The sequence below is a fragment of the Schistocerca gregaria genome, chromosome 6 (assembly GCF_023897955.1).
Source record: "Schistocerca gregaria isolate iqSchGreg1 chromosome 6, iqSchGreg1.2, whole genome shotgun sequence".
In the NCBI taxonomy this organism is placed as follows: Eukaryota; Metazoa; Arthropoda; class Insecta; order Orthoptera; family Acrididae; genus Schistocerca; species Schistocerca gregaria.
The window spans coordinates 375,003,607-375,075,695 of record NC_064925.1 but is presented as its reverse complement, the minus strand read 5'-3'; positions in this window follow the sequence as shown (position 1 = coordinate 375,075,695).

Sequence of the window (72,089 nt, the reverse complement as noted above, 5' to 3'; positions counted from 1 at the left end):
ACAGATAATTTTCCGTCGAGTAGCTTATTCCCTTTAAACTGTATTTTAGAAGTGAGGTGGATGTATGGTTCCATGATTGAATGATAATAGTTGTACAGAAATTGCATTTTAACAAAGAGACATTTGAATAAATTTAAAAATGGTGTTCAAAAGTAACCTGTGATTCTCAATACACGCTCATTGCATTGAAGCAATGATCATTCACGACTGTGTAGTGTGTAGTGTGTGTTTCACGTCGTGAAACGCACCGTTAATTCAGCCCGTTAGCTCATCTCGCTGGAACTTGGAAAAATATATAGAATACTTTTGATAAGACGGAAGAAAGAAACATATCGAGGGGCATGAAAGCAGGCGAACACATCGTCCACGCAACAGCTTTTACTCGACGTATCCTGATTTCCATGAAGTTGACAACTGTGTTCTCTCATCGTGACTGAAATGTGCTGAGACTCTCATCGACAGTTTGGTACACAGAACATGCGGTACTCTGTAGAACAATTCAATAAGTGTGGTTCTCAGAAACAGTTGGAAAGGTTTCGCTATTGAGCATATTGGCAAAAATGCGAGTCATGAAAGACAATTACACACTATTACAATCCAATGATCACTTTGAGCCTTTGTTGCTAAGCAATCGTTTGTGAGTTATAGCAGGCGTAGACGCGAATAATCCCAGCGTTAACATAAATGGCACGCATAAAGGAAGAAATCCGCGAGAAAGACGTGTATACAGCAGGACCTGTCCAGATCAGCATCGAGTGCAAACGAAACGGGGCAGGGCGTACAGTAAGATTCTACATCACAAACGTGACGGAAGTGTAGTGGATATTCTGGTTCCATACACTTACGTCTGACTACGAATTAGCTATTGTATGTTGTGTATCACATCCAATGCGGCTGACTCATGGGCATTAAATCACAAACGATGAAATTTTATATGCACTATTCTCGCTCAGGCTTTGTCGGAGAGGACTTAAAACACCATAATCCCCAAATTATCTCTCACGCTTGCTAATTAGTGGGTCACTGCAACGTTTTCTGCAACCATCGTAATCAAGAAACATCACTGAACGTAAGTAATGGCAGCACGTAACAATAGTAATTATTCATGGTTAAGCAGAATAAAAAGGTTCATCCGATCCGTGTGACTGGTCGCTGCCTTTTTAACACAATCTGTGTTTCAGTATTGTAGAGATGACCTGAAATCTCGTTTCGGGCTTGGACAATGGACCAAATTACCTCAACATATCACGTTCTCGCTTACCTGATTCCATGCTGACATCCTGTTTCCGACACCACTTAAATGTGTATAGCCAGAATATTCAATACACTTACGGCATGCTTATGATGTAAATGTTTACTGTAGGCCTGATCCCGTTTGGTTTGCATAGGACTGCGCCACATGCCGTAACAAGAACACCGCGCAGTGTTTCAAAGCTTTGACAAGGGGTATTTATCAGCAAGGATATTACATGCGCGATATCCCCCTTTTTTGTTTTTAATCATGAGACGGGTTTGATGTGAATTCTTCTTTTGTCTCAACCTCTTCATCTCAGAATAGTGGTTTCACTTTTGTCTTCAATTATTTGTTGGATATATTACAGTTTCTTTGATAACCCCCCCCCCCCCCCCCACATCAGTTTTTCCGTTCTACAGCTCCCTCCAGTAATATGGAAGTTATTTTCTAATTTCTTAAATAATGCACTGGCGTTCTTTCCCTTCTTCTTGTCAGTGTTTTCCATAAATTTCTACTCTCGCCGAATCTGCAGAGAAGTTCCTCATTTCTTATCGATCCATCTAATTTTCGACAACCTTTTATAGTACCACATTTCAAACGCTTCCCTTCTCTTCTTTTTCGGTTTTCCCCCAGTCTCTGATTCACTTCCATACTGTGCACAGAACGTACATTCTGCGAAATTTCTTCATCAAATTAAGACCTATATTGGATACTGCTAGACCTCTTTCCCCAGGAATGCCTTCTTTGCTTGTGGTACTCTTATTCTATTGTTCTCCTTGCTTCGTTCATTATCCTTTAGTTTGCTTCCAGGGTAACAGAAATCATTCTCCTCAATATATATGTTAATTTTATTGTCATTGTCATTTGTGCTACTTCTCATCACTTCCGTCGTATTTCGGTTTTCCTCTCAGCCCACATTCTTCGGTCACTAGACGGTTCATTTGGTGCTGTATATCCTGTAATTCTTTCTCACTTTCACTGAGGATAGCAATGTAATCACCGAATATTATCATCTGTATTCTTTCATTCCATTTTTTATTTCCGTTAGTGCTCCTTAGATGTACCGATAGAACACTGAGCGAGAGAGATTGCATCCTTGTTTTATATCCTTTTAAAACCGAGCACTGCGTTCTTGATCTTCCATTCTTATTGTTCCTTCTTGGTTCTTATACATGTTGTATAGAACCCATCATTCCCTGTAGCTTACATCTTTCTTCTCCTTCTTCCTCTTCTTCTTCTTCTTCTTCTTTAAATATTCTTGCCTGCTTTACATTATCGAACGCCTTTTATAGATCGACAACTGATGTGAAAGAGGTGACTTGATTTCTCTTATTTCTTGCTACCGTAACCAGTCTCAAAGACAGAAATCTCCTCTAGTGTATTTACCTTTCCTAAATCAAGCTGATCATCGTCTAGCACATTATCAATTTCCTTTTCTACGTCTTTACCGTATTAAAATCTAATTTTTATTCTGAACGTTTGCGGTGGTGGCCCTGTGTAGCGCTGGTCCACAGGCTGCAGTCTTAGCACTAATCAGCTTTTTGACGAGGAAATCATTAGCCAATTTCCATGCTCATTACGAAATAGTGTGGCTTTAGTGCCTGTGCTTCCCGATGGTGGTACACACATGTAGATCCAACTTCTGTTATACGTCACCTCTGCCCATAACTAACACCGTTACACATGTACTGATTCAGTGTGCATTAGTAAGCCTCTCAGCAATGGCGCAGTGGAAAAACAGAGGCCGTCAGTTGCGCCTACTACCGACTAAACGCTAAAAACCAAGTCTCCGAATTTGTCTGTGACATCGATACATCGCAGAAAGGTACTGTAGTGGGGATGTAACCCGTTATAACAATTAGTCTTAGATACCACGTGGCCCTCTTTCATTGCCTTGCCCTATCACGTAATTCTGTCAGTGAGTTCATACAATTCATAGTTCAAGCTGCATCTAGGAACTCTCGTCTATACAACAGCAACAGTAACGACAAAAGTGGTGAGACACACATCTGACTACGAATTGGCTGTGGAGTGTTGTGTATAACATCCAATGCGGCTGATTCATGAACAGTAAATCACTAACTATGAAATTATCTGTGCACTATCCTCACTCAAACTTTGTTGGAGAGGATCAAAAACCCTTTAATTAACAATTATCTCTCATGTTTGCGAGTTTGTGGCTCACTGTAAAATTTTCTGCAACCAATATCCGCAAGAAACATCAGTGAATATAAGTAATGGGAACATGAAACACTCGCAATTCATCACAGCTAATCAGAATAAAAATTCATATGATGCACGCAAGTGGTCGCTGTCTTTCCAATACAGACTGTATTTCAGTCTAGCAGAGATGAGCTGATATCTCTTTCCAGGCTAGTACAATAGATCAAATAACCTTCACATAATACTTCCTAGTTCACTTTACTCCGTTGCGACGTCCCGTTTCAGGCAATCAGTTCCCGCGAGATGCTTATTACAAACCTGTGTCTATGAAAGAAATTTATATTAATATATATGTAGTCTGTAAGAAGAGGAAATCTGATAGATTTGCTTTGTTTTTAACACAACCAAGGTATTAAATAGTTTTCATGATGTAATGTTAAAAGTGCAACGAGCCAGCCCAGAAGGTAAAATATTCACCGTTGGACATGTCAACCGTACCGTCACATATGTTTTCATTTTCCGCATAAACACAAAAACATCTTTAAAAGTTTTTATATGCTTTATAGGATCCCAATAAAGATGCTTTTTATTCTACAAGAGCACTGCTTTCATAGGCGGGAAATAAAAGGAATCCCAGGAGGGGATATGACAACAACGATCATTTGAAGCAAGAAACTCCATATGGACATACGCCCTATTCCGATTGGTTTCTGAGATGGAACGTACTTAAGGCACAACGTGATCTGTTTTCTGTATTTTTTAATACATTGTCAGGTTTACACATGTACAACAGTTAGTAAACATTACAATACGCGTTTTGCAAAGTATTAGTTGAAAAATACCTATCTTTAACACAGTAATCTCTTAAGTTTTTTCCTACGCGTTTCATTATATACAGTTCACAGCAAACCTTCCAATATTCCAGCGTCAGCTTCAGTTGTTTTATGCGCTCTTGGAAGAACATGTTGCGTTGTTTGAGTGCCTCAGCCGTTACCTAATGAGGGCATCAACGTCCATTATTAGATCAAGCAGTTCATCTCGCGTATTCACCTTTCGTTTATACGTCTCAGATATCATCCAAGCACATGAACAAAAATCTAATAGCGTACGGTCTGGAGATCTTGGAGGTAAGTTAACCGTACTGAGGGAATTCACAAGGTGGCTCACGTAGCGTTCAATTTTGAGACCCCTCCTATTTCGTATCTCGGAAGCCATTCGAAATAGTGCGTATGTCCTATAAGAAGTTTTTTTATTTCGAATAGGTTCAAATGGTTCCATTGGCTCTGAGCACTATTGGACTTAACTTCTAAGGTCATCGGTCCCCTAGAACGTAGAACTACTTAAACCTAACTAACCTCAGGACATCACACACACACATGCCCGAGGCAGGATTTGAACATGCGACCGTAGCGGCCGGCTTCGAATAGGTGTTCCTGTCATATCCCAGATTACTAAAAATTCTTCTGGGAAACACTGTTTATGCCAGAGTTGTGATCTACATTTAAAATCGTGTGAAATTAAGAGAGGGAGGTGGTGCAATGCTCAGAAGCATGGATCAGCGTACCTCATGACGCTCCAGCCAATAGTATCATTCTGCCACGCGTGATTGTAGTGTCGCTTCGGGCTGCGCGTAGACCAATTAGCGACGATTTTCATGTTAATTAATTTATGGAGGGTGTACTTACTACCGCGGGGACACAAATCAAGCATTTGAAGTACTACTTAAGCAAGCCATAACGGTAGTTTTCCGAGAATGTACATTTTTATAGAGACATTCAGAATCAAAAAGAATGGTCCACTGTGGTGCTTACCCCAGAGTTGCCAGTTACGAGGGCAGGAAAATGATGGAGCGTGTGGCGTGCGACGGACAGAGCACAGTGGCGAATCTGCAAGGTATGTTCTGCCTCTGTCTCCACAGTATATGTCAAACAGCCACAGTTTCACTTATGCACCTCTCTCAGTCCTCCTCGAAATTACCTCCCCGCTAGCTCTGCAGAAAGAGAGCAGTAGAACTGACGAAGTGAGAGATGAATGTTATGCAGACAGTGCGCAGGTGACTCGCTTGATCTTGTTGAACGAATCAGCACGATAGTGTGGTGTGAGGGCATTTATATATGTCTAAGTGAAGTACATCGGCATGAATTTGGAAGACCCAGTACGTTGTCTTCGATGATTAGTGTTCATCGGAGGTGAGGGTATCATTTGGAGTGTCCCAGGGAAGTGCGGTAGGTCCGCTGTTGTTTTCTATCAACATAAATGATCTTTTGGATGTGGTGGATAGCAATGTTCGGCTGTTTGCTGATGATGCTGTGGTGTACGGAAAGGTGTCGTCGTTGAGTGACTGTAGGAGGATACAAGATGACTTTTACAGGATTTGTGATTGGTGTAAAGAATGGAAGCTAACTCTAAATATAGTTACATGTAGATTAATGCAGATGAATAGGAAAAAGAATCCCTTAATGTTTTAATACTCCATTACTAATGTAGCGCTTTACACAGTCACGTCGATTAAATATTTGGGCGTAACATTGCAGAGCGATATGAAGTGGGACAAGCATGTAATGGCAGTTGTGGGGAAGACGGATAGTGATCTTCGGTTCATTGGTAGAATTTTGGGAAGATGCGGTTCATCTGTAAAGGAGACCGCTTATAAAACAGTAATACGACCTATTCTTGTGTACTGCTCGATCGTTTGGGATCCCTATCAGGTCGGATTGAGGGAGGACATAGAAGCAATTCAGAGGCGGGCTGCTACATTTGTTACTGGTAGGTTTGATCATCACGCGAGTGTTACAGAAATGCTTCAGGAACTTGGGTGGGAGTCTCTAGAGGAAAGGCGTTCTTTTCGTGCAGCACTACTGAGGAAATTTAGAGAACCAGCATTTGAGGCTGATTGCAGTACAATTTTACGGCAGCCAACTTACATTTCGCGGAAAGTCCACAAAGATAAGAGAGATTAGGGCTCGTACAGAGGCATATAGGCAGTCATTTTTCCCTCGTTCTGTTTGGGAGTGGAACAGTGAGAGAATATGTAAGTCGTGGTACGAGGTACCCTCCGCCACGCACCGTATGGTGGATTGCGGAGTATGGATGTAGATGTAGATGTAGATGTAGAAGAGACTTCACTCTGAGTAGTAGTCGAGTCCAGAATTTCTGGGCGCCACGAGCATTGCAGAACGGCTGTTAGCGCACCGAAGCGTGTTGGGCAAGTGCACCACGAGTGCGGCCGCTGTAAGCTATTCACCGACTGGCCTCATAAATGTGGAACCGATGCTAATACCGGCAGCGGCGGATCAAGTAGCGCAAATCGGCGGAGCACGGGGCGCTGTGGCCGCGGCAGATGCGACCGCGGCGTGGGCCCTGCTGTCGCCGCAAACAAACAACGTGTCGCGGCAGCGGTGACGACAAGTGACGTGGCCGGCCGCCACTAAAACAAAGGATCAGAGCGGGACACCGGACCGCGTATAAATCACCCGGCCGAACACTCAATAAAGCCGATCCCGGCCGCACGTCCACGTTGATGCATCGCAGATAAATCGGCCGCCTCATTGTCCTACCGCGGAACCTGTTCCGCCGCCGGGCCGGGGTCTGGCGCGCTCCAGATTATTATTCGCGAGCCGAGCCCGGCCGAGCAGGCCTGCCGACAGCCGTAACGAAGAGGGATCGGCTCCCGCGAGCGCCTGCGGTAACGGCGCTGCTCACTGCCCAAATTAGTTCGAGCCCCGAAAAAAATAATCCATTTCTCCGAAGCGGCTTTCTGCGGGCTTAAGGAACGCCATAACGCCAAATGAAAAACTCGTCGTCACGCGAACTGCCAAAGTGACATCAAATTTCACCAGGGTGACTCATCGAGCGATCAGTACAATAGTCGATACAATAGTTTAGTGAAGTGTGCGATAACTGTATTTTACGTTATCCAGAGACTAGGCTTAACGAGGGTTGGCATTTCAGTATGCAGATTAGTAAATGGATAATATGCTGTTGCTTAAGTAACACATTATTTCTTTCATCCAAAAGTGATGAGTACCAGGTGTCACCTCGTATGTGCTCGTATTTACTCCAGTCTTCTATTGGGGCATCTGCTCCTCCTCTATGTCCACCTCCTCCTCCCTTTCTGTCTGTCCATCTCCTCCTGCCTCTTTCTATCTCTTCCTCCCTCTTTCTTCTAACCCTCTCCTCCTGCCTCTCTCTGTGTCCATCTCCTTCTGCCCTCTCTCTATCTCCCCCCCCCCCCTTTCTCTGTCCATTTCCTCCTGCATCCTTCTGTGTCTATCTCTTCCTGTCCCTCTCTCTGGCCAGCTGCTCATCCTCCCTCTCCATCTCCTCTTCCTCCTCCATTTTTCTGTCCATTTCCTTCTGTCCCTCTCTCTGTCTTCTCCTCCCTCCTCTCTCTGACCATCTTGTCCCGGGTTCGATTCCCGGCGGGATCAGGGCTTTTCACCTGCCTTGAGGTGACTGGGTGTTTGTGTTGTCCTTGTCATTGCATCATCATTCATGAATGTGACGAGTTTGTACTTACCAAAGGTTGGGAATTCGTACGGGCGCTAATATCCGCGCAGTTGAGAGCCCCACATACCAAACATCATCATCATCTTCATCATCATCTGACCACCTCTTCCGCCCGCCTCTCTTTGTCCATCTCCTACTCACTCCTCCTCTATCCATCTCCTCCTCTGTCCATCTCGCCCTTCCCTCGGTCTGCCATTCTCCCCTTCCCCCTTCTCTCTTCAAATCATCCCCACCACCCCAGTATGAAGGTGCTGGTTCTTAACCCACATTATTTCTTTTCAGATAGTAATAATACGGGTACCAGGTTTGGTTGAAACTGATTGAGGGGTTTAGGAGGAGCTTTTTATCCATATCGTTGCTCACGTGAACACATCACGTATATTTCACATACCTTTAACATGTTTCCCAAATATTTGTACACATAGTTCACGGATATCTCTAGCAAATTTCGCTCTGCAGTTTTGTTTTCACGCAGCTGAAGGTTTATGACGTCATATTCCTGAACTATATATCGTACAATAATATTATTTTGTAGCTATTTCCAGTGGTGTATGTGGATACTGACTGCGAAATGTACTGTGAATAGAGTCAGTAATAGAGAAGTAATAAATCAAAACGTCATGCACTATGTGGCAGTTTTCTCAATGTTTATGACATATCTCCTGCACAATGTGTCGTAAGATGACATACGTTTGCAAGTACTTTCATTGGTATATGTGAATACTGCCTGCAAAAGTGTCGTGGATTTATGTAGTAGTAAAGAAGTAATAAATTAAAACATTATGCCTCACTCGGCAATGTATGAACAGCGAAGATGTAGCAAGAGGTGAACTTGTTTTGTTTCATCATTTTGTGGGGGTTGCCAGCGAGAAAATGTTTCTCAAAGGTTTGAAGTTATGTGTAAAGTTGTTTGCAAGTCACTGAGTGTTCTCATTCTCATGTAATAGATGAACAGAGTCTGATAATTTGCACTTCGTGAGCCATGCTTCTTTATTAGAACCATCCCTTTGAGAGGTAAATGTTTCTAAATGTTTCTTACCAGCACAGTGATTCTTTCCACACAATACGTGGAATATGTACCATCTACATCTACATCTACATCTACATCCATACTCCGCAAGCCACCTGACGGTGTGTGGCGGAGGGTACCCTGAGTACCTCTATCGGTTCTCCCTTCTATTCCAGTCTCGTATTCTACGTGCAAAGAAGGATTGTTGGTATGCTTCTGTGTGGGCTCTAATCTCGCTGATTTTATCCTCATGGTCTCTTCGCGAGATATACGTAGGAGGGAGCAATATACTGCTTGACTCTTCGGTAAAGGTATGTTCTCGAAACTTTAACAAAAGCCCGTACCGGTCTACTGAGCGTCTCTCCTGCAGAGTCTTCCACTGGAGTTTATCTATCATCTCTGTAACGCTTTCGCGATTACTAAACGATCCTGTAACGAAGCGCACTGCTCTCGTTGGATCTTCTCTCTCTCTTCTATCAACCCTATCTGGTGCGGATCCCACACTGCTGAGCAGTATTCAAGCAGTGGGCGAACAAGCGTACTGTAACCTACTTCCTTTGTTGTCGGATTGCATTTCCTTAGGATTCTTCCAATGAATCTCAGTCTGGCATCTGCTTTACCGACGATCAACTTTATATGATCATTCCATTTTAAATCACTCCTAATGCGTACTCCCAGATAATTTATGGAATTAACTGCTTCCAGTTGCTGACCTGCTATTTTGTAGCTAAATGATAAGGGACCTATCTTTCTATGTATTCGAATCACATTACATTGTCTACATTGAGATTCAATTGCCATTCCGTGCACCATGCGTCAATTCGCTGCAGATCCTCCTGCATTCCAATACAATTTTCCGTTGTTGCAACCTCTCGATACACCACAGCATCATCTGCAAAAAGCCTAAGTGAACTTCCGATGTCATCCACCAGATCATTTGTGTATATTGTGAATAGCAACGGTCCTATGACACTCCTCTGCGGCACACCTGAAATCACTCCTACTTTGGAAGACTTCTCTCCGTTGAGAATGACATGCTGCGTTCTGTTATTTAGGAACTCCTCAATCCAATCACACAATTGATCTGATAGTCCGTATGCTCTTACTTTGTTCATTAAACGACTGTGGGGAACTGTGTCAAACGCCTTGCGGAAGTCAAGAAACACGGCATCTACCTGTGAACCCGTGTCTAAGGCCCTCTGAGTCTCGTGGACGGGTTATACATAATGCTGGCGACTACTTTGAAGGTAAGTAAAACTTTGAAATACGTGTCTATTTTGTACGAGCTGTAAATAAAAAGTTGCCACTATTCAAGTTCCAACCCTCGTAAATACTTGAATGACACCGGAAGCGTTTGCGCTTCTCTGTGACGTATAGAGTATCACGTATGTCCCACTGGCTGTGTATTAACTAGTTGTACATTCAAAAGCTTAAACTGAAGTCAATTTTGGGGCAAGGTACGTATTTTTTCTATGCAGTTGCGAAATGAATACTAGCACGAAATAAATTTTTTTGGCAAACATTACATTTCTTAAGTGTTTCTCATTCTTAGTATTTACTCTGCGACATGACATTTAAACACACAAATAATGTTCTACTTATCTTGGAAAATATCTTGTTGCTCCTCATTTTGGTAATTTTAAAAATCTGACCCTTTTTAAAATAAATGTCGCTTATTTAACATGAACATGACAACTCAGAAAAACAATATCAAAAAGATTCTGAAACATAGATAAAGGCAAAAAGACAGACCTTGAGGCCACTGCCTGCCAAGTATGTTTGTAAACAATGAACCCACTATTTTTAATTATTAAATAGTCAGTTGTTGTATATTAACTGTTTCAAAAACAATTTTAGAAATTCTTAGACACAGGTTGTTTACTGTTTCTGACTACAGAGGTTCTCAATCAATTGGCTCAACCTGTTCCGACACTTATCTTCAGCAGCTCCATTACGTCTCAGCCGATGGATACGTCAGAACGTAATAAGAGTGAGCGTCTCCTCACGGATCCTGCTACATCTATATCTACAATTAAGTGCCTGGCAGTGCCTGGCAGAGGATTCATCGAACCACCTTCCAGCTACTACTTCCTACCGTCCCACTTTCGAACAGTGCGCGGGGAAAACAAACGTTTAAACCTTTCGTTGCGAGCTCTGGTTTCTCGTATTTTATTATGATGATCACTCCTTCCTTCTGAGGACAAAGTGATTGAAATTTCTTGAGAAGATCCTGCTGCAAAAAGCGCTTTTGTTTTATTGATTGCCTCTCCAATTCCTTGGCGTTCTCTCCCCCATTTCGCGATGGTGCAAAACGAGCTACCCTTCTTTGAGCTTTTCCGATGTCATGTGTCGATCCTACCTCATGCGGATCCCACACTGCATAGCAATGCTCCAGAAGAGGACGTACAAACGTAGTGTACGCTGTCTTTTTAGTAGACCTATTGCATTTTATTACCAACAATATTGTCTCGGTTGTTCCAATTACGTTATTCGTATCTGTAATTCCTAGATATTTAGTTAAATTGACAGCCTTCAGATTTGAATGGTTTATCTTATAACCGAATTATAGCGTATTCATTTTGGTATTGATATGGATGATTTCACACTTTTAAATATTTAGAGTCAATTGCCATTTTTCGCACCAGACAGATACCTTTTCTAAATGGTTTTGCAATTAGTTTTGACTGTCTGATGACTTAACAATACGATAAATGACAGCGTCATTTGCAAACAATCTAGATTGCCACTCAGATTGTCTCCTAAATCGTTTATGTAGAAAAGGGAACAGCAGAGGGCCTGTAACACTTCCCTGGGCAACGCCAGATATTACTTATTTACTGAAGTTTTGTGTGCTCACTGACGTTCTATCCCAAACACATACCATGCATTAACAACTGTATTACTTCCTCCCACGACCAATAACGTTACAAATTTTCGTGAAATTAAAATGTTACACAATTTTTTTTACATTTAACCCTATTTACATTTATATTGTATAAACGTTGCCTAATTTAGGCTTTGACTATTTCGCACATTTAGTAAGCGATAATTTAATAAGATTATCGTCTGCAGTCTACTTTTCCTATATGAGAGGATTTTTATATAACTTCTTGTATTCTTTCATTGGGACTAACTGTGAAACATAGTATAGAACTGCCTTATTGTTAACAGCAAATTACGTTTCAGAATCCATACGTGTTATAGAAGTGTATATATTTATGTATGAATCTATGTTTCACATCCCCTCCTAAAACACTGGATCGATTTCAACTAGAAGTGTCATCACTTCTGTCTCTAAACTGCAGGACCTTACCATCGTTTTGCAGGACAATGCTCAAGCACGTACAGTGAAAGCTGTTACTGCTTTGTTTGACTGAAGGGGCTGCTAAGTGCTGTACCACCTACTGCACTTCTCTGAGTTAAGCCCTCGTGAATTCAACTCGATTTATAAACTGAAGAAAACACTTCACGGCATTCGCTTCAGAACTGCTACAAATTCGTCGTGAAATAGACCGCGCCGCTCGAACTGTCAACACAACTTGCACTGCTAAGAGTATCCGAAGACTTCCACATCGCTGGCAACAGATTATACACAATGCTCGTAACTACTTTGAAGGTCAGTTAAACTTTGAAACACGTATCTATTTTGTACGAGCTGTAAATAAATAGATGTCACTATCAAAGTTCCGACCCTCGTACTTACTGGCTGCTCTTATGTTTTGATCGACATCCCGTTTCTGTTAAGGTGCCAGGAAAATTATGCACATTATTAGTTGCGTTACATGCACGCTAGCTAAACGTTTCAGCTCCTCACTCGGCCAGTGAGAGTTGCAAACAATGTGGGATTGCAGCTTCCCTATCCAGCGCAAGGTTGTACAGGAGCTGGTTTGAAAGATGCCTTTCTGCTGATCTGTAATGGAATGTTAAGTACGTGTCTGCTTCACTTAGGTATACATGGTGCTTGCTTGTGAAATGTGGCGTGGTGTTTCCTACAGACTGATCGCCGTTATGTGTATCACTATTCTTATTCCATAAGACATTGTGTGTGATTTCGGAATGTGACGCAAGGTACTGTAACATGATCCCTTATGGAGTTCCAAGCCACTACCTCTCTATGCTTTGTTATTAAACACGGATGATTAAAAACTTTTTCATCGAGTTACAGAGCGAGCAGTGTTAGGGTATTTGGATGCCTGGTCAGGAGGATGCCAGTTCAAATTTTCACCCATCCACAAAAATGTATGTTTTGCGTGGTTACCTTAAAGATAAGATTTTTAGCAAATGACTGCGTAGGTCCTCACCAAAAGACGTACACCTTGCTCATTCTCGCCCATACAGTATTTCTCTTTACTACAGTGATCACCTCTTTCTTTACGGGTGGGTCTCAAAAAACTATTTTCGCAGTTGGAGCGGAAGTTGGGAATTGAAAATTCTTGACAAGATCACACTTTGTTTTAATGACTGTCCCCTACCCCCCCCCCCCCCCCTATTTGGCATATGATATTTGCGAAACTCTTCTCTATTTCACGACAGTACCCAACGAGTTTCCCTTCTTTGAACTCTTTCGATATCCTCCATCAATCCCTGTTTGGTAAGAATCCCATATCGCAAAGCGGTAATCTAGCAGAGGACATTCAAGCGTAGTGTAGGCTCTTCCTTTATTAACCCTGTTGCATCTTCTAAGTATTGTCCCAATAAAACACAGTTTTTGGTTCGCTTTGCCTCCAGCATTATCAACATGATTGTATTTACATCTATGTCCAGACTGAGGCGTCCAGTCCACGTAGAATTTTTTGGAGATAGGTACCTGAGAGTGGAGAACTAAGATTGGTCGCGATTCTCGTCTCCCAACTGGTGTCTGGTGACTGGCGCACACTGCGGTGTGGCTTTGATACATACGTCTGTCCACAGTGAATGCTCATTGCAGTCCTCGTCAATAAATTAATAGTGTGTGGTGGTGGTGGTGGTTAGTGTTTAACGTCCCGTCGACAACGAGGTCATTAGAGACGGAGCGCAAGCTCGGGATAAGGAAGGATTGGGAAGGAAATCGGCCGTGTCCTTTCAAAGGAACCATCCCGGCATTTGCCTGAAACGATTTAGGGAAATCACGGAAAACCTAAATCAGGATGGCCGGAGACGGGATTGAACCGTCGTCCTCCCGAATGCGAGTCCAGTGTGCTAACCACTGCGCCACCTCGCTCGGTAAAATTAATAGAGTATATAGAAAGAAGCACTCAGCTGGATCATATATCGGGGTATAAAAAAGTTTATTAGAATAAATTCGATGAAAACAGCATGGTGAACCGAGTGGAGAATCACGAGATATTTGAAATTTAATTCGGATTATTGTTCTGAATTCATGTGAGACAGAGGCGAGCGTGGTCCACTACCGTTGCGTAGCAGGGCAGTCATGGCCACGAAAAGGAAAGGCACTGGTGACGTGGAATCCACCCACGCTGTTGGGAAGGTGTGAATTCTGGCGGAGTTAAACTGTCTCCTAAGCAGAAGTACTGCGTAGCTTGCAGCAGCGTACAGCCCTTCGGTATGATCTGGTGGAAGAGCCCAAAACAGAAAAAAAAAGCACAGGGAAAATAGTGCAGCGTAAAGTTAAATTGTGTCATAGTTAAGAGATATGAGAAATTCTGCCAGAATACGATTCTGAGAGTATCTCCAATAGAGCAATCCATGTACGTTACTCCAATATTGAACGCATTAACAGTTATCGAAGTGGATGAGGTAACGCCACTGACTTGCACGGCGGGCAGCACTGGAGGTGACGCACCATAGTTAAGTAGAGCGTGGTTGGCAGATGGAGCGGGCAAATGTTATATTCTTCAGATACTTGCTTAACGAAGTCGAAACTAAGTTGTATTCTTCAGTTACTTGTTTAACAAATATAGCATTTCTTATCAAGATAGTCCATTGTGTTGTAATAAAAATATTTCTGTCTTTTCTTTGATTAACTGGTAACCTTATTTCTGTGTTATTGTATCCGTCAATTTCGACAGATTAAACTTCCTGTTTAAAGTGAGAACAGATCAACACGCGCCTGCAACATTTACTCAGATTTGTGCTATTATTAAGACGCAAGGCAGTATTTCCTGTGGATGTTATCTTCGTCAGTATTTACTACGATGTGAGCTTCATTTGTACAGAATCATATTGGAGTAGCCAGCAATCAAGAATCCACAATCCAGCAGTAAACTAAATCTGACATATTGCAAGATTCACCAAACAGATTAACATTAGCATTTAACAATTATTATCCGTCATGTTGGTTCTGACGCTATCGTTAGTGTCCGCTCCTACCCACGACTGCAAGGACTAGTGTATATGTCGACGTAAATTTCATATATATCCACTGTGATTAGAACTACAGATTGAGGCACAAAAAATACACCACTTAAGGCTATTTCATTCTTATTCCCACCAAAAATGCGCATCAGGCAATACCCAAAAAATAAATAATATTATTAATTTATTCACTTGGAACTTCCACCATATTATGAGCAGTTTGCAACCTCTTTCTTCTGGTACGCAATTTTAGTTGCCAATTTGACTGTCAATTTTCGACTTTGTCTCATTAAATTTGAATTCGTGAACTGCCCAGCCAAGGATATCTTCCTGGTTTTCTCCATGCTGTATTCCATGTAATTTGGTACCCCACATGGCGTTAGTATTTCTTTGTGTAACTTTAATGCAGGTTTTACAGAACTTCTCTCTGTGCCTCCTTGTTGTGTGTTGTGCCCATCAAATAAACCAAATAAAAGTCTGTTATAAACAGACTTGACCTGCATTTCAAGATCCTTTTATTGGCCTACAAGTTTTCCGTTACAATCTGCTGTACACCTGTCACGCACAGTGGCCAAAATCAGCGATCAATTACTTACTACTCAGTGAAGATAACGAGCATTGCACTCAGTAGTCTTGTGTATTTATAGGTTTCTTTAGTGGCTAGGGAAAATTGTGTCCAAGTCCCTTAGGATTCTAACGTTGTTGTGTGTTGTTTCAGGATAATTTGGCTAAAGACCTTGCAGTATTCATGTGTAATGAGCAGCAACATCTTCATAGTGATGTCATTCATAACGCAGGTACCGAGCGAGGTGGCGCAGTGGTTAACACACCGGACTCGCATTCGGGAGGACGACGGTTCAATCCCGTCTCCAGCCATCCTGATTTGGGTTTTCCCTATATCGTTTCAGGCAAATGCCGGGATGGTTCCTTTGAAAGGGCACGGCCGATTTCCTTCCCCATCCTTCCCTAACCCGAGCTTGCGCTCCGTCTCTAATGACCTCGTTGTCGACGGGACGTTAAACAACACAATCTAACCATAACGCAGGTTAATAGCATACGTCCGTCCTGGTCACAGGAGCAAACATACAACTTTCATAGTGGCAATATTTCTTTCCGTTCAATTCGGTTATGGTGCACAGGAAGAACGATTCATCACATTCCTCTGCTTTATAATTAGTCTCATTTTGCCACCACGGTCCCTACGGAAGCGATACGTAGGAGGTCACTGTATATTTTTAGAGTCTCAGTTCCTCGAAACTTTGTAAATATTTTTTCGTGGGATGCTTGGGGTCTCAAAGTGTCTGCCAGTTCAGCTTTTTGAGTATTTCCGGTGACGCTCTCCTATCGGCTAAAACCTGTCAACATTTGCGGTGACCTTCTTTATATACACACTTTATCAGTTAGAATGCATTTCTGATTTGAGGATAAATTTAGCCTTTGATATTTGATTTGCCTACATGCTGGGATAAACGAATGACATCATCATTGACCTTGGGCTTTGACTGCATGACAATAGAACACATTTAATAAAAGCTATAAATGCATGCTGTTTTAAACAAAATAGAATAGAGAAGCGGACACAAAGTCTTTAGTAACACTGTGGTACTGATTGGCAGAGATAAAAGTAGTCCGTGTAAGTATAAAAGGAATGCTGTGAAATTACGGGAACGAAGAGCTCTAATGGAATTACCATTATGTACAACCACGAAAAATACAGTGAAAAATACACTTACAGAAACGAAGAGCTCTGATGGACTGAACATTTATTTACGATTAAAAATACAGTGAAAAATATATTTATAGAAGATAGCGAAAGTGACCCCTCCAGCATCAAAGCACAGTCGTGCATGTCTAAGCATATTCACATGCTCCCTGCACAAAATTCGGATATCGACGGCGGCAACTTCACGGATTATGTTGTCTTTCAGTTCCTGTGTTGTTGTGGATTTGTTTCATAGACCTTCCTCTTCAAGTGTTGTTGGATCCGACGTGAGTGGTGGCCATAAATGTTTCCTGACAGTTCGTTCCTCAGTGACGACATCATGGACTCGTTCCAGGGCTACCTTAGACGTGTGCCATGTTCTCCCATCTTGCTGGAAAAAGTGCCATTGTCTCTAATATTCAGTGAGTTGTGCACAAAAGTATCGAAAATTTCCAAGTATGCAACCGTGTTAAGGGTGGTGTCAAAAAATTTCGATCAAATGATGCGCGTTCCTGTAACACCGCACCAAACGGGTTCAAGGATGCGTTTTCCTATTACACAGCACCAAACTCCGATTTCTTTATCACGGAGTGGTTGCTGACACACAGTGTTAGGGTTCTCTGTTGCCATTAGCTAGCGTTCTGTGAATTCACATGACCGGAAAAATGAAACCATGCTTCATCAGTCATGGTGTAGTGGAAAGGGTCCAACAAACCATCGTCGATGTTATTCAAAAGCCACGAACAGTAATCAACAAGGTTTTGTCTGTCATTCTCCCTCGCTGCCACACATCCTTCACACGATATGGCTTCAAATTAAGACTTTTCAGTATCCGCTGGCAACTCCTCCTGCTTACATGAAGGAATTCCTCGTCGTGTTACATTTTACACAGATCCGCCGGTGTGTCAATTTTTATACAGACTCTAGACTGCTCTCTGTGTTCGTAGTCCTCCATCCGGTCACTTGAACCCGAAAATTTTGCGAGTTTCCGTAATCGAAGCTGTTTTTACATATGCTTTGACAATTTCAATTCATTCTTCCAACGAGAAAGCTATTTTGTATACCGCAAAGAGAATCGTGTAACTTCACTGACGAAATAAACTCAAATTCCGGCAGAAGAATGCTAACAATCGATTATGTCAAGAAACTGTCCAGTGTTGCATCTATTTACTCTATTTCAGAATTCAAAATAGTTCATTCGCATTCAGAGAGGAGGCAGAATACTTTTAACTGTACCACCCTGTATAACTGAATTGGATACGAAGATCATTAAAGATAAGAAGGTAAGATACTGACACGAAGTGCCTCTAGAAGTTAATCGCTGTAAAACCTACTGGAAATACCTTACTGAGTCCTAGTACAACCAGGAAGTTACTATCCACAAATATGCCGTAGAAATTGACGAGGCTGTTGTCGGTGGTGAGTGGAGGCTGCACATGCGATGGCTTGGCTGCTCACTTTGTGGGGTAGAGATGAAGTCCATGTGGCAGTGGTCGACGAGGAGATTGATGACTTCCTACTGGCCACGACGCGGCTGCTCGTGTAGGTCCTTGATCTGTGATGGCCCGTACTTCGCTTCACAGATGAGACTCAATCGTAAGCTGCCGGGCAGTGTCTTAAATACACGCCTGATGGGAGGTTGCTATTCTGTCGTCCAGTCCGTCGATTGTAGTGTCACTATTGTCGATGCGAGTGTCACGTGTAGCAGTTGCGGCCGGCTTGGGATTTGTTTCTGCTCGGGAACTGGGTGTTCGTGTTGTCCTCATCATTTCATCATCATCATTCGTGACAATGGCTAGAATGGACTGTGAAAAAAATTGAACTGTGAAAAAAATTGAACTGTGAAAAAAATTGAACTGTGAAAAAATCGAACTGTGAAAAAATTGAACTGTGAAAAAATTGAACTGTGAAAAAATTGAACTGTGAAAAAATTGAACTGTGAAAATAATTGAACTGTGAAAATAACTGAACTGTGAAAATAACTGAACTGTGAAAATAACTGAACTGAGAAAAAAATTGAACTGTGAAAAAAATTGAACTGTGAAAAAAATTGAACTGTGAAAAAAATTGAACTGTGAAAATATTGGGACTTTGTACGGGCGTTGATGGCCGCGTAGTTGAGCGCTCCACAAATCAAACATCATCGTCACTGTAGCAAACATCGTCATCATCATTATTGTGCAGCCTTCCACAGGCTAACTTGTAAAGATGTTGTCATCTTGGCATGTGTACGCCAGCCGGTGTTCCGATACTGTTTGTGGCACGGTAACTGGTCCATCTTGGCTCTATGGTCATGATGCTGCAGTAATAGAGCAAGTACGGGAATACAGCACCCCTTCTCCCTACACCCTCCCTCCGGCTGTCTTTCACCCATCCCTCCCCCTCTCCTCTTTACAGAGCCAGTACTGTGCGAGCCCTGAAAATGAAACAGCTAATAACAACTCCAGCAATTTATTGACCCCTAAAATCAGACAGACCAGTCAGTATGTACATTAATATCTAAACTCCGCAAGACATCTTACAGTGTTTGGCGGAGGGTATTCTGTGTCTCAGTGTCACTTCCCCTTTTTCATGAGCCAGTCTTGTGTGGTTCGTGGGAAAAACGGTTGCTGGTAATACTCTGTGTGGGCTCGAATCTCCCCAAGTTTATCTTTATAGTCTTTTCGCGAAATGTACAGAGGAGTAATGAATATATTTTTTGACTCTTCTAGCAACTTACGCTCTCAGAACTTTAACAGTGGACTATGCAGAACGCCTCTCATGCAGCCCCTACCACTGGGTTTGGTGAGCATCTCCGTGACACTTTCACGTTTTCTGAATGAACATGTAACTAAACGTGGTGCCCTTCTTTGGATCTTCTGTATTTCTTCTATCAGTCCAGTCTCGTACGGATCCATTACTGACGAGCAGTATTCACGTATTGGTCGAACGAGTGCTTTGCCGGACCTTTCCTTTGTTGGTGCACTACATTACAGAGGATTGTTCCAAGGGATTTCTGTTTGGCATCTGCCTTACTAGCGATTAATTTTTTGTGGTCATTCCTAACTGCTTCCAGTGATTGTTCTGCAATTTTGCAATTATACAATAAAAGGTCTTTCTGTCTATGTATTCGCAATATGTTACACTTGTTTATGTTGCGGGTCAATTGCCACTTCCTGCACCCACCATCGATGTTCTGTAGGTCTCCCTGCATTACACTACAACTTTCTATCGCCACGACTTCTTTGCGTACTAAAATCGGTAGAAAGCTTCATGGAACTTCCGACTTTATCTGACAGGTCATTCTATATTGTGAAAACTAACGGTGCTATAACACTCCCCTGGGGCATGCACATAGTTACTTTTACGTCTGAAAATTCATCTCCGTTCAGAATGACATACTTTTTTTTTGGCTAGAAAGTCGTCAATCCAGTCAAGCAGTTGATCTGAGGTACAACACACTCTTATTTTGTTCATGAGCCGGCAGTGCGGAACTATATCGAATGTCTTTCAAAGTCAATGCCACTTGTATCTACTACTTTCTGGGTCTTGCAAACGAAGTGAACGAGCTGGGTTTTACACAATCGTTGTTTTCGGAACCCATGTTGGTTCCTAAAGAGCAGATTTTCGCTCTTCAGAAATGTCATGGCACGCGAACATAAAACATATTCCAAAATTCTACAACAGTCTGACGTAATAGGTTTGTTCATCTATTCGGCGGTCCTTCTTGAAAACCTGAGCCACCTCTGCTCTTTTACAATCATTAGGAAAGCCTCGATCATCTAGAGACCTACTGCACACTGCTGCTCGACGAGGGGCAAGTTCTTTCTCATAATCTGTGCAGAATCAAATTGGTATCCCGCCAAGTCCAGTGGCCTTTCCCCAGTCGAGCGACGTCGGTTGCTTTGGTCTCCCTTGGTCACTGGTTTCGATATCTATCAATTTGTTATTAGTGTAATGATTTAAACGAGAAAGGAGGAACTACAGTGTCACCTTTCTCTCTGACAAAGTTTTGGGAAAATTCGTTTAATATTTTGACCTTCACTGTGTCATTCTCTGTTTCACTGCAATTATGGTCACAGAGCGTCTGCACAGATGACATCTATCCGTTCACTGATTTAACGTAAAACCAGAACTTCTTAGGTTTAAAGTTGGTAGATAGTTCTTTACTTTGGTACTCGTAGATTGCTTCACGCATAGACTCCGTATCGTGCTGATTAAAATTATCCAAGCGCCCTGTATTATGTATAAGGAATATGAAAGAAAATGTTGTTAGATACTGTACCTGTCATCTCACATTTGCACGCACAGCATCAAACGATACGTAGTGGTCTTAGCTTACAGTATTTCGATGCAAAAAAATATCAAAATATTATAGATAATGACGTTTCGATCTTAGGCGTGCTTGAGGAAATGTGCTCATGATACAAAGATCGAAGTTTCATCACCTGCTGTTTTTACATGTTTTTCTGTGATGTTGCTCAAGCACTATTTTACGTGGAAGAAGAACATACATGATGTTCTACATAAGAAAAATGTAATCGATATTATTGATGCTCACTGCAGTTTCTGTTTGTTACTTTAGATCTGAGGCACTTGTGCGGTAGCATGTTTATCCACCGACATTACATTTTTCCGACATTTTAACACAACAAACAGCACTAAAATTGCTGCGTTTTGACAAGATATTTCAATGCGTTGTAGAATTTAAACTACAAATTTTCGTAATCCGAAAAAGAACTTCATAATACACAAGGACACATTCGTAATGCTCCAGATATGAGATGTAAATAGACACCACGGCCAAAGAAAAAAAAATGGACAAATTTCGACACAGAAAGGAAAGTACAATTTCTGGCCTACTTAGTTTCTGCAGTGCTAGGTAGCAAATTTCCTCCAGCGAACTCGATGAATTGCCTCGTTTTCAGATTCCTACAAGTTTATCCCCATGCGTTGCAGTCTCCTTGCAGATTTCGTTTCTAGGTGATAAGAGGTATTCCTCTATTCCTGTATCCATCTGTTGGTATCCACAACAGTGCAGCTTAGCGGATTCTTCCATCTTTCATGATTAGAATGAGCCCTTCACCCTTCAGTTTTCTTGCAGCAACGATTTTATGCAAGCCGCTTAGACCACTTCGTTTCAAACGTGCTCACGATAGTTCACCAAAAAAATTATTCTCAAACATCATTTGTGAAACACTTTGATTTTTGTGTTGATTTCGGTGTCAGTAGGTTAATAGAATAGTACAGTCGAAGCAGCGTGGGCATACTTACTGTGGTGTCACCGCCAGATACCACACGTGCTAGGTGGTAGCCTTTAAATCGGCCGCGGTCCGGTAGTATAAGTCGGACCCGCGTGTCGCCACTATCAGTGGTTGCAGACCGAGCGCCGCCACACGGCAGGTCTAGTCTAGAGAGACTCCCTAGCTCTCGCCCCAGTTGTACAGCCGACTTTGCTACCGATGGTTCTTTGACTACAGACGCTCTCATTTGCCGAGACGACAGTTTAGCATAACCTTCAGCTACGTCATTTGCTACGACCTAGCAAGGCGCCATATTCAGTTACTATTCTGAACAGATAATATTGTGAATCAAGTACCGTCAAGAGCGACGTTCATCATTAATGGATTAAAGTTAACTATCAACTAATTACGTCCGCTTTCTGAATTCTAATTCCTTGTCATGTTGCAGACCTCACGTCAGTATAGTCCATCCCTCCTCACGCCAGCCTGCGTGAGCTAAAACGCGTGCATTTCGCCCTCGACTAGTAACACGGTGTTGGCTCTTCTGCCAACACCACACTTACAGTTCCTAGTTGCCACATGCATCGCATTCATTGCAAAGCAGCATAAGCTTTAACAATTACGCATCAACGTCCCACTTAGTACAGAATTCTTCTGAGAAGAAGAATACTTTAGTGTCTTCTGTTGCACTATGATTTGCGTAGATACCACTTTTAAGCACATTGTTTTTGTTTTATCACTATTTATCTTTAGCCTTACAGAACTGACCATTCTGTCCAGATTGGGAGTTACTACTTGTAAACTATCTGGTGTTGCTGGCAGAAGAACGATGGCATCAGCAAAATCCAGATCCATAAGTCAAGAGTGCTCATTCAAACGTGTGTCCATACTAGGTTGTCCACAGTTTTTCTCATTTTGAAATCTGTGACAAATATGAAAAGCGAACCAAACTTTATACCGATCATCACGCTAGGGTTTTAACTTTATCTTGCAGCACAAAACGTTTATGGGCTTCTACTGGTAAAGCCAACTTATGTTGTCACACAGTGGAGACTACATGATTCTTCAGTGAATTAGTACATAGAACAGAAGTAATAAACATTCGTTTACATAAGAAACGAGAGTTTGTTATGCTTTCAACCACCTATATTCACCCTGCCATGAGAGCAGCTCAGTGCTAGGACATTAACTTTACGTTGCAGTACAATATGTTTGTCTTCGAAACTTATTCGCTGACTGCAAATTCCTTGACAACTTCTCTACTGAGTATAGATCTGCTTATTCAATAGTGACACATGAAAGTCTGTGCTGGGCCAGGGATCAAACCCGGTTTTTCCATTATTGCAAGCTCAGATTTTCAAGTGTCACTATACCTAATACAGCTACTATCAAGTAATTCGCAGTCAGCGAATTAATATCGAAGTATTTCGCACAGCTATGGATCGTCATAAACAGTGTCTGTTTTTTCAGACATGCATGTAAGTACCTACAAGCCTAGGTGGGCACGCAGTCACAACACTTGTCTCGACTCCCTGTCATCCCATTCTCCTGTTGTGGATATCCAAGTAATATTGTGAACATTAAGTGATGAATTTAGTGATCTGTGATTTAAGGACATAGGCGGAATGACACATGGAAGTTTAGGCCAGTCAGGGGAGTATGCGTGGATAGCCCAAGTGGCTAAGATGACCGCTCACGATAAGTGGGAAATCTGGCTTCGAGACCTAGTGCAGCAGAGATTTTCGTGTGTCACTATTGGACAGGAGAGCTGCACCTAACACAGCTGATGTAAAAGGAATCACAGTCAGTGAATGAATTTCGAAATATTTCGTACAAATGTGAATTGTGAACAGTGTCTCTTGTATCAGACACGCATGCAAGCAAAATCTTTGTCATCTTCTGCTAATTATGCTAATCTATACTATTGCACACTGGAGACTACAAGACACTTTTCCCCCTGCGCATTGTCATTTTACTGCAAAATTGTATCAAACTGATCCATACATTGTTAAGCTACGGCAAGATTTTAAGACATTTCCCCGTCCGTTGCGATCTTAAAGCAAATTCTAACAAATTACCTCATAAATCATCATGATTGCACAAAACTAACAGATCTCCCCCACCAACTGGCTATAGCAAATTTGTAACAGATTACCCCATACATCGCTATGTTACAATAAAAACGTGGAAAATTATCCTGTTATAGCAAAACTACAACACATTGCCCAGTACATCGACATGTTGGAGAAAAATTGAAAATAGTCTCATACATCACCATGGTACAACATTATTCTAGAAATTGCCCCATACGTCACCTTGCAACAGTACTGCGACGAATTTCTCCGTACATCAGCATGTTACAGCAAAATTATGACAAATTACCACATATCGCACCATTTGAGGGAAAACTGTAATAGGTTGCTCCATACATACCATGTAGCACCTATATTGTAACAAATTGCCGTACATTAACATTCTATAGCAAGATCGTAACAAATTGTCCTGCTCATCATCATATTACAGCAACATTGTGCTTAGATCCTCATAAATCACCATGTAAACTGTAAAATTCCCATTCATCAGTAGTGTTGCCCAAAACTGTAACAAATTAAACCCCCATATTATAGCAAAAGTGTTAGATATTGCACCATATGCTGGCCGCGGTGGCCGAGCTGTTCTACGCACTTCAGTCCGAAACCGCACGACTGCTACGGTCGCAGGTTCGAATCCTGCCTCGGGCATGGATGTGTGTGACGTCTTTAGGTTAGTTAGGTTTAAGTAGTTCTAAGTTCTAGGGGACTGATGACCTCTGACGTTAAGACCCATTGTGCTCAGAGCCATTTGAGCCATATTGCACCATACATTGCCATATTCTAGAAAAACTTACCCCATAAATAAATTGGAATTGTGATAAATTACCCTATATACACTCCTGGAAATTGAAATAAGAACATCGTGAATTCATTGTCCCAGGAAGGGGAAACTTTATTAACACATTCCTGGGGTCAGATACATCACATGATCACACTGACAGAACCACAGGCACATAGACACAGGCAACAGAGCATGCACAATGTCGGCACTAGTACAGTGTATATCCATCTTTCGCAGCAATGCCGGCTGCTATTCTCCCATGGAGACGATCGTAGAGACGCTGGATGTAGTCCTGTGGGACAGCTTGCCATGCCATTTCCACCTGGCGCCTCAGTTGGACCAGCGTTCGTGCTGGACGTGCAGACAGCGTGAGACGACGCTTCATCCAGTCCCAAACATGCTCAATGGGGGACAGATCCGGAGATCTTGCAGGCCAGGGTAGTTGACTTACACCTTCTAGAGCACGTTGGGTGGCACGGGATACATGCAGACGTGCATTGTCCTGTTGGAACAGCAAGTTCCCTTGCCGGTCTAGGAATGGTAGAACGATGGGTTCGATGACGGTTTGGATGTACCATGCACTATTCAGTGTCCCCTCGACGATCACCAGAGGTGTACGGCCAGTGTAGGAGATCGCTCCCCACACCATGATGCCGGGTGTTGGCCCTGTGTGCCTCGGTCGTATGCAGTCCTGATTGTGGCGCTCACCTGCACGGCGCCAAACACGCATAGGACTATCATTGGCACCAAGGCAGAAGCGACTCTCATCGCTGAAGACGACACGTCTCCATTCGTCCCTCCATTCACGCCTGTCGCGACACCACTGGAGGCGGGCTGCACGATGTTGGGGCGTGAGCGGAAGACGGCCTAACGGTGTGTGGGACCGTAGCCCAGCTTCATGGAGACGGTTGCGAATGGTCCTCGCCGATAGCCCAGGAGCAACAGTGTCCCTAATTTGCTGGGAAGTGGCGGTGCGGTCCCCTACGGCACTGCGTAGGATCCTACGGTCTTGGCGTGCATCCGTGCGTTGCTGCGGTCCGGTCCCAGGTCGACGGGCACGTGCACCTTCCGCCGACCACTGGCGACAACATCGATTTACTGTGGAGACCTCACGCCCCACGTGTTGAGCAATTCGGCGGTACGTCCACCTGGCCTCCCGCATGCCCACTACACGCCCTCGCTCAAAGTCCGTCAACTGCACGTACGGTTCACGTCCACGCTGTCGCGGCATGCTACCAGTGTTAAAGACTGCGATGGAGCTCCGTGTGCCACGGCAAACTGGCTGACACTGACGGCGGCGGTGCACAAATGTTGCGCAGGTAGCGCCATTCGACGGCCAACACCGCGGTTCATGGTGTGTCCGCTGTGCCGTGCGTGTGATCATTGCTTGTACAGCCCTCTCGCAGTGTCCGGAGCAAATATGGTGGGTCTGACACACCGGTGTCAATGTGTTCTTTTTTCCATTTCCAGGAGTGTATCATCAATATTGCAAAATATTATCCACACATCATTATGCAGCAATTTTGTAATGAATACCCCATACATCAACATATTACAGAAAAATTATAACAAACTGTACCATACATCACCATGTCACAGCAAATTTGTAACGAATTGCTCTATAGATTGCAAAATTAGAATAAAATTGTAACGAATTATCCTGTGCATTGTCATGTTACAACCCTGCACCCTTGACAAAACCTCTCTCATCTTCTGCTCATAATTCTAGCTTATACTATCACACCATGGAAATTACGTGCAAAGCAGACTAAGCAATTATAGCTGACGCAAACAAAATTGGTATTCAGAACTGGAAGAATATTCTGACACAAGAAGCGGAGGTGCATGTGCCATAACTTAACACTGTGTGTCAGTTGTTGGATCTTAAAACTGTATTGTAACATCAGAAGCTGACAAATGGAGACTGCCCTGGCATTTGATGTCCTCTATAAGCCTCCCTGTATACTGTATCAGATTGCAGACACAATATTTTGTGACTCACTTCTTTCGAGAATGAATTATATTTCATTGAGACTCTTCCAATGAATTACTACTTAGCATTTGCTTTTTCTATGCTTTGTTGAATATGGTCGTTCCACTTTGAGTCACTCCAAATAATTACTCCTAGGCATTTTACGGGGGTTATTGTTTTCAGTGAATTTCTACCATATATTAATGGATTTCTTTCCTATTTATGCACAATACATTAATTTTATTTATCTTGGGATCATTTGCCAATCATTCTACCAGTTACAAATCCTCTGCAGATCTTCCTACAATTCGCTACATACTTCTAAGTGTTGCCACCCTCTACCTTGCAAACAAATGCATCTACTACAATCAGACTTATGAAGTTTCCCTCGTTTTCCACTAGATCACTGATACACATTAAACACAGTAATGGGTACACCTGACATTAGATTTACATCTGTTTACTTATTTCTGTCAAGAAAGAAAGAAATGCTTTATTCTGTGTGCAAGGAAGTCCTTAATCCAATCACAAATCTGACCCAGTACTTGATGACTTAGGATTTCCTTTACTAAACGATGGTGTGGAACTGTATTAAATGACCTCATGAAGTAAAGGAATACAGTATCAGTTGGACCCTATGGCCTGAGGCACTTTGGGTCTCATGCATGAACAGCGTGAGCTGAATAGAGAATATCATTAAGGACTTCCAGACAGCAGTGTGTTGTTGGAGTTGGTTTATACTTAATTTCATAATTGTAGCAGCTCCGAGAGAGTGCCCAAAGTTGACTACATTGTACTGTTCATCAGCATCTTTGACTGCCAATACAGAACCATTTCCGTAGAGAGATGCTTCTGCAGCCACAATTCGTGCATACTGTCATGCAGGTAGCATACACATTAACTGTGTGAAGGCACACTAACAGACTGCTGCCCTCCTGTATTGAACACCTTTCTTTCGTAACTGGTTTAATGGTCACATGATAGGGCTCAATGTGCATCTTAGAAATGTTGCCAAACCCCAGAATTTCAACGTACCGTAGGCTACAGATAGTCAGTTATCACCACTGGTACTTGTATTCATAAAGTTGTTCTAAGCTCAGCCAAAAATGACTTTTTCTTGTATTTTGAGTGGATTAACAGAGATCCAAAGTTCCGAAAAAAGAATAACACTTAGTTGACCACTTGGTGACATTTATTTCTTTCTTTAACATCAACTACTACACTTATTAGCCAAGCACAGTTTTTTACAAAGTAGGTGGGAGCCATTACTAACTGAAGTGTCACCATACTCTACCAACTTACAGGAGGATGGAGCTAATTATGGGGAACCTAGACCAGCATACAATGGATGTTTACCAAGGAAACTGCAGCCCCTGTGTCCACATGGGAATGGATCTCATTGTTCCCTAGTGTGAGGTTTATAAATAGCTTCTTAGTGAAATGACCGCCTGGGAGTGAAGTGTTTGTTGAATACTATGCAGGAAGTGGACCTGATCATCCTGACAGTTTATTTCAGACTGTGCAGAGATGCCCATCTTTTTCATAACAGTTGAATACAGTGATCCAGAGACTCTGCACATTGGTGATCTGTCGAGCAGTCTGGGCCTGATGAAAGTCCCCAGTGCACACACCAACTTGGTACAAGGTGCTGTTCAGATGCAATTGATGCATTTCACATTGGTGTATAATAACACCTCCATCTTGAAAGTGGTTTGCGGGTTTCGAGTTGCTGGTGCATGAGGTGTCTTGACCATTCCACAAATGGGGAAATCCATTAACATAACCGACCTGCAGTCGGACCATGGGATGCTCATTCGCTGATTGTACAATTTCGAATGAGTGCGTGATTGTCAAAGCATCTTCCTGCGATTGGCTGTCTAGCTTTAGGTTGATGTATATACTTCTGCATCGCGATCCAGTTGGACAACTACATCCCTAATTAACGAGTCTGAATAAGATGACGTGCTCGGTAGGTTCATGAAGGTGAAATCACATCGGCGACTGAACTCTTAAATGACACCCAGGAATGATATGAGTGACCAGGATGTTGGTGGTACTGATGAAATTTGAGTCATGATGTGGCCACATGTAGTTCTTTGAAATAAGTCGAAAGCAACATTCATATTTCCTCAAATTCAATGGAAACTGGATTCATGAGAGCAGGGATTAACATCATGAGTGATATGTTTGGAGTACAAAGTAAAACCATATGCCTTCAGAAATGTTACACTACCTGCTTATATATACTTGACAACAACATTTTATGCACGACTATAATATCACACTCAAGCCAAGTATTATGACCTGACTAAATTACAACCGTCTGGTATAACTATGTGATGTTTGGTTGCTCTGGGAGATGGTGAAGTGGAACTACAACATATGAAATATTAGTTCACTTTGTTAAAATAATGATGAAAAATTTACTTAACTTTATAGAATCCATTGCCACAGAGACATGCGAATATTTACAACTGTTTTTGAATATTAAAGCATTACCCGATGCATACATTTACTACACTCTTCTCTTGAGATATAAAGTTCACAAAATTCAGCAGAACACTCCAGTCTAAGACATGAGAGACATACGTATCGTAACTAGACAACGCTGTCTCCTTGATCGGAGAGCCTTCCTCTGCTCGGCTGTATATTGGTCTCTGTGCACTTTTGGTGTGGAGCTGGGAGAGAGAGCGTGGCTTCTCCGGCGCCCCCCAATCGCTGCAGTATGCAGTGAGACAGCTAACTTCTGTGATGTCGCTGCGAGTTGCCGGCTTTGTTATGGCACCACGATCTTTGGATGATGCCATATCTTGGCTATCATGTCTGTTGGTGAAGCATTCGGATGAGCAGTTGCATATGTCTTGCATATTACTGGTTCTGTTCCTTACGTAGAGAAATTAATACAGGTACACGAATATGAAAACGGCATCGTTTGCAGAGGTTTAGTTTGGAGGACACCAAAAACAAAATCTCAACCTACTGTTTACGAGGTTTTAAAATTTACCCAACATGAGTGAACAGTAAATATGTCAAACGAACCTGTGTCGTATCTTTAGCCAAAGAATCTTATATACTGCAATGGAAACGAACATGGCCACAGTTCTCTATAAGCTATACACTCCATCGTAATTTATTTACAGTGCATCAAACCTAACCAGTATTTCAAGTGGCAGAGGGATAAGGATTATATAGAGCTTCACAATGAATAAAATCCCAAATAATAGTACAAGTTTTTATTTCACTGTGCACTGATCAGAGAATCTGTGTTGTAACTGAAAGTATTCTATTTCACTGTGACTTCAGACAGTATTATATTCCGTGTCAACAAACAATTCAAAATGTTGTTTATACTCTTCACGGGTATGCTTCCGGATATGATAGTCTTCTCTACATGATATTCAGGTGCTGTTCCGGCGAGATTGTGTACTCAGCGATCGCACCTGAACGCGGCGGCCAGATGGATCGCCGAAATATCATGTAGGGAAGACGATCATTACCGGCAGCATGCCCGTGAAGACCATAAGTATATAAGACGGGAAAATCTACAGAGTCACAACTGAAAACGTTCTTTGAAACGTGAGGCACATCTGCAACAAACTATGAGTTCTCATTGGGCAAACAGGAGTATGTGATTTTACTCCTTACTTGGTTACAGATTAAATGAATTCCTAGATTTCCTCCTGAGCCGTGACTTCCCGCGGTGCTCTTAGCAGAATAGTTTCTCTCTCGAAGTTACGCTCTTTCTGGCGTCCTGGTTGGTTAAACCCCCTGTTTTCATTGCTGTGATTCCCTTATACAGCTGTTAGTTGTTCGTATTCGCATCTGTGAATGCATTTCAATCACAACGCATTGTGCTGGGAAACAAGGCAGAGAAAAAAAAAGCGGTGTTCGAGAAACAGTTAGCTTTGGACAGTCGCAAGTTACAAATATGCCCCAAGTTATGTCAGGAACATATTACAATGAAGGACAGAGAACGACAGCCAGTGCTCTTAGCAGCTCAACTATGTCTCTGGCAGTTACACAGACGATTCACTGCTGCATTTCTGAATAATGGCATGCCAGTGATTTTATACAGATGGTGGATGAGACCTTAGATATTCTAAATTCAAGAACTCATGAAAGTAATAAACCACTGGTGTGTGCATCCTATATTCATTTTTAAGCCTAAGAACAATGCCTACTTCAGTTTTAAAACTCCTGTGAGAAAAAGAGTGCCTACTTCTCAAAAAATCTGCTATCATTTAAAAAAGGGTCTTTAAAAACTATCCTGTCGCTTTTGGGTATGTTACGTGAATTAGTGCCTTATAATATTCAACACATTCTCACTACAAGGCTCAATCAAGACTTGGAGAACATTTTTTTCCCTTATAAGAGGGCTCAGACATTTTTATGATCATCCATCTCCAGTCGAGGTAAGTCAACATAATAGCTTTGTTGGGAGCAAATGCCCCGCTATTCATCTTTCAAACGCATTGGTATGTTAAGTTAGACGAAGAAGGAAGATTTGTGACTGCAACGGTGTTTGGCAGCATCCAGCCAGAAAAGGACTGAGGCGTTGAAAATGACTCAAGGAGAGAAGGTGATCGAAGACCTAGATCTCGCAGTAGCAGATGCCGATATCCCAGCAGTGCCATTGGCTTCTGACTGTGGTGTTGAAGGATGCATAGCTTACCAGTGCATACACTAGGACAGGTCACAGATCACCACTACATCCAGTGGATGGCTCGCATGATCTCTCTCGGAGGTTTGCTTGTATCTGCAGAAGCGTGACCTTAAACAGCTGGGAAATGTGAATTAATTTTCGCTCAGATCCATGAACAAGACGATTTGTCCAGGAAAACTGGTTCCATTAAGAATCTGTGTGCTATACGTACCTACCAGTTCCCCACACTTCATCCAGAGGTAATTAAGATTGACGCCAGAGCGATAACATATTATATCCGAATGGTCTGGCTGTCATAAAAAGACAAGGCGAAAAAAGAAGAGGAAACTCACCATCGCAAAGCAAGGAAATGGCATTTGTCATTGCTTTAGGCTCAGGGTATAAATGAACAATATTTGCGTAATTTAAGTTACATAGGAACTTCCGTTAGTGACAAAAGTGATTGTCGTCTGACAGAGTTTGTCTGACAACTGCCTAGCAAGACTCAGAGATTGATGGCGCCAAGATTCAGTTTATTGACTCCCACACATTATCACAGCTTTGCTGAACCGTAGGCACATTAAGCGAAATCGTTTATGTTTCCTGTAAAATACATTTTGCAGCTCACGTCCTTTTATTCCAATAAATTTGAACAAGCTGGATCAACAGTCTCCTGCTACATTCACTTAAATTATAAGTGTGTGTGTGCGGAAATTAGATTAACTAATTCAAATTATTTATACAAACAGGGCACCTGCATAATTTCTTGAGCGAAAACAAGAGGTCCACTTATTAGTTGAGGGCCCTTAAACTTGGTATGCATACAAAATGAAAATAGATGTAATATATATCTTATTCACTCGTCAAAACTTTTATCGGAGCCAACTTGGAAAACTGCATGCCCATTTCGACCATTGCCTTCGACAGAACACTGCAAAAACAAGCTATAGTTTCACTTTATTACAAGTTTTGCTTCGACAGATACTAGAATTTTTTTGAAGTCAGTAGTATCTGTGTAAAAGAGGGACAAGTTACAGAATGTAGCAGCAATATCCTAGCAGTAAGACAATAGAAGATGACATTTCATTGTTTCGGTAGAAAGTAAAACATAGACAAATACATCGCATTTTGCGCGGCCCACATGTTTGTGCGCTCTTCCAGAGACAGCCGGTGTTCATCTGCAACGTCTCAGGGCTGGACAACAGCAGCACATAGCGCTTACTGCCCAAGGTTATTCTTCTATGGATGAGTAATACGAAGGTAGGTAATGTTATGCAAAACTGAAGCAAACATGGAAGTTGAAGTTTCATTCGAAAACAGAGGCAAATTTTCCTACTGTAATAAATTAATGACTTTCAACAAAAGATATAATGAAACAATTTTGACAACTCAAGCCAGTGATCTTAAAGATGAAAAATTATATTTGATAGGGAGAAGAGTAATTAACAACGAAATGAGCGAAGAAAGGAGCTTACAATATCTTTAACGAATATAATTTATTTAGTAGCTGTCTGTGCGGTGCGGAATGATAGACTTTTTTAAAGTCTAGAATCAACGAATTGATCTGGTTACTTCTGTCTGCGGGGCTGTATATATGATATGTGAAGAGAGCCACATATCCGATATACAATCTACGCAAATTGGTCACGAATTAATATTCACACAGGTGTCGAAGGGAATGCCAAGCTGTAAACTATGGAGGCCGATGGATAAGTGTGTGACGCTGCAGTGCAATTTTACTGAGTAGCCAGCAAGGATAGTAAAAAAGGAACATGTCGATGTCAGTGCATAAAGTCTTCGTGAATTTTATTCCCAGTTCTCAGTTGGGCAGTAACCATGTCTCGCAGACACCCGCGAGAGCAACAAACGCAGGTGTTAGCATTTGAAAGAGGACTTGTTGTTGGGATCAATGAAGTCGGTTGGAGTAATCGGCGAACTGCTCGACATTTTGATAGGAGCGTTGCCAGTATTCGACAATGTTGGCAAGGGCGAAGCATGACCGGACGCAGAGAAACGACAGACCATGTGCACCGAACAGTTGTCAGAGAGCTACTCTGAGCCTCGGGTTCGCAATTATAATCGGTCCAAAGTGCAGATGGTGCTTCTGTGACCGTAAATCACATTAGCAGGTGGCACACAGAAAGGAGGCTGAGGTCCCGGCGCCCTTTGCCCCGACTGCCATTGACCTCTCTACACCAAGTCCGTTTGCAGTGGTGTCGGGCACATTCGGCCTGGAATATCATTGACTGGAGTAAAATTGTCTGCAGTGATGAGTCTCGCTTCGAATTGAGCCCCAATGACCAGGAAAGATGTGTCTGGGGACGCCCCGGACAGCGTTGGAATACCAATCCGATTGTCGCCCGCCATACAGTCCGACAACCAAGAATGGTGGTCTCGTAACATCACATTTCGTAGCAGAGCCTCTTTGGTTGTCATCCGTGACCCCCTTACGGCACAACGGCACGTCGACGATATTCTACGCCCCGTATTTTTGTCTTTCATGGCAACCCATCCTGGGCTAACATTTAAGAAACAAAATGCTCGCCTTCGCATATAGATAGTTTCTACTGCTTGGCGTCGTGCTTGCCAAACCCTAGCTTGTCCAGGAAGGTCGCCGTACCCCTCCCCCAGTGGAGAACGGTTGGAGCACTGCGGGCATGGCCCTCCAGCCAGCTCTGGATTTTAGCGATCTAACGAGCCAGTTGGAAAGAATTTCACACTACATCCCTCAGGAATACATTCAACAACTATTTCAAGCAATGCAAGCTGTATAGCTGCTTGCATAAGGGCCAGAGGTTGACCAACGCGTTATTGACTTCCTCTATTTGTACAAATCATCTACACTACTGGCCGTTAAAATTGCTACACCAAGAAGAAATGCAGATCATAAGCGGGTATTCATTGGACAAATCTATTATACTAGAACTGACATGTAATTACATTTTCACACAATTTGGGCGCGTAGATCCTGAGAAATCAGTACCCAGATCAACCACCCCTGGCCTTAATAACGGCCTTGATACGCCTGGGCATTGTGCCAAACAGAGCTTGGATGGTGTGTACAGGTACAGCTGCCCATGCAGCTTCAACACGATACCATAGTTCATCACGAGTATGTATTGTGACGAGCCAGTTGCTCGGCAACCATTAACCAGACGTTTGTAATTGGTGAGAGATCTGGAGAATGTGCTGGCCAGGGCATTTTCTGTATCCAGAAAGGCCCGTACAGGACCAGCAAATGCGGCCGTGCATTATTCTGCTGAAATGTAGGGTTCCGCATAGATCGAATGAAGGGTAGAGCCACGGGTTGTAACACATCTGAAATGTAACGTCCACTGTTCAAAGTGTCGTCAATGCGAAAAAGAGGTGACCAAGACGTGTAACCAATGGCACCTCATACCATCACGCCAGGTGATCCGCCAGTATGGCGATGACGAATACAAGCTTCCAGTGTGCGTTCACTGAGATGTCGCCAAACACGGATGCGACCATCAAGATGCTGTAAACAGAACATGCGTTCATCCGAAAAAAATTATGTTTTTCGTTCGTGCATCCAGATTCGTCGCTGAATACACCAACGCAGGCGCTCCTGTCTGTGATGCAGCGTCAAGGGTAACCGCAGCCATGGTCTCAGAGCTGATAGTCAGTGCTGTTGCAAAAATCGTCGAACTGTTCGTGCAGATGTTTGTTGTCTTGCAAACGTCCCCATCTGTTGACTCAGTGATCGAGACGTGGCTGCACGATCCGTTACAGCCGTGCGGATAAGATACCTGTCATCTCGACTGCTAGTGATACGAGGCCGTTGGGATCCAGCACGGCGTTCCGTATTACCCTTCTGAACCCACCGATTCCATATTCTGCTAACAGTCATTGGATATCAACCAACACGAGCAACAATGTCGCGATACGATGAACCGCAATCGTGATAGGCTACAATCCGACCTTTATCAAAGTCGGAAACGTGATGGCACGCATTTCTGCTCCTTACACGAGGCATCACAACAACGCTTCACTAGGCAGTGCCGGTCAACTGCTGTTTGTGTATGAGAAATCGGTAGGAAGCTTTCCTCATGTCAGCGCGTTGTACGTGTCGCCACCGGCGCCAACCTTGTGTGAATGGTCTGAAAAGCTAATCATTTGCATTTCACAGCATCTTCCGCCTGTCGGTTAAATTTCGCGTCTGTAGCATGCCATCTTCGTGACGTAGCAATTTTAATGGCCAGTAGTGTATTTTTCTGAAATTGTAATCATCTGCTTATCTGTAGATATTCGTCACTTATACAGAGTTCTGTCCCACCCGGATAATTCTTTCGTTGTGCGATGTTTTTCTTTTTCACTTATTTAGGCACCCATGTTCATTTTCGGAAATGAGATCGTTTGATCCCAGTTAAGATTAATATTGTGAATGTCATGAATCATGCTACCCATAGAAACTAGTAACACAGGAATAAAATTCTATGGTTGAGTTCTACTAGTTTTCTTCTATAGCCATTAATCAAAATGGTTCAAATGGCTCTAAGCACTAAGGGGCTTGACATCTGAGATCATCAGTGCCCTAGACTTAGACCTACTTTAACCTTACTAACCTAGAGACATCATACGCATCCATGCCCGAGGCAGGATTCGAACCTGCGACCGTAGGAGCAGCGCGGTCCCGGACTGAAGAGCCTAGAACCGCTCGGCCACAGCGGCCGGCTATAGCGACTGAAACAGTTCACTGTCCAAGGTATTAGCTCATGTTATAGCTAAGAGTTCCGCCAATTTACTTACACAACTCCGTCGGTGCCTCAATCCTTTCTGGATTCCAACGAATTTAACTGTTTTTCTTCGTCTAAAGCAGATAACGATATTTTCGCTTCGTTTTTCAAAAAGTGAGGCTCTCTTATGGCGCAGCCTGTGAAGTGGACGGAAGACGAAGCTGTTTTTAAATAAGTCGTTTCAGCTGTTACATTATGAGGTGTCAAAACTGCAGTTTCTTAGTTAGGCACTCCTTTGACTTCAAAAAGAACAGACTCTAATTTTATTAGGGTATTGTGTCGGAATAACAAAATCAGTTTCATGGGACAAAGAAATTATTACCCATTGTCAAGAACTCTTTTTATTACTAAATATTACGGTCAAACTCGACTTAGACAATGAACCTTCGACAATTAATACGAGATTCCTCTTCTTCCGCGGGTAATTACCCTCTCTAATTACGCAGCGCTTATGCTAAGAAATTATCATGAATAATCATCGCTCCGCCGTATATTGTGTTCTGGCTACGGTCTGCACCAAATTTGTTTGGAGGCGAGTTAGTAATGCATCTGCCAGAGTACTGGACGCTAAAGCAGCTCATTTTCCATTTTAGCTCTTGGATAGCTCATACCTGCAAAATATACAGATTCTTCCTTGTAACATATGCTCCCCGATATTTTGTTAAAGGCAGCAGATACTACGGAAGATTCGAATATTTCCCTGGGCAGCTAGCGAGCATTCTTCTTTATCTAGCAACAGATAAAAGGAACTGTGAATACATTTTAAGTTGTAGGAGCTACCTTTTAGCGAAGATGGGATGTGGTCGCTACTGTGATACATTGCTCGTTAATATTTATATTAAAATGTTTTGCAAGCGCTCTGGAAAGTACGGGGATTAGGCCACTGGCCCAAGCTTCGTTACGCGACATTTAGATAGCAGTGGAGGTAATGCTTTGTGGAAACTACCTTTTGTCCCTGCACTTCCCACATTCAACATTATGCATATTTGACGACTAACATTGTTAAAAGTCCAGCTTGTTTAGCCAAATATCCCAAGAGTCTGGGAATTGGACAGAGGGAGTGTTGTTACGTTTGTAAAATGTACATAATTGTCGTTATTTATGTAGAACAGAGTGTTAGCGTAGTTACCCGTGTAATGGCAAGGAATTTTCAGCGAAATACCAGGCGAGTTGGTTGTGGAGCTGCACCGGAAACCACGTGAACCGGCAACTTACAACTTTTTTGGTTCAAATGTTTTGTATCATATTACCTTGTTTGACAGGGATTCATTACATGAATAAATACAATCATGACAAATGCACATAGTGACGACATGATTTCTCGATTCTGTGCACCTTCACTAAGACATTGCAGCAAAATAACATACACATTGAGATACAGTTCAAATGGTTCTGAGCACTATGGGACTTAACATCTATGGTCATCAGTCCCCTAGAACTTAGAACTACTTAGACCTTACTAACCTAAGGACATCACACAACACCCAGCCATCACGAGGCAGAGAAAATCCCTGACCCCGCCGGGAATCGAACCCGGGAACCCGGGCGTGGGAAGCGAGAACACTACCGCACGACCACGAGATGCGGGCTGAGATAGAGTAGTGCAGTGATTCACGAGAAAATGATTCTAGTATCTGAGTCAAGAAATCAGTGCAAAGTTAAGAGACGATAATTTTAAGTGCTACACAGAGCAAACTCGTTGTCTCATTCAGGCAGATTGTTAGTTAAAATAAATATTACTGAAACTGGATAAAACAAAACGTCTTCGTTGGATTCGAATCACGTTAGACTAGTTGCAAGGATATTACTCTTTACTCTGATTAAGTGATACGTCGTATGTATTCTCTCCGTAAAACCTCTGCATAGTTTTGTAGGCTATAAATAGTTCTGTTTCCAGATTTAAAATCAACGTGTTTTTTTCTGTGGCTAAAGCCATACTCTGTTTTTTCCTTTAAATGGATCAGTGCTGGCTTCACCTTGCATCTAAGGATCCCGCAAAACTGAGAAATAGATCAGGAACAGACTTCTAATGACACGAAGAAGTCTCCATCAATACTGTAGAACTATTTTTAGAGTACTTAACTTTCCTGGTATGTCCATCTTGCGACAAGTATCTCATGGACGCCCTGAACTTTTCTCTGCCCGCTTTTTATTCCTCAGTCTGCTACTAACTTCACCCTTTTTTAATGTCATTCAATTTTTGGAGTTTTCTTCTTCAACCTCTCCCTCTACGCCATGCTATCTTTCCTTACATAACTTTTCGTTGCTGTCAATTTCTTAGCAGTATATGATGCAGCCAAGGTGTTTCCCGCATTCTTACCTGCTTCACTGGCTTTCTTTCCGCTGCTGTTCTTCGAAATTCTTCTTCATTCGCCATTCTATCAGTCCATTTCACTTTTAGAATTTTTCTCCACAACCGCATTTCGAAAGTACCCAAGTATTTTTCCTCTTTGTGTTTGATTGTCCGTGATTCGCTTAGATAAAACAAAACTGCCTACATAAAACACGAGGTGAATCTCAGTGTTAATACTATCGGTACTCTTTTTGCTGTCAGAAACCTTTGGTTTTTTAAAATGCTCTTTTAACCATAGAATTCTACTTAGTTTGTCAACCCAGCTTATATTTTCTGTCAGCAAACTTTCTAATTTCCTGTACTGCCTTCATTTAGTAAAAAACACTACGAAAGCTATGTATGTTAATAGTAAAATTTCTTTCGCTGTTAGTATTTTAGTCATCTGTCTTCCACGTCTGTTTGCGCCTGAAAACTTTATTTGTTGTAGAGAGGTCCAACATGACGATGGCGTGAACAAGCTGTTACTAGTACCACTTGGGGCCGAAGTTGGACCAATCGTTTGGGATATCGAATGACTGACATCCAGTAGCCTAAAGCTCTTCGAGGCTGCGACGGAACTCATCGGAAAATCGCACAGCGTTTGCCACTAAAGTTGTTTCGCCGAATGCCAGGCGTGAAGATATCGGACGTGAACTTGGTGCAGTGGAGTAATCGCGTAAGCATCAAACACGATGGGAAAACATCTCGCCACGACGAGTACCACGTGAAGTGCTTGCCATCCTGAGATATCCTGGGCACGGCAGTGGGTGGACCTACCCTACACGAACAGGAGGTCCTCAGATTCTTATTGTGCAGTCAGTGTGCATACATTTCGACGGTGGCGTCACTGCAGGATTATCAATAGGTGTTACAAAATTAAATGTCTCTTTATGACAGTGATTCGTCATACATGGCTTTTTATGTTGAGCCATAGTTCGAGGCTTGTTGAACACTTTATTCTAATGGATTTCGTTACAATACATTTTGCGTTTCTTTCTTCGTGGAATAAGTGAAAATTACTTTTAGGATAGTTTTGCACCTAGAAACACACACGCATGCGTGCGCGCGCTCATTCACACGTGCAAAACATGCGTACATCAACTCGTCGAGGGTGCTGTTAAAGGATAGGCAATAACAATCCAAACAGTCTCAAGGAATGTGTAATAAGCTAAAAGAACTATTGTGAAGGTTTGTGGCTTTCCTCGAAGCAGCGTTATCAGTCAACAAGCCTATCGGAAAAAAAAACAGAATGGATTTGCACTGTCACAAAAACTACGGGAAATTTTAGCACGGAGAAACACATGATTATATAAGCATATGTGGCAGCGGCAGGTTTCGCTTATAGTCGTTAGCTTAGCCCAGCTGCTTGCACCATTATGACGAGCTACTTGCGTGGTGTTTTTACCGGTTATGTGCTCAAACCTTTCCTTCAGGTTCCTTGTGTGAAAATGACGCGACAGCCCTTCATGAATACATTAATTGAAGAACAATATTTCCCACGCAAGCCTAAAAATCTTCGTTATAATTTCACGATTTGTACAGGTATTTTCCATGAGGCAGTATTCTGGAAAAACCTATCACCCTTCGGATCCTTTTCAGCCGCTAGGCCGATCATGAATACAATGTCAGCTGACCCGTGGCCAAATAGTTACGAAGTTGGTATTCATTCACTCTAAAGCCAAATGAAATCTGAAGCAAAAATCACCATATGAGAGAGAAGAACAGTGTTGCCACTTTTTAACGAAAAACATGGATTTCCAGGCCTTACTTGGTATAATCGTTTTTGTTCCTGATTGATCCCCTGACATCTGTCGCTGTAATTTCTTTTCGTCATCTAGAATTGCCACACACACAAATGAAGAGTCTTCTGTGTAAGTTTTGGGGTAATATATGGCTGTTGTTGTCTATTTAAATACGTAAAAGACAAATTAAAACATTTATGTGTGTCAGTCACATTTTATTTTCTCTCACGACGCGTTTCGAAGGCTTACACCTTCATTTTCAGGTGTATCGACGAATTACATTATATTTTTGTTTGCCCGATGTTGTCAGTCATCTGTTCTAAGTTTCATTTCGAATATATTCCAGAAGAAAGAACCCTGAAGGTCGTCATAAATATACATTTTCATCTTTAGAGACTCACAAACATTAAACAACATTATAAACAGCAGTAGTTTCCAAACAATAGTCCAACACAGACAACAAAAGATTATCTGAATACGTCAAAGCGTGTAAGAAATCAGACTGCTGACGTCACATATAAGCTTCTGGAATCAATCTTATTAAGCTAAATAGATCCGTTACTATTCCAAAAAAATGGTTCAAATGGCTCTGAGCACTATGCGACTTAACATCTGTGGTCATCAGTAGCCTAGAACTTAGAACTATTTAAACCTAACTAACCTAAGGACATCACACAGATTCATGCCCGAGGCAGGATTCGAACCTGCGACCGTAGCAGTCGCGCGGTTTCGGACTGAGCGCCTAGAACCGCGAGACCACCGCGGCCGGCTTACTATTCCAAGTCTACCATTCTCTAATTATAATTTTTTTTAAAGCACAGTTTTTGATCACATACATGGGGGCTGGCCAAAATAGGCCTGTTACCTATTTAGAATCTTGCCACGTTTTCATAACGTACTAAATTTGATCTTGTAGTTTTTTACTCAATAATTTTTCACGTATCCCTACAGTTAGCATGCGAAGTAAGAGTCTAAGATGTGTTTGATCCTACCACCCGAGTGGTCTGACTTTAATCACAAAGTTATCAAGAATAGCAGTGAAGTGGTAGACCAAATAAACTATAGGGGAATGGGTAAGCTTCGTTTTAACGGTTATATTCCATCCGAGACTTGAATGAATCAAATAATGTAGAAACAAGCCTCCAAGGTAATAGTAAACAACTGACACTAATAGGTAAGAAAGAATATCACCTTAACAGTAAAAAGAAAAAAAGTAATGTATCACTGTAAGTACTATACTACTACTAAATGTTGTATCGAGTTAATCTTGTGCTACGTGTCACACTAATTAGCAAAAGGACGTTCAGACATGGATTGCCGCGAGATTAAATCACCACAAAAGCGATATCATCTCTCCTTTGAAAAGAATGAATAAATACAGTGTTTTTACGGACTACGTCTTCCTCGTGATAGTGAGCTGCGCGAGCCATAGAAGAAGCGTTAATCGCTTCGGAGCGGATTACACATATGTCTTGTAGACTTCAGCTCTGACAACTGGCGTACGTCGGCTCGGCTGCATGGTTAGCGGTCCTGGCTTTCGTACTGTTATCAAGTCGAAGAGAGATTTTTTAATCGAGTTCAAATCCAAGTACTTTATAGACCAAACAAGATGTGAAACTTCTCTTGACAGTTCCTGATGTCACTGCGTCGTCATGGTAGACCACTGAACGAGAATACTCTCGTCTGGAGTACAGGATAGCAATACTGCTACTCGTAACTCCGTTGAGGTAACGAGTAAATAGGAAAACTGTGAATAGCAACACCTGTTGGCGGCCATTCTGATTCGAGATACATGTCACATCAACTGAAGGACACATTTCTACATCCCATAAAAATGAGTTTTTTCCTGCTTGCAATACCCATTATACGCAATACAGCGGAATAGCTGCTGACATATACATTAAACGTACCGCAGGCCCATGATTAACACACAGGTGGAAAAGCGTTTTCGTTTTAATTATTGTATGTTACCATTTCTTCGAGATCCACTGTTGGTGCCTGTTCTCCTATCGTATTATTAATAAGCTGTGTTCAAAATTTAGAAATGTGGGGTAGATTCTGGCAAAGCTTAAGTGTTATGGCGTCACTTCTGTATCCTTCTCCACCTCTCCTCGTCATGACAAGTCTCGTGTCATACCCCCGTGAACATTACTATATTCCTGATTGGAAAAACTGAATGTGGAGCAAACAACCCAATTCAGTTTGTACAAATTTGAGCACTCGTTCCATATAACAGTCGTGGAAAAGTCCAACTATCACCAGAAAAACCGAAATAGTGCGATACTGAATAGAAATATTATTAGGAAGTTAAAAAGGAGGAAAATTACGAGATACCAATACTTATCCAATATAAAAATATCGGCCTCACCTCTCAAAAGGTACTTTACACGGGGTAGGTTCTGGGTTCAAGTTCCAGTGGAAGTGTCTTTGGTCTGTTTTGCTTTTCTCTTTTTTGGAGTGTTCTGCGATGTCCACGATTTATGATTATTTTGCAAGAGCCTCATTACTTCGACCTATTTGGATGATGCTGAACGTTGCGAGATCAAGAACACTACTTCTTGCACTTTTTATTATATGTATGAATTTTTCACATTAATTCTGTATCGGCATTGGGCTCCAGATACCGGGATCGTGTGTCTATGCTCTAAAATTCAACATGGTTCAGTTCACTTGAGAATATTCTTTCACAAATTTGACTGGAGCATTATTTGAGCTCACACAATTCGTGTGTCGTAGGGGTGGAAGCTGTAGTCACTAGCTGTGATAATTCGGAATAGTCTGTAATGATTTTGTTTGAACGAACATTCCTAAGCGAATTTCTTGTGAACGAAAATGTTTGGCACTGCTGGCAAATTTAAAGAGGTTAATGATTATGATGATGATGACGAATCTCCTGAACAGACGCCTTAGGTGCCAATGATTACGACGAGGGTATGCTATGTCATTCCTTTACGTTCGGCCATAAAATCAGACAATGCATACTTGCAAAAGGAGACAACATCAAGTATAAACGACAAGAATAAACACACTTAAAATGGAACAAACAACTATGGCCAGGTGACTAGATCGAAATAATGGGTAACTGAGCCACTCTACAACACGTTAAAATCGCACGACCAATATTTTCTGAATAGGTCCTGACATCACACAAAATCTTAAAATATCACCACTTTCGGCTCGTTATCAGTTAAATTATATGGCAGGTCCTTTGTGAGACCCAGATCAGCCTTAGAGCTTACCATATACACACATCAAAAGAAGTTTTGCATCACCCCGGTTCACAGAACTCCTGCAGATGGACGTTGACTGTGGATATCGTATTACAGGCACAGTCCGTTTGACTGTTTAGAGATGTCACTAAACCAGCCCATAGATGTAAATAACCACGCATCAGCAGCGCCTATTAGACGGAGGGGCTCCGACAGTCGATCAGTTCCAGTCATTCCACCAGGAAGTAGGTACACGGCTCGTGTGGTCTATAGTTCAACCACGCCTATACAGTCAGTGTCGCGGTTCGATCGCGTCCGCATTGTTACTTTGTGCCAGGAAGGGCTCTCAATAAGAGACGTGTCCAGGCTTCTCGGAGTGAACCAAAGTGATTTGTTCAGACATGGGGGAGATACAGAGAGACAGCAACTGTTGTTGACACGCCTCGCTCAGGCTACTACTGCAGTGGATGAGCTACCTACGGATTATGGCGTGGAGGAACCCCTGACAGCAACGCCATCATGTTGAATAATGCTTTTCGTGCTGCCACAGGACGTCGTGTTACGACCCAGCTGTGCACAATAGGCTGCATGATGCGCAACTTCTCTCCCAACGTCCATCTTGCAACCACGACACAATGCAGCACGGTACAGATGGGCGGACCCAGCAACATTCCGAATGGACCGCTCAGGATTGTCATCACGTTCTCTTGACCAATAAGTATGGCATATGCCTTCAACCAAACAATCGTCGGAGACGTGTTTGGAGGCAACCCGGCCAGGCTGAACACATTAGAGACACGGTGTCATCAGCGAGTGCAGCAAGGTGGAGGTTCCCTGCTGTTTTGGGGTGGCAATATGTAGGACCGACGTACGCCGCTGGTGGTCATGGAAGGCGTGAATGCCATCCTCCGACCGATAGTGCAATCATATCGGCAGCTTTTTGGTGAGGCATTCGTCTTCACGGACGACAGTTCGCGCTCCCATCGTGCAAATGACTTCCTTCAGGATAACGGCATCGCTCGACTAGAGTGGCCAGCATGTTCTCTAGACATGAACCCTATCGCACATGCCTTGGAGAGTTATAAAAGGGCTGTTTATGGACGACATGACCCACCAACCTGGGGACCGATGACCTCAGATGTTAAGTCCCATAGTGCTTAGAGCCAACCCACCAGCCACTCTGAGGGATCTACGCCAAATCGCTGTTGAGGAGTGGGACAATCTGGACCAACAGGACATTGATGAACTTGTGGAAAGTATGCCACTACGAATGCAGGCTAGGATCAATGCAAGAGGACGTGCTACTCGGTATTCGAGGTATCAGTGTGTACAGCAGTCTGAACCACCACTTCTGAAGGCCTCGCTGTATGGTACAACATGCAATGTGTGATTTTCATGAGCAATAAAAAGGGCGGAAATGATATTTATGTTGATCTCTATTCCCTTTTTCTGTACACGTTTCGGAACTGAGATAATGCAAAACTTTTTTTAAGTATGGCATATGCCTTCAACCACCTTCACCTAAAATAAACCGTATCATCAGCTGTGTTCTACACCAATGACACACAGGGAGCTCCTCATGACGTAACAGAAAACCATTAGATCAGTGGGCAATGTCCCGCACTAAGCCTTGTAAGGGCTACTTCTTCAGCTCATCGTGGTCACAAGGAAGTAACAGAAAACCATTAGGTCAGTGGGCAACGACCCGCTCTAAGCCTTGGAAGGGCTACTTCTTCAGCTCATCGTGGACACAAGGAGGTAACTGAAAACCATTAGGTCAGTGGGCAACGTCCCGCTCTAAGCCTTGTAAGGGCTACTTCTTCAGGTCATCGTGGTCACAAGGAGGTAACAGAAAACCATTAGGTCAGTGGGCAACGCCCACTCTACACTTTGTAAGGGCTACTTCTTCAGCTCATCGTGGTCAGAAGGAGGTAACACAAAACCATTAGGTCAGTGGGCAACGTCCCACTCTAAGCCTTTGAAGGGCTACTTCTTCAGCTCATCGTTGTCACAAGGAGGTAACAGAAAACCATTAGGTCAGTGGGCAACGTCCCACTCTAAGCCTTGTAAAGGCTACTTCTTCAGCTCATCGTGGTGACAAGGAGGTAACAGAAAACCATTAGGTCAGTGGGCAACGTCCCGCTCTAAGCCTTGTAAGGGCTACTTCTTCAGCTCATCGTGGTCACAAGGAGGTAACAGAAACCATTAGGTCAGTGGGCAACGTCCCGCTCTAAGCCTTGTAAAGACTACTTCTTCAGCTCATCGTAGTCACAAGGAGGTAACAGAAAACCATTAGGTCAGTGGGCAAAGACCCGCTCGAAGCCTTGGAAGGGCTACTTCTTCAGCTCATCGTGGTCACAAGGAGGTAACAGAAAACCATTAGGTCAGTGGGCAACGTCCCGCTCTAAGCCTTTTAAGGGTTACTTCTTCAGCTCATCGTAGTTACAAGGAGGTAACAGAAAACCACTAGGTCAGTGGGCAACGTCCCGCTCTACACCTTGTAAGGGCTACTTCTTCAGCTCATCGTGGTCACAAGGAGGTAACAGAAAACCATTAGGTCAGTGGGCAACGACCCGCTCTAAGCCTTGTAAGGGCTACTTCTTCAACTCATCGTGGTCACAAGGAGGTAACAGAAAACCATTAGGTCAGTGGGCAACGTACCGCTCTAAGCCTTGTAAGGCCTACCTCTTCAGTTCATCGTGGTCACAAGGAGGTAACAGAAAACCATTAGGTCAGTGGGCAACATCCCGCTCTAAGTCTTGTAAGGGCTACTTCTTCAGCTCATCGTGGTCACAAGGAGGTAACAGAAAATCATTAGGTCAGTGGGCAACATCCCGCTCTAAACCTTGCAAGGGATACATCTTCAGCTCAACGTGGTCACAAGGAGGTAACAGAAAACCATTAGGTCAGTGGCCAACGTCCCACTCTACACTTTGTAAGGGCTACTTCTACAGCTCATCGTGGTCACAAGGAGGTAACAGAAAACCATTAGGTCAGTGGGCAACGTCCCACTCTAAGCCTTGGAAAGGCTACTTCTTCAGCTCATCGTGGTCACAAGGAGGTAACAGAAAACCATTAGGTCAGTGGGCAACGTCCCACTCTAAGCCTTGTAAAGGCTACTTCTTCAGCTCATCGTGGTCACAAGGAGGTAACAGAAAACCATTAGGTCAGTGGGCAACGTCCCGCTCTAAGCCTTGTAAGGGCTACTTCTTCAGCTCATCATGGTCACAAAGAGGTAACAGAAACCAATAGGTCAGTGGGTAACGTCCCGCTCTAAGCCTTGTAAAGGCTACTTCTTCAGCTCATCGTAGTCACAAGGAGGTAACAGAAAACCATTAGGTCAGTGGGCAACATCCCGTTCTAAGTCTTGTAAGGGCTACTTCTTCAGCTCATCGTGGTCACAAGAAGGTAACAGAAAATCATTAGGTCAGTGGGCAACATCCCGCTCTAAGCCTTGCAAGGGATACATCTTCAGCTCAACGTGGTCACAAGGAGGTAACAGAAAACCATTAGGTCAGTGGCCAACGTCCCACTCTACACTTTGTAAGGGCTACTTCTACAGCTCATCGTGGTCACAAGGAGGTAACAGAAAACCATTAGGTCAGTGGGCAATGTCCCACTCTAAGCCTTGGAAAGGCTACTTCTTCAGCTCATCGTGGTCACAAGGAGGTAACAGAAAACCATTAGGTCAGTGGGCAACGTCCCGCTCTAAGCCTTGTAAGGGCTACTTCTTCAGCTCATCATGGTCACAAAGAGGTAACAGAAACCAATAGGTCAGTGGGTAACGACCCGCTCTAAGCCTTGGAAGGGCTACTTCTTCAGCTCCTTGTGGTCACTAGGAGGTAACAGAAAACCATTAGGTCAGTGTGCAACGTCCCGCTCTAAGCCTTGTAAAGGGTACTTCTTCAGCTCATCGTGGTCACAAGGAGGTAACAGAAAACCATTAGGTTAGTGGCCAACGTCCCACTCTACACTTTGTAAGGGCTACTTCTTCAGCTCATCGTGGCCACAAGAAGGTAACAGAAAACCATTAGGTCAGTGGGCAACGTCCCACTCTAAGCCTTGGAAAGGCTACTTCTTCAGCTCATCGTGGTCACAAGGAGGTAACAGAAAACCATTAGGTCAGTGGCCAACGTCCCACTCTACACTTTGTAAGGGCTACTTCTTCAGCTCATCGTGGTCACAAGGAGGTAACAGAAAACCATTAGGTCAGTGGGCAACGTCCCACTCTAAGCCTTGGAAAGGCTACTTCTTCAGCTCATCGTGGTCACAAGGAGGTAACACAAAACCATTAGATCAGTGGGCAACGTCCCACTCTAAGCCTTGTAAAGGGTACTTCTTCAGCTCATCGTGGTCACAAGGAGGTAACAGAAAACCATTAGGTCAGTGGGCAACATCCCGCTCTAAGCCTTGTAAGGGCTACTTCTTCAACTCATCATGGTCACAAAGAGGTAACAGAAACCATTAGGACAGTGGGCAACGTCCTGCTCTAAGCCTTGTAAAGGCTACTTCTTCAGCTCATCGTAGTCAGAAGGAGGTAACAGAAAACCATTAGGTCAGTGGGCAATGTCCCACTCTAAGCCTTGGAAAGGCTACTTCTTCAGCTCATCGTGGTCACAAGGAGGTAACAGAAAACCATTAGGTCAGTGGGCAACGTCCCGCTCTAAGCCTTGTAAGGGCTACTTCTTCAGCTCATCATGGTCACAAAGAGGTAACAGAAACCAATAGGTCAGTGGGTAACGACCCGCTCTAAGCCTTGGAAGGGCTACTTCTTCAGCTCCTTGTGGTCACTAGGAGGTAACAGAAAACCATTAGGTCAGTGTGCAACGTCCCGCTCTAAGCCTTGTAAAGGGTACTTCTTCAGCTCATCGTGGTCACAAGGAGGTAACAGAAAACCATTAGGTTAGTGGCCAACGTCCCACTCTACACTTTGTAAGGGCTACTTCTTCAGCTCATCGTGGCCACAAGAAGGTAACAGAAAACCATTAGGTCAGTGGGCAACGTCCCACTCTAAGCCTTGGAAAGGCTACTTCTTCAGCTCATCGTGGTCACAAGGAGGTAACAGAAAACCATTAGGTCAGTGGCCAACGTCCCACTCTACACTTTGTAAGGGCTACTTCTTCAGCTCATCGTGGTCACAAGGAGGTAACAGAAAACCATTAGGTCAGTGGGCAACGTCCCACTCTAAGCCTTGGAAAGGCTACTTCTTCAGCTCATCGTGGTCACAAGGAGGTAACACAAAACCATTAGGTCAGTGGGCAACGTCCCACTCTAAGCCTTGTAAAGGGTACTTCTTCAGCTCATCGTGGTCACAAGGAGGTAACAGAAAACCATTAGGTCAGTGGGCAACATCCCGCTCTAAGCCTTGTAAGGGCTACTTCTTCAACTCATCATGGTCACAAAGAGGTAACAGAAACCATTAGGACAGTGGGCAACGTCCTGCTCTAAGCCTTGTAAAGGCTACTTCTTCAGCTCATCGTAGTCAGAAGGAGGTAACAGAAAACCATTAGGTCAGTGGGCAAAGACCCGCTCAAAGCCTTGGAAGGGCAACTTCTTCAGCTCATCGTGGTCACAAGGAGGTAACAGAAAACCATTAGGTCAGTGGGAAAAGTCCCGCTCTAAGCCTTGGAAGGGCTACTTCTTCAGCTCATCGTGGTCACAAGGAGGTAACAGAAAACCATTAGGTCTGTGGGCAACGACCCGCTCTAAGCCTTGGAAGGGCTACTTCTTCAGCTCCTTGTGGTCACTAGGAGGTAACAGAAAACCATTAGGTCAGTGTGCAACGTCCTGCTCTAAGCCTTGTCAAGGGTACATCTTCAGCTCATCGTGGTCACAAGGAGGTAACAGAAAACCATTAGGTCAGTGGGCAACGTCCCGCTCTAAGCCTTGTAAGGGCTACTTCTTCAGCTCATCGTGGTCACAAGGAGGTAACAGACAACCATTAGATCAGTGGGCAACGTCCCGCTCTATACCTTGTAAGGGCTACTTCTTCAGCTCATCGTGGCCACAAGGAGGTAACAGAAAACCATTAGGTCAGTGGGCAACGTCCCACTCTAAGCCTTGTAAGGGCTACTTCTTCATCTCATCGTGGTCACAAGGAGGTAACAGAAAGCCATTAGGTCAGTGGGCAACGTCCCACTCTAAGCCTTGTAAAGGCTACTTCTTCAGCTCATCGTGGTCACAAGGAGGTAACAGAAAACCATTAGGTCAGTGGGCAACGTCCCGCTCTAAGCCTTGTAAGGGTTGCTTCTTCAGCTCGTTGTGGTCACAAGGAGATAACAGAAAACCATTAGGTCAGTGGGCAACGTCCCGCTCTAAACCTTGTAAGGGCTACTTCTTCAGCTCATCGTGGTCACAAGGAGGTAACAGAGAACCATTAGGTCAGTGGGCAACGTCCCGCTCTAAGCCTTGTAAGGGCTACTTCTTCAGCTCATCGTGATTACAAGGAGGTAACAGACAACCATTAGGTCAGTGGGCAATGTCCCCCTCTAACCCTTAAAAAGACTACTTCTTCAGCTCATCGTGGTCACAAGGAGGTAACAGAAAACCATTAGGTCAGTGGGCAATGTCCCGCTCTAAGCCTTGTAAGGGCTACTTCTTCAGCTCATCGTGGTCACAAGGAGGTAACAGAAAACCTTTAGGTCAGTGGGCAAACGTCCCGCTCTAAGCCTTGTAAGGGCTACTTCTCCAGCTCATCGTTGTCACAAGGAGGTAACAGAAAACCATTAGCTCAGTGGGCAAACGTCCCGCTCTAAGCCTTGTAAGGGCTACTACTTCAGCTCATGGTGGTCACAAGGAGGTAAGAGAAAACAATTAGGTCAGTGGGCAACGTCCCGCTCTAAGCCTTGTAAGGGCTACTACTTCAGCTCATGGTGGTCACAAGGAGGTAACAGAAAACAATTAGGTCAGTGGGCAACGTCCCGATCTAAACCTTGTAAGGGCTACTACTTCAGCTCATCGTGGTCACAAGGAGGTAACAGAAAACCATTAGATCAGTGGGCAACGTCCCGCTCTAAGCCTTATAAGGGCTACTTCTTCAGCTCATCGTGGTCACAAGGAGATAACAGAAAGCCATTAGGTCAGTGGGCAACGTCCCGCTCTAAGCCTTGTAAGGGCTACTTCTTCAGCTCATCGTGGTCACAAGGAGGTAACAGAAAACCAATAGGTCAGTGGGCAAACGTCCCGCTCTAAGCCTTCTCAGGGCTACTTCTCCAGCTCATCGTTGTCACAAGGAGGTAACAGAAAACCATTAGGTCAGTGGGCAAACATCCCGCTCTAAACCTTGTGAGGGCTACATCTCCAGCTCATCGTGGTCACAAGGAGGTAACAGAAAACCATTAGGTCAGTGGGCAACGTCCCTCTCTAAGCCTTGTAAGGGCTACTTCTTCAGCTCATCGTGGTCACAAGGAGGTAACAGAAAACCATTAGGTCAGTGGGCAAAGACCCGCTCAAAGCCTTGGAAGGGCAACTTCTTCAGCTCATCGTGGTCACAAGGAGGTAACAGAAAACCATTAGGTCAGTGGGAAAAGTCCCGCTCTAAGCCTTGGAAGGGCTACTTCTTCAGCTCATCGTGGTCACAAGGAGGTAACAGAAAACCATTAGGTCTATGGGCAACGACCCGCTCTAAGCCTTGGAAGGGCTACTTCTTCAGCTCCTTGTGGTCACTAGGAGGTAACAGAAAACCATTAGGTCAGTGTGCAACGTCCTGCTCTAAGCCTTGTCAAGGGTACATCTTCAGCTCATCGTGGTCACAAGGAGGTAACAGAAAACCATTAGGTCAGTGGGCAACGTCCCGCTCTAAGCCTTGTAAGGGCTACTTCTTCAGCTCATCGTGGTCACAAGGAGGTAACAGACAACCATTAGATCAGTGGGCAACGTCCCGCTCTATACCTTGTAAGGGCTACTTCTTCAGCTCATCGTGGCCACAAGGAGGTAACAGAAAACCATTAGGTCAGTGGGCAACGTCCCACTCTAAGCCTTGTAAGGGCTACTTCTTCATCTCATCGTGGTCACAAGGAGGTAACAGAAAACCATTAGGTCAGTGGGCAACGTCCCACTCTAAGCCTTGTAAAGGCTACTTCTTCAGCTCATCGTGGTCACAAGGAGGTAACAGAAAACCATTAGGTCAGTGGGCAACGTCCCGCTCTAAGCCTTGTAAGGGTTGCTTCTTCAGCTCGTTGTGGTCACAAGGAGGTAACAGAAAACCATTAGGTCAGTGGGCAACGTCCCGCTCTAAACCTTGTAAGGGCTACTTCTTCAGCTCATCGTGGTCACAAGGAGGTAACAGAGAACCATTAGGTCAGTGGGCAACGTCCCGCTCTAAGCCTTGTAAGGGCTACTTCTTCAGCTCATCGTGATTACAAGGAGGTAACAGAAAACCATTAGGTCAGTGGGCAATGTCCCCCTCTAACCCTTGTAAAGACTACTTCTTCAGCTCATCGTGGTCACAAGGAGGTAACAGAAAACCATTAGGTCAGTGGGCAATGTCCCGCTCTAAGCCTTGTAAGGGCTACTTCTTCAGCTCATCGTGGTCACAAGGAGGTAACAGAAAACCTTTAGGTCAGTGGGCAAACGTCCCGCTCTAAGCCTTGTAAGGGCTACTTCTCCAGCTCATCGTTGTCACAAGGAGGTAACAGAAAACCATTAGCTCAGTGGGCAAACGTCCCGCTCTAAGCCTTGTAAGGGCTACTACTTCAGCTCATGGTGGTCACAAGGAGGTAAGAGAAAACAATTAGGTCAGTGGGCAACGTCCCGCTCTAAGCCTTGTAAGGGCTACTACTTCAGCTCATGGTGGTCACAAGGAGGTAACAGAAAACAATTAGGTCAGTGGGCAACGTCCCGATCTAAACCATGTAAGGGCTACTACTTCAGCTCATCGTGGTCACAAGGAGGTAACAGAAAACCATTAGATCAGTGGGCAACGTCCCGCTCTAAGCCTTATAAGGGCTACTTCTTCAGCTCATCGTGGTCACAAGGAGATAACAGAAAGCCATTAGGTCAGTGGGCAACGTCCCGCTCTAAGCCTTGTAAGGGCTACTTCTTCAGCTCATCGTGCTCACAAGGAGGTAACAGAAAACCAATAGGTCAGTGGGCAAACGTCCCGCTCTAAGCCTTGTAAGGGCTACTTCTCCAGCTCATCGTTGTCACAAGGAGGTAACAGAAAACCATTAGGTCAGTGGGCAAACATCCCGCTCTAAACCTTGTAAGGGCTACATCTCCAGCTCATCGTGGTCACAAGGAGGTAACAGAAACCATTAGGTCAGTGGGCAACGTCCCTCTCTAAGCCTTGTAAGGGCTACTTCTTCAGCTCATCGTGGTCACAAGGAGGTAACAGAAAACCATTAGGTCAGTGGGCAACGTCCTGCTCTAAGCCTTGTAACGGCTACTTCTTCAGCTCATCGTGGTCACAAGGAGGTAACAGAAAACCATTAGGTCAGTGGGCAACGTCCTGCTCTAAGCCTTGTAACGGCTACTTCTTCAGCTCATCGTGGTCACAAGGAGGTAACAGAAAACCATTAGGTCAGTGGGCAACGTCCCGCTCTAAGCCTTGGAAGGGCTACTTTTTCACCTCATCGAGGTCACAAGGAGGTAACAGAAAACCATTAGGTCAGTGGGCAACGTCCGCTCTATGCCTTGTAAGGGCTACTTCCTCAGCTCATCGTGGTCACAAGGAGGTAACAGAAAACAATTAGGTCAGTGGTCAACGTCCCGCTCTAAGCCTTGTAAGGGCTACTTCTTCAGGTCATCGTGGTCACAAGGAGGTAACAGAAAACCATTAGGTCAGTGGGCAACGTCCCGCTCTAAGCCTTGTAAGTGCTACATTTTCAGCTCATCGTGGTCACAAGGAGGTAACAGAAAACCATTAGGTCAGTGGGCAACGTCCCGCTCTAAGCCTTGTAAGGCTTCTTCTTCAGCTCATCGTGGTCACAAGGAGGTCTCGGAAAACCATTAGGTCAGTGGGCAACGTCCCGCTCTAAGCCTTGTAAGGGCTACTTCTCCAGCTCATCGTGGTCACAAGGAGGTAACAGAAAACCAATAGGTCAGTGGGCAACGTCCCGCTCTAAGTCTTGTAAGGGCTACTTCTTCAGCTCATCGTGGTCACAAGGAGGTAACAGAAAACCATTAGGTCAGTGGGCAACGTCCCGCTCTAAGCCTTGTAACGGCTACTTCTTCAGCTCATCGTGGTCACAAGGAGGTAACAGAAAACCATTAGGTCAGTGGGCAACGACCCGCTCTAAGCCTTGTAAGGGCTACTTCTTCAACTCATCGTGGTCACAAGGAGGTAACAGAAAACCATTAGGTCAGTGGGCAACGTACCGCTCTAAGCCTTGTAAGGCCTACCTCTTCAGTTCATCGTGGTCACAAGGAGGTAACAGAAAACCATTAGGTCAGTGGGCAACATCCCGCTCTAAGTCTTGTAAGTGCTACTTCTTCAGCTCATCGTGGTCACAAGGAGGTAACAGAAAATCATTAGGTCAGTGGGCAACATCCCGCTCTAAGCCTTGCAAGGGATACATCTTCAGCTCAACGTGGTCACAAGGAGGTAACAGAAAACCATTAGGTCAGTGGCCAACGTCCCACTCTACACTTTGTAAGGGCTACTTCTACAGCTCATCGTGGTCACATGGAGGTAACAGAAAACCATTAGGTCAGTGGGCAACGTCCCACTCTAAGCCTTGGAAAGGCTACTTCTTCAGCTCATCCTGGTCACAAGGAGGTAACAGAAAACCATTAGGTCAGTGGGCAACGTCCCACTCTAAGCCTTGTAAAGGCTACTTCTTCAGCTCATCGTGGTCACAAGGAGGTAACAGAAAACCATTAGGTCAGTGGGCAACGTCCCGCTCTAAGCCTTGTAAGGGCTACTTCTTCAGCTCATCATGGTCACAAAGAGGTAACAGAAACCAATAGGTCAGTGGGTAACGTCCCGCTCTAAGCCTTGTAAAGGCTACTTCTTCAGCTCATCGTAGTCACAAGGAGGTAACAGAAAACCATTAGGTCAGTGGGCAACATCCCGCTCTAAGTCTTGTAAGGGCTACTTCTTCAGCTCATCGTGGTCACAAGAAGGTAACAGAAAATCATTAGGTCAGTGGGCAACATCCCGCTTTAAGCCTTGCAAGGGATACATCTTCAGCTCAACGTGGTCACAAGGAGGTAACAGAAAACCATTAGGTCAGTGGCCAACTTCCCACTCTACACTTTGTAAGGGCTACTTCTACAGCTCATCGTGGTCACAAGGAGGTAACAGAAAACCATTAGGTCAGTGGGCAATGTCCCACTCTAAGCCTTGGAAAGGCTACTTCTTCAGCTCATCGTGGTCACAAGGAGGTAACAGAAAACCATTAGGTCAGTGGGCAACGTCCCACTCTAAGCCTTGTAAAGGCTACTTCTTCAGCTCATCGTGGTCACAAGGAGGTAACAGAAAACCATTAGGTCAGTGGGCAACGTCCCGCTCTAAGCCTTGTAAGGGCTACTTCTTCAGCTCATCATGGTCACAAAGAGGTAACAGAAACCAATAGGTCAGTGGGTAACGTCCCGCTCTAAGCCTTGTAAAGGCTACTTCTTCAGCTCATCGTAGTCACAAGGAGGTAACAGAAAACCATTAGGTCAGTGGGCAAAGACCCGCTCGAAGCCTTGGAAGGGCTACTTCTTCAGCTCATAGTGGTCACAAGGAGGTAACAGAAAACCATTAGGTCAGTGGGAAAAGTCCCGCTCTAAGCCTAGGAAGGGCTACTTCTTCAGCTCATCGTGGTCACAAGGAGGTAACAGAAAACCATTAGGTCTGTGGGCAACGACCCGCTCTAAGCCTTGGAAGGGCTACTTCTTCAGCTCCTTGTGGTCACTAGGAGGTAACAGAAAACCATTAGGTCAGTGTGCAACGTCCCGCTCTAAGCCTTGTAAAGGGTACTTCTTCAGCTCATCGTGGTCAAAAGGAGGTAACAGAAAACCATTAGGTTAGTGGCCAACGTCCCACTCTACACTTTGTAAGGGCTACTTCTTCAGCTCATCGTGGTCACAAGAAGGTAACAGAAAACCATTAGGTCAGTGGGCAACGTCCCACTCTAAGCCTTGGAAAGGCTACTTCTTCAGCTCATCGTGGTCACAAGGAGGTAACAGAAAACCATTAGGTCAGTGGCCAACGTCCCACTCTACACTTTGTAAGGGCTACTTCTTCAGCTCATCGTGGTCACAAGAAGGTAACAGAAAACCATTAGGTCAGTGGGCAACGTCCCACTCTAAGCCTTGGAAAGGCTACTTCTTCAGCTCATCGTGGTCACAAGGAGGTAACACAAAACCATTAGGTCAGTGGGCAACGTCCCACTCTAAGCCTTGTAAAGGGTACTTCTTCAGCTCATCGTGGTCACAAGGAGGTAACAGAAAACCATTAGGTCAGTGGGCAACATCCCGCTCTATGCCTTGTAAGGGCTACTTCTTCAACTCATCATGGTCACAAAGAGGTAACAGAAACCATTAGGACAGTGGGCAACGTCCTGCTCTAAGCCTTGTAAAGGCTACTTCTCAGCTCATCGTAGTCAGAAGGAGGTAACAGAAAACCATTAGGTCAGTGGGCAAAGACCCGCTCAAAGCCTTGGAAGGGCAACTTCTTCAGCTCATCGTGGTCACAAGGAGGTAACAGAAAACCATTAGGTCAGTGGGAAAAGTCCCGCTCTAAGCCTTGGAAGGGCTACTTCTTCAGCTCATCGTGGTCACAAGGAGGTAACAGAAAACCATTAGGTCTGTGGGCAACGACCCGCTCTAAGCCTTGGAAGGGCTACTTCTTCAGCTCCTTGTGGTCACTAGGAGGTAACAGAAAACCATTAGGTCAGTGTGCAACGTCCTGCTCTAAGCCTTGTCAAGGGTACATCTTCAGCTCATCGTGGTCACAAGGAGGTAACAGAAAACCATTAGGTCAGTGGGCAACGTCCCGCTCTAAGCCTTGTAAGGGCTACTTCTTCAGCTCATCGTGGTCACAAGGAGGTAACAGAAAACCATTAGGTCAGTGGGCAATGTCCCCCTCTAACCCTTGTAAAGACTACTTCTTCAGCTCATCGTGGTCACAAGGAGGTAACAGAAAACCATTAGGTCAGTGGGCAATGTCCCGCTCTAAGCCTTGTAAGGGCTACTTCTTCAGCTCATCGTGGTCACAAGGAGGTAACAGAAAACCTTTAGGTCAGTGGGCAAACGTCCCGCTCTAAGCCTTGTAAGGGCTACTTCTCCAGCTCATCGTTGTCACAAGGAGGTAACAGAAAACCATTAGCTCAGTGGGCAAACGTCCCGCTCTAAGCCTTGTAAGGGCTACTACTTCAGCTCATGGTGGTCACAAGGAGGTAACAGAAAACAATTAGGTCAGTGGGCAACGTCCCGCTCTAAGCCTTGTAAGGGCTACTTCTTCAGCTCATCGTGGTCACAAGGAGGTAAGAGAAAACAATTAGGTCTGTGGGCAACGTCCCGCTCTAAGCCTTGTAAGGGCTACTACTTCAGCTCATGGTGGTCACAAGGAGGTAACAGAAAACAATTAGGTCAGTGGGCAACGTCCCGATCTAAACCTTGTAAGGGCTATTACTTCAGCTCATCGTGGTCACAAGGAGGTAACAGAAAACCATTAGATCAGTGGGCAACGTCCCGCTCTAAGCCTTATAAGGGCTACTTCTTCAGCTCATCGTGGTCACAAGGAGATAACAGAAAGCCATTAGGTCAGTGGGCAACGTCCCGCTCTAAGCCTTGTAAGGGCTACTTCTTCAGCTCATCGTGCTCACAAGGAGGTAACAGAAAACCAATAGGTCAGTGGGCAAACGTCCCGCTCTAAGCCTTGTAAGGGCTACTTCTCCAGCTCATCGTTGTCACAAGGAGGTAACAGAAAACCATTAGGTCAGTGGGCAAACATCCCGCTCTAAGCCTTGTAAGGGCTACTTCTCCAGCTCATCGTGGTCACAAGGAGGTAACAGAAAACCATTAGGTCAGTGGGCAACGTCCCTCTCTTAGCCTTGTAAGGGCTACTTCTTCAGCTCATCGTGGTCACAAGGAGGTAACAGAAAACCATTAGGTCAGTGGGCAACGTCCTGCTCTAAGCCTTGTAACGGCTACTTCTTCAGCTCATCGTGGTCACAAGGAGGTAACAGAAAACCATTAGGTCAGTGGGCAACGTCCCGCTCTAAGTCTTGTAAGGGCTACTTCTTCAGCTCATCGTGGTCACAAGGAGGTAACAGAAAACCATTAGGTCAGTGGGCAACGTCCCGCTCTAAGCCTTGTAACGGCTACTTCTTCAGCTCATCGTGGTCACAAGGAGGTAACAGAAAACCATTAGGTCAGTGGGCAGTGTCCCGCTCTAAACCTTGTAAGTGCTACTTCTTCAGTTCATCGTGGTCACAAGGAGGTAACAGAAAACGATTAGGTCAGTGGGCAACGTCCCGCTCTAAGCCTTGTAAGGGCTGCTTCTTCAGCTCATCGTGGTCACAAGGAGGTAACAGAAAACCATTAGGTCAGTGGGCAAACATCCCGCTCTAAGCCTTGTAAGGGCTACTTCTCCAGCTCATCGTGGTCACAAGGAGGTAACAAAAACCAATAGGTCAGTGGGCAACGTCCCGCTCTAAGCCTTGTAAGGGCTACTTCTTCAGCTCATCGTGGTCACAAGGAGGTAACAGAAAACCATTAGGTCAGTGGGCAACGTCCCGCTCTAAGCCTTGTAAGGGCTACTTCTTCAGCTCATCGTGGTCACAAGGAGGTAACAGGAAACCATTAGGTCAGTGGGCAACGTCCCGCTCTAAGCCTTGTAAGGGCTACTTCTTCAGCTCATCGTGGTCACAAGGAGGTAACAGAAAACCATTAGGTCAGTGGGCAATGTCCCCCTCTAACCCTTGTAAGGGCTACTTCTTCAGCTCATCGTGGTCACAAGGAGGTAACAGAAAACGATTAGGTCAGTGGGCAACGTCCCTCTCTAAGCCTTGTAAGCGCTACTTAAGCCTTGGAAGGGCTACTTCTTCAGCTCATCGTGGTAACAAGGAGGTAACAGAAAACAATTAGGTCAGTATGCTATGTTCTGCTCCAAACCTTGTAAGGGCTACATCTTCAGCTCATCGTGGTCATAAGGAGGTAAGTTACGGTCACACTGACGGTTTCACTGAACGCAGCATATTATTCCTCACTTTCAGCCACTGAGCCTCCAGTCTTCTGAATCCCAAGTGTGGTATCAGCACGCAGGGAGACTGAACAGAGAGCAGGGGTTGAAAGGGGGCAACCATCCTCTGTAGTCGCATCTGCACGTACATTTCGCCTGATCTCTATGTGATGTGGAACCCAACAGAAAGCTATTTCCGTATCCTGTCTCGGGAAGAGGAGGAGAGTGTCCTGTACATCTTACAGCGTCCCATCTGCTCGGTACATCTGACCAACAGCAAGAATTTTTCGACGCTTGTCAATGTATATTTCGGGAATTTTCCCAAATTACTGGTGTTGTGGGTAATCTATTTGGTAGGCAATCGGGTGCGGTGATTTACCATTAGTGTAGATAACTGACATATCGTGTCACTTAATGTCCTCTTTTAACGGGAGTGTATATTTTCTGTAGTTATCCTAAATTAACGCTGTTTGTTATTGACCATAACCTGAGAATCGTTTCAGGGAATCAGCAAATTTTGTAGTTGGAAAGCTTTCCGTTATAAAAAATATCTTGTTTTTGGCTTCAGAGAATCAGCAAGCTTCTGTGAAGGTTATTTGTGTAATGCCCTGTAACATATTGCACCAGACGCAATGAAGCCACACTGTGTACGCTGTTCTCGGGCATTGGATGAGCTAGTTTCTCTTCGTAGGTAGATCGAAATTGCCTTGACTACTGTCAAGCAATTGGATGCTGCTGCGAATGAATGTGTTGTAAGCGCTACCGAGAGTGCCGGAATTAGCAAGAGAACCTCAAGTGCCATCGTCTCCTGTTGATACTGTCTGTTCTGCAAGAAATATAGACTCTGTCTCTACTCGTCCACTAGACCAAGAGTGGTGTGTCAGTGGCATGTTCTGACGTCGTGTGCTGGGGAGACGTGGACCAAGGAAATCTCAGAATGTTAGAATCTTCCCGCTAACTAGCAAGTTAGAGGTGCAGTCTTCCACTGAAACCGAAACTAAGCCAGTGAGACTCACTTCACCTCTTGGGAATCGTGCTGTGCCCAGTTTCAAGAGGAGGCAGACACAAAAGATAGGCGTCTATTAATCGTCGGCAGTTGAAACGCACGGCAAATAATGGTATCCCTGGTAAAAGTGGCAGCAAAAGATGGGAAGGAAAATAAGATACACTTAGTGTTTATGCCTGGGGGCCCCATTCAGCATGATGAAGAGGCTATTCAGGAAACCACTGAGGGAACAGGTTGCAACCAACTGCAGATTGTAGCGCACATTGGACAAACGATGCCTGTCGTCTGGGCCCCAAGGTCATACCTGGAAGGTGCCAGCGACTGGCAGAAAAGGTTTCAAACACCAGCTTCGTTCACTGAGTTTCAACGAACCTCACAATCTGCTGCAATGTGTCAATAAATATTCTGTGACAGATCAGTCTGTGACTTTCTAGAATTTCGCCATGCAGTTGAGAACTGTAGGGTCCCCCTTTAGGAGCTGATACCCAGGTAGCGGCTATGTGTGGTTAGTGTGGTAGTATGGAGTTAGTTTTAGACCCTCTTTGCTATACAAATAACTATAGCTGTAGAAAACCTAGAAGTATCAGAATAATATCCAAAGAAACCATGCGGTTTAACAGCCGAAGGATTCGCAGAATGGTGCCAGAGCCTGAAGCGCTCCGGAAAGGCAGTAAAGCTCAGAAAACACTAGGTACAGGAAGTTGATTAAAATAGGATCACGACAGAAATGAGATTATTGGGGAAAACTTAAGCATATACCTAAGGGAGCTAATTTTGTGAATTTGATGTGGTGTATTTGTCACAGCAGACAACTCAATTCTTGTTTGAGAAAGACTCGCTATGATGGGTGGGCTTAAAATTATAATTGGATAGATGTATCGACCACCAGACTCCTGATATAAGAGAAAACCTCAGTTCCCTTGTACGTAAGTCCCCTAATCATACTGTAATCATTGGTGGAGACTTCAATCATCCAACAATTAATTGGGACGATTACAGTTTTGTTAGTGGTAGGCGTTATGAGATAACTTGTGAAACTGTACTAAATGCCTTCTCTGAAAGCTACTTATAACGGATAGTTCGGAACCCCAATTCTAGTAGATTAAATGGCAACAAAGATACCTGATCTCTTTGATGATGTCTACATCGAACTGGAATCAGTGTCAGTGAGGCAGTTATAGCAACAATGAATACCAAAGTACAAAGGGCAACTAAAACAAACAGAAAATGTTATACGTACAGTAAACTGAAAAAACAGCAATGTCATATATCAATGAAAAATGTGAAACTTTTAGCTCAGACAGGAATACGTTAACAAAGTTTTTCGAAGACGTAGAGACGACTGCATAATAGGTGTAAAACGAAGCGTAGGGGTACAGACAGAGAGACGCTGAATGAAATACGTTTGGTTGCAACAGACCAAAACGTGAAGCCTTCAGTGATTACTGTAGCAGAATGCTGTCGAATGACCTTCCACAAAACTCAAAGAAATTTCGGTATTATGTAAAGGCCGTTAGTGGTACCATAATTATTGTCCGGCCACTAGTGGACGAGAAAGAAACTGAAACGACTTTTTTTTCTAGTGTTCCTTTACAAAGGAAAACCCAGTAGTATTGCCCCAATTTAATTGTCGTACCACTGCAAAGATGAGTGAAAGAGATATTAGTGACAGTGGCGTTTATAAACAACTGAATCGTCAAAACTGAGCAAAGTCCCAGGGCGCAGTGGAATCTCTCTCAGATTCTACACTCAACTTGCAGCTCAGTTAGTCCTTTTGTTGAGTATATCCTAGATCCCTCGAACAAAAAAAGCAAAAAAAAGCAAAGAAACAGCCCAGCTGTAAAAAAGTACAGGTCATAACCGTATAGAGATGGAACGAGAAGCGATCCACAGAACTACCACCCAATGTCCTTCACATCTGTTTGCTGTACAATCTTAGAACATATTCTGAGTTTAAATATTAATAAATATCTCGAACAGAATAGCCCCTCCGTGCCAATCAACACGGATTTCAAAAATATCGATCATGTTAAACCAAACACACACTTTTCTCACATGACATATTGAAAGCCATGCATCGAGGCAGACAGGTGGGTATAGTACTCCCCGATTTCAGAATAGCATTTGGGTCATTAGCACACCTAAGCTTATTATCAAAAGTACGATCATATGGGTCACCAAGGAACATTTGTGACTGCTCTAAGATTTATTGGTAGGGAGGAAGCAGCAAGTTTACTTGGATGGAGAGTCAACGTCAGGCGTAAAGGTAACTTCGTATGTTCCCCAGGGGAGTAAATTAGATCCCTTGCCATTATTTTTATATATTAAAGACCTTGCGAAAAATATTAATAGTAGCCTTTGGCTTTCCGCAGACGATGTAGTTATATACAATGACGTACACTCTGAAGGAGACTGCACTAATGTTTTCTGCGGGATCTTGATAAGATTTAGGGGGTGGTCCAAAGATTGGCAATTTCTTTTAAATGTAAAATTGTGCACTCCACAAAACGAAAAGCATAATACCCTCTGGCTATAATATCAATTAGTCACAAATGGAGCCGGTAAATTTATACAATTACCTGGATGTAACACTTTGGAAGGACATGAAATGGAATGATAACGTAGGCTCAGTTGAAGGTAAAGCAGGTAGTAGACTTCGGTTTACTGGTAGAATACAAGGAAAATGCAATCAGTCCACAAAGGAGATTGCTGACATCACTCTTGCGATCCATCACAGGTTATTGCTCAACAGTGTGGGACCTGTACCGGATCCTACTGATAGGGAACATTTAAAGTATACAGAGAAGGGCAGCAAGAATCGTGACAGGTTCGTTTGATCTACGGGAGAGTACCACAAAGATGCTGAAGGAACTAAACCGGCAGACTCGAAGACAGACGAAAACTATCCCAAGAAATTCTACTTACAATGTTTCAGGAACGTGCCTTGGATGATGACTCTAAGAATGTACCATAACCCCCTACATGTCGCTACCATTTTGTTCGTGAGAACAAGATCAGGCAAATATTTTACGTAATTATTATTATTATTATTGTTATTATTATATTATTTTTTACAGCGCGCACTGAGGCATTAAAACGATCATTCTTGCCGCGCGCCATATTAGAATGAAACGCCAGCAGCGGTGGCCGAGCGGTTCTAGGCGCTACAGTCTGGAACTGCGCGACCGCTACGGTCGCAGGTTCGAATCCTGCCTCGGGCATGGATGTGTGTGATGTCCTTAGATTAGTTAGGTTTAAGTAGTTCTAAGTTCTAGGGGACTGATGACCTCAGACGTTAAGTCCCATAGTGCTCAGAGCCATTTGAACCAAATCTTCACACATCCAACCAAACGACATCTATTCATGAGTCATCATTAAACACTACTAGATAGATACTAGGTAGATACCAAAATAAAGAAAAAGGATTCAATAGGATATTAACCACACAATTTTTAACATAAATGTGATACTCATTTCGAACAATTACTTTTTAGAATATTGTTTTACACCAAATGGTTCAAATGGCTCTGAGCACTATGGACTTAACATTGAGGTCATCAGTCCCCTTGAACATAGAATTGCCGAGCCAGGATTCGAACCTGCGACCGTAGCGGTCCTGCGGTTCCAGACTGAAGCACATAGAACAACTCGGCCACCGCGGCCGGCTTACAACAAATATTTGCTGTTCAATATATAATATAACGCCATTAGACTATGACTATTAACACAATGTCTCTCCTGCTGTAAATGTCACAAATAAATTTTTGATGTTATAAAACTAATCAGTTCATGCCTACTAATTAACAAAAAACTATAATTTGTGATTCAGCTGATACAAAGCTCCAGTCGTCAGAACATGAACACATTTTATTGATTTATACGGCAGGTCCCGTCTCAGTATCCAATAATACAATGTTCGATATTCTTGATTATCTTATAAGACCCGTTAAGGTTGCCCGTTGTTAATATGTTTAATCCTCAGAAACATTATTGTGGCTCAAACGGCTGTGTCACCGAGCCCAAACCGAAGTTTCTATTCTTCGAGATGTACGTAACGTAGAGTATCTAGACCTGCAATCGGCAACCCCTGCACAGAACTACGAGACCGCGCATAAACAGTCGCCACACTGATGAAATATTTTAAAAACGCACTGAGATGACGAAATCTTGGAACAGCGATATACTCAGATACAGATGGATCCAGTATCGCATACATAAGATACGAAACGGCAGTGCATAGGCGGAGCCGTCATTTGTACGAAGATGATTCACTTGGAAAGGTGATTGCGGCCGCACGACGAGAATTAACAAACTTCGAACGCTGGACGGTAATTGGAACTAGACACGTGGGACAATCCATTTCGAAAATAGTTAGAGAATTCAATATTCCGAGATCCACATTGGCAAGAGTGCCCCGAGAATACCTAATTTCAGGCATTATCTCTCACCACGGACAACGCATTGGCTGACGAGCTTCACTTAACGACGAAGAGCGGCAGTGTTTGCGTAGAGTTGTCAGTGTTAACAGCCAAGCAACACTGCGTGAAATAACCGCAGAAATCAAAGTGGGACGTAAGACTAACGTATCCGTTAGGACACTACGGCGACATTTAGTTTTAATGGCCTATGGCAGCAGATAACCGTCGCGAGTGCCTTTGCTAACAGCACCCCATCGCCTATAGCTCCTCTCCTGGGCTCGTGATCATATTAGTTGAATCCTAGTCGAGTGGAAAACAGTGGTGTGATCAGGTAAGTCCTGATTTCAATTGGTTAGAGTTGATGGGAGTCTTCGAGTGTGTCACAGATCCCACGAAGCCATGGAACCAAGTTGTCGGTATTGTACTGTCCAAGCTGTTGGTGGCTCCATTACGTTGTAGGCAGTGTTTACCTGAAATGGATTGGATCATCTGGTCCAACTGAGTCGGTCACGGACTGGAAGTGGTTATGTTCGGCTGCTCGGAGGCCATTTTCAGCCAAACAACAATGCGCCATGTCAACAGGCCACAATTGTTCGGGACTGGTTTGAAGCAATTCGAGCAAATGTTTTGGCCACCCAAACTTCCCAACGTGAATCCCATCGAAAATTTATGGGACATAATCTAGAAGTCAGTTCGTACACAAAATCCAGCGCTGGCCTCATTTTCGCAACTATGGTCAGCTATACAAGCAGCATGATTCAGTATTTAAGCAGGGCACTTCCAACGATTTTCCAGTCCATGCCATGTCAAGCTCGTGCACTACACCGGGCAAAAGCAGGTCCGACACGGTACAAGGATGTGTCCCATGACCTTTTTCTCTTCAGTGTATGTCACCAATTTAGGTCGCTGCTGTAATACGTATTTTACCGTACAACGTCTGAAGACGTGAACCCTCACGCGCTGATAAAATACACTGTTAACCCAAAAACATTAGGATCACTGTCCAGCACAAGACCGAATGCGACCTGCTTTTGAAGCGGAGAAGTGACGCGGCAACGAAAGTAAATAAATGGAGGAGAGACGAGTAGGGAATAATTCCAGCGACGATACGTTTCATAAATGGGGCAATCGACTGACATAAGCGTCTTCGAAAAGAGCAGAGTGTCATGGCCTAGCATCTGGGAAGCAGTGAAGCTGATTGGCTGTTTGCGTACTACTGTCGCCAGCATCGATGGAAAGTGGTTGAAGAATGGTGAAACTACGAGTAGGCATCAAAGCTTTGGACGTCTTCGTCCAAAGGCAAGAAAGCGTTGGAGGTCGATGTGTCATCACAGAACGTGGAGGTCAGGGGCTTTCCCTCTGTGCGAAGCAAGACAGCGCCGATATAGCAGGTCTGATGACTATGCTGCTGTAGGCACAAGTGTTTCGGAGCAAACCATTCAGCGCACACTGTTGAAGGTGTAGGATCGTAGCAGATTCCTATGTTGATCGAACAATATCATCATTTATGATTGCAGTGGGCTTGAGTTAATTGAGATTGGACCGTGGATCAGTGGAAACGTGTCACGTGGTCGGAAAATCACATTTATTTCTACGTCAGGCCGTTGGTCGCAAACGGATATGACATAAACCAGGTCTCCGGCTGCTCGAAAAGTTCACTTCAGCACAGATGCAGGCTGATGGTGACAGAATTATGCTATGGGCTTATTTACCTGGGCCTCATAGCACCCGTGGTAGTATTAGAAATGCAATGACAGTTGTGGACTCTCTCCTCCTCCGTCCGGACAGGTAGCGACCGGCCGCCGTGTCATCCTCAGCCCACAGGCGTCACTGGATGCGGATCTGGAGGGCCACGTGGTCAGCACACCGCTCTCCCGGCCGTATGTCAGTTTACGAGACCGGAGCCGCTACTTTCCATTCAAGTAGCTCCTCTGTTTACCTCACAAGGGCTTCCAACAGCGCTCGGCCCACGAGATGGTCACCCATCCACGTATTAGCCCTGCCCGACAGCACTTAACTTCGGTAGTCTGACGAGGACCGCTGTTACCACTGCGGCAAGGTCATTGGTTACAGCTGTGAACTACATGAACATTACTGTGAACCACATACAATATTCATGCTTGGTTTATTTCAAGACAAATACGACATCTTCCAGCATGATAATTGCCTGTGTCACAAGTACAGCAGTGTGCTATAGTGAACTCACGCTGATGTATTGGCTACCAAATTTGACTGGTGTGAACATATCTGGGATGCTATCAGGCATTAGCCCTATTGCCACAAACGACCGTTCCGCACTTTACGTGAACTGTCATAACTGTGCGTAAACATTTGGTGCCGTTTACCAGCTACTAAGAATTTCATGTCCTGCTGAATCGCTGCTGTATTACATTGCAGATGTGGACTGATACTCAATGAAGCAGGGGAACATATTATTTTGGTTAAACACTGCATATTAGTGTACAAATTAATAGGTACAAGATCAAATTTTACAAGGTATTGAAGTTAGTTAGCTGTAACCAATTTTATTCTCCTAATTATTGAACTGTCTGTCAACTTTTGTTTCCTTCACTATGATCAACAATTGTAGCCCCCCCCTCATTTCAGTTGAGTGCCCGTATGAGTAGCAACAATATTTGATATTTCTATGTTGTCGACAGGAAAACCTGGTGTCTGTGCTGAAGTGGACATTTCACCTACGAAGCGGGCAAAAATAGTTGTTCTTTATGAGCACACATCTATAAGAGACATTGCCTGTGTTGTTGATGTGGGAGAAGCTGGAATTTCAAGACTTATTCGGGCATATAGTGTTGTAGAGCCCGTAGCTCGTGGTCTTGCGGCGGCATTCTTGCTTCCCGAGCACGGGGTCCTGGGTTCGATTCCTGGTGGAGTCAAGAATTTTCACCTGCCCCGAGATGATTGGGTGTTGCGTTGTCTTTATCATCATCATTCATCTCATTACGGTCTGAGGAAGGTGACGGCAAACCACCTCCATTAGGACCTTGCGGTGAGGATCTCCCGCGTCGTTCCCCTAAGCTCTGTCAGGAAGCCTGGGACTTCATTTCTATTTCCATGGTGATGCCGCCTCATTGCCTCCAAAAAGAAGAGGCATATGTGGACGAAAACGAGAACCACTCCTATAACTGACTGAACTCTGCTTAGAAACCATAGAATTCATCCTTACAGGACAAGGAAGGGCCTTTTGAGAAATTTGTTGGCTACTGGGGATGACTGCAAATTGACACTTCAATGGTACAGCGTAGGCTTCTTAATTGTGGTCTTCAAAGGCAATAAAGAAGTAGTTTTTAACAACTGCCAAAAAGAAAACGCGGTCGGCAGGGACCAAATAAACCATGGACCTCCAGTGACTGGAAAAACAGTTTTTCAGTGGAGCATCACACTTTGTTGTTCAAGGATACAGAGCAGGCGAAGCACCCATGAAGCAGTGTGAGTTGAGCATCTTAAACACAGTGTAAAATACTCCCCCCCCCCCATCCCCCACCCAAAAAAATTTTAATTTCTTCACTTCAAATGACCTGGAGGCAGTAGTTCCAGCTAATGGGATGATGAATTCAAACAAATACATGGACATTCTTAGACGGAGACCTTTGCAGATGGTGGAGGAAGATTTCAATGTGATCTGGCTTCGGTATCACACTTCTAAAACAGTCAAGACGTTCATGGAAGGAAACAACATTAATGTTCTCCTCTGGCCTATAATTGACGACACTTAAATCCCATCGAGTATTTGTCGAGTATTGTGAAAAGGAGTTTTGTTAAAATAGACATAACAACAGAAGAAGGCATGTTAGTAAATACGGCAAAAGTGTGATTTCATGACGCAAAGTTGTGCGTTCAATTAATGACTCAACAATTAGAAATTCCAGAGAAAACCTTCTGCAGTTAGACTGGGATGAGGTGTACAAGGAACCCGATGCTAATTTAAAATATAACTTATTTCATGATACACTTGTAAGAGAATTTGAAAACTGTATCCCCAAGAAAGTAGTTAAATCTAATTACAAGAAACCATCCAAAAAACCTTGGCTTACTAAATGAATAAAAATATCTTGTAACCACAAAAGGGAAATGTATCTAACAACAAGAAAGAGTAATGACCCACAAACAGCAAAATATTATAAAACTACTGTGCTACATTAAGAAAGGTTATTAAAACGTCCAGAAGCTTGTGCATCATGTCTGAGATTAATACCTCTGATAACAAAATCAAAACAACTTGGGCTATTATTACAAGGGAAACAGGGCAACCAACATTACAGGATGACGACATCACCATCAAAGCGAATGGAAACTTGAAAAACAACAAGCCGGGAGTCGAAAGCATTTTGAATAATCATTTTTTAAATGTTGTAGAGAAAATAGGATCTAAATGTTCATTAGAAGAAGCAAGGCAGTATATGGAAGAGGCCTTACCCACACCATTTGATACAACTGAAATTGCTTCCACCTCTCCTTCTGAAATTTGGAAGATAATAAACTCTCTCAAGAATAAAAGCTCACATGGAACTTATGGCATTTCCAGCAGGATAATAAAAGCTTGTTCCCAAGAAATAAGTGAGATTCTTAGCTCCATATGTAAAAGCTCTCTGAAGCAGGGCATTGTCCCAGATAGACTGAAGTATGTCATTGTTAAACCACTGTATAAAAAAGGGGATACGTCTGATGTCAACAACTATCGCCCAATCTCTGTTCTGATTGCCTTATCCAAAATTCTTCTAAAAGTAATGTATTGTAGAGTAGCTTCACACCTTTGTAAAAATAAAGTTTTAACAAAATGTCAGTTTGTTTTCCTGAAGGGGTTTTCAACGGAAAATTCTATATATACTTTCACTAATGAAATAGTAAATGCTCTGAGTAACCGGAAGTCACCCGTTGGGATTTTTTTATCTATCAAAGGCCTTTGATTGTGTAAACCATGGAATACTTCTAGATAAGCTCAAGTACTGTGGTATGAATGGGACAGTGCTCAAATTGTTTAAATCAACTGGAAGAACGCAGAAAGTTGAAGAAAGCAGTTCAACTAATATGCAAAAAACTGGAGATTTTTCAAACTGGGGAACAATCAAGAATGGGGTGCCGCAAGGTTCGGTCTTGAGTCCTCTGCTGTTCTTAATATATATTAATGCACGAAGATGCAAAGCTGGTACTTTTTGCCGATGTATAGCTATTACACCCAACATACAAGAATTAACTTGTTTTTCAGAAAATCATTAAGTGGTTCTCTGCAAATGGGCTCTCATTAAACTTTGACAAAACACAGTATATACAGTTCCACACAGTAATTGGAATGACACCATTAATAAAGATAGACTTCGATCAGAAACCGGTAGCTAAGTTAGAATATTCAAAATTTCTAGGTGTTTGCATTGATGAGAGGATGAACTAGAAAAAACACACTGAGGATTTTCTGAAACGTTTGATTTCAGCTACTTATGCTATCAGGATCATTGCAAATTTTGGCGATATACATCTGAGTAAATTAGCTTACCACGCCTATTTTCACTCTCTGCTTTCGTATGGCATCATATTTTGGGGTAACTCTCCATTGCACAAAAGCGTGTAATCAGAATAATTGCTGGAGCTCATCCAAGATCATCCTGCAGACACTTATTTAAAGAGCTAGAGGTCTTCACTGTAGCCTCACAATATATATATTCACTTATAAAATTTGTTATTAACAATCCGAACGAATTCAAAAGTAATAGCAGTGTACGTGAATACAACACTAGGAGAAAGGATGATCTTCACTACTCAAGGTTAAATCTAAATTTGCCACAGAAGGGGCAAATTGTGCTGCCTCAAAAGTCTTTGGTCACTTACCTAATAGCATCAAAAGTCTGAGAGATAGCCATATAGCATTTAAATGGAAATTAAAAGAATTTCTTAATGGCATCTCCTTCTACTGATTAGATGAATTTTTAGAAGTAGAAAGTGGGTAATTTCCCCAACCCCCACAAAAAAATTAAAAATATTGTGATGTAATATTTTGTGATATGTAATAACTTGTATAGACACCTTTTATTAACGTTCCACATCATTAAAAAGTGTCGTATTCATGATCTGTGGAACAAATACTAATCTAGTCTAATCTAACGAACTACGAAATATTTGTTCCAACTTGGTCGAATCTATGCCGCAACTTATTCAGAAGGTCATTAAAGCAAAAGGAGGATACATTAGTTATTAATATTCAGTAAGCTGTTAACTGTATTATACATACAGTAACAAATCTACATCTACATCCATACTCCGAAAGCCAGCTGACAGTGTGTGGCGGAGGGTACTTTGAGTATCTCTATCGGTTCTCCCTTCTATTCCAGTCTCGTATTGTTCTTGGAAAGAAAGATTGTCGGTATGCCTCTGTGTGGGCTCTAATCTCTCTGACTTTATCCTCATGGTCTCTTCGCGAGATATACGTAGGAGGGAGCAATATACTGCTTGACTCTTCGGTGAAGGTATGTTCTCGAAACTTTAACAAAAGCCCGTACCGAGATACTGAGCGTCTCTCCTGCAGGGTCTTGCACTGGAGTTTATCTATCTTCTCCGTAACGCTTTCGCCATTACTGATTGATCCTGTAACGAAGCGCGCTGCTCTCCGTTGGATCTTCTCTATCTCTTCTATCAACCCTATCTGGTACGGATCACACACTGATAAGCAATATTCAAGCAGTAGGCGAACAAGTGTACTGTAACCTACGTCCTTTGTTTTCGGATTGCATTTCCTTAGAATTCTTGCAATGAATCGCAGTCTGGCATCTGCTTTATCGACGATCAACTTTATATGATCATTCAATTTTAAATCACTTTTAATGCGTACCCCCAGATAATTCATGGAATTAACTGCTTCCAGTTGCTGACCTGCTATATTGTAGCTAAATGATAAATGATCTTTCTTTCTATGTATTGGGTCAAATGGCTCAGAGCACTATGCGGATTAACTTCTGAGGTCATCAGTCGCCTAGAACTTTGAACTAATTAAACCTAACTAACCTAAGGATATCACACACATCCATGCCCGAGGCAGGATTCGAACCTGCGAACGTAGCGGTCTCGCGGTTCCAGACTGTAGCGCCCAGAACCGCACGGCCACTCCGACCGGCTTTTCTATGTATTCGGAGCACATTACACTTGTCTACATTGAGATTCAATTGCCATTCCCTGCACCATGCGTCAATTCGCTGCAGATCCTCCTGCATTTCAGTACAATTTTCCATTGTTACAACCTCTCGATATACTACAGCATCATCCGCAAAAAGCCTCAGTGAACTTCCGATATTATGCACAAGGTCATTTATGTATATTGTGAACAGCAACGGTCCTACGACACTCCCCTGAAGCACACCTGAAGTCACTTTTACTTCGAAAGACTTCTCTCAATTGAGAATGACATGCTGCTTTCTGTTATCTAGGAACTCTTCAATCCAATCACACAATTGGTCTGACAGTCCATATGCTCTTACTTTGTTCATTAAACGACTCTAGGGAACTGTATCCAACGCCTTGCGAAAGTCAAGAAACACAGCATCTACCTGGGAACCAGTGTCTATGGCCCTCTAAGTCTCGTGGACGAATAGCGCGAGCTGGGTTTCACACGATCGTCTTTTTCGAAACCCATGCTGATTTCTACAGAGTAGATTTCTAATCTCCAGAAAAGTCATTACACTCGAACATAATACATGTTCCAAAATTCTACAACTGATGGACGTTAGAGATATAGTTCTGCACATCTGTTCGACGTCCCTTCTTGAAAACGGGGATGACCTGCGCCCTTTTCCAGTCCTTTGGAACGCTACGCTCTTCTAGAGACCTACGATACACCGCTGCCAGAAGGGGGGAGGGAGGGGGGCGAGTTCCTTCGCGTACTCTGTGTA